Raw genomic sequence first — 72,089 nt, 5'->3', positions numbered from 1 at the left:
AACAAGTATTAAAGTATTAAATAATAATAATAAAAGAAACATTAGCTAAAGTATTTATGTGCATTTGCCCCATGTTGGTTAGCCTTATAGCATGTGATTGTGAAACACGAAACTTACTTAAATAATTTGATGGTGATGGTTAAATGCGGGCAGCCGTGGCCTAATGGTTAGAGAGTCGGACTTGTAATCCAAAGGTTGCAGGTTCGATTCTCAGGCCCGGCAGGGATTGTAGGTGGGGGGAGTGAATGTACAGCACTCTCTCCACCCTCAATACCACGACTGAGGTGAGTCCCTTGAGCAAGGCACCGATCCCCCAACTGCTCCCCGGGCGCCGCAGCAATGGCTGCCCACTGCTCCGGGTGTGTGTTCACGGTGTGTGTGTGTTCACTACTGTGTGTGTGCACTTGGATGGGTTAAATGCAGAGCACAAATTCCTAGTATGGGTCACCATACTTGGCCTCACCTCACTTCCTTTCCTTTCCTTTCCTAAATGTTCTGCCTCTTTCCGAATTAGCTAGCAAAACAGTAACATGGTCTCTCATCCTCGTTGTGTCAGTTAAAAGTTACGTTAGCTGCTAGGTTTGTTGTCACAGTTGTTCCCTGCATGATTGAAAAAGATGGGGACATTTTTTGGCACCTCTTTCTGCAATGCATCACACAAATTCTTAAACTTAACTTATATTTGTTTGAAATATTTTACATTGTCTTAAACCATTTGTTCAATTAAAAAGATTAAATATGTATTTTGCATTGCAATAACTTGATCCTTATATTTTCCTAAACTCTTCTTTCATTTATGTTGCTTTTTTAGGAGACCATCAGATCTACTGGAAGGAGCAGTTCATGGAGCAGGTAAGCTCTTTAGAAGGTGGAGTTGGAAAAAAGGGGAAAAAAACTAAATTTGCATCCCTTTCTATTTTTAATGACAGATGGGATGGCCTTGTAAATTATACAGCGCTGTTGTAAAACATAGACTGCATCATGGGACCTTTGGACACAGCCATGCCTTGCCTTGTACTCATATAGATTGTATAGTATACTACAGTATAGTATAGCACTGGTTCTCAGTCCTGGTCCTGGGGGCCCCCTGCTCTGCATATTTTGCATGTCTCTCTTATATAACAAACCTGATTGAGATCATCAGCTCATTAGGAGAGAGACCCATGAACTGAACTGACGAGGTGATGATCTCAGTCAGGTGTGTTAAATAAGGGAGACGTGCATAATGTGCAGAGCAGGGGTCCCCCAGGACCAGGATTGAGAACCACTGATGTATAGTAAAGAATACAGTGTGGTTCTGTATAGTACAGATCACAGAACCACACTGATAATGACATTGTATGTTTGTAGTTATATTGTCTGCAATATTCAGTTTTCCTTTATTCACTACCAACTATAGGATCCAAGTACCTCGTGAAGAAGAGACACGTGACTCTGAGATGCCTCATTCAATACATGGGAAACAGTGGGCAAGAATCATCTCTGACTACTATGTAAGTATTGTTTGAAAAGCATAGTTTGACTCTTTTGGGAAAAGCACTTATTCCTCAGATATCAATCTTATGTCTGTCTGAGTTATAGTACGGCGCTGGAGTTGGGGATTGGTTAGCTTGTCTTAGACAAATACTGTAATTGGTTGGCAATGGCTAGTCTGGCTCTGTCAAAAGTTCAAAAACACACCTACAAACACCCAAATGTATGTGTAGGAACCAGGGTCCCCTTTTTGTCTTTCAGTTGCTTGTGGACTTGATTTAAAAAATAAGTTTTTTTTTTTTTTTCGTTTTTTTTACTGCAGTTTGACAAAAGTAAAATCCTTGTTTTACATTAATGCAGGAGTCATAATCATCTGATGATAAACTGTAAGAGTGGCATTTTCAGAACTTTTACTAAACCACACCTTTTGAAGATTGTTCTCTGTTGCAACTTATTGTTCTGTTTATTCTCATACAGGGACAAACGGAGAGCAGCGTCCATGAGGATTTGAACATGTGCAGATATATGTCTGTCGTGAACCAGTGGGCATCATCATTGAGGGAAACCCAGTGCTTACTGATCTTGGAAATTTGGCCAGGGCATGTTGCCTGCTTCCGGGAATGACATTTGCTCCGAACCTGCAGTTTCCACCACAACTCTGCAAAACATTTGAGGTTTTCCAAAGACTTTTTGTGGGATTTGACACACTGCGCCCAAAGCCTTCCTCCCGTTTATGTCATTTGTAACGATTATGTAATTTTTAATGTTAAAATGTCTACAACATTAACATTAAAATTGCTAACAGAAACTTAGTGCACCCAATTGTATGTACATGGCAGCTGTTAATAAACGTTGGAAACGAATACCTCTCTTTCCTTATTAAAGTTATGGCAATACTAACTAATTATTTCAAGTGGATTAAATAAATAATTTGTCTAAATTAAGAGTAATAGAGTAAATTAATTATTTAAAATCAAAAAGTTAAATTTTTTATTTTAAATGTTACTAATTTGGTCCCATTTTATATTAAGTGTCCCTAATACCTGTGAACTTACATGTGTAACTAGATGTGTACGTAGCATGTAACTACAGTGTATGTACACATTGGTATATTGTATCTGTAGCTCTAATACTGGTATAATTACACACATGTAACAACTCACTGAATAGCATTTGTAAGTACAAATGTGTAACAGGACATTGGTAACAACAATTTTTTCACTTCTGGAAGTACACATGTAACAAGAAATATGTAACTACATTTTGTAACAACATTATGTACTCACAAAAGTTTTAAATATATGATCTATAGAGTTCTCCATGGTCACATACTTTGATATGTCAGCTCAATAAAACAGGCCATGTGCCAAAGATGGGGGTAGCTGTGAGTGAATAAATTAATATTTAGGCCATAAGAAAATAATAAATTGTATTTCTCACGCAGGTTGTCGAATTTATGCCTACAGAAGTAAGCCCTGTCTATAGGCTCTGCCCAGTACGGGCTATTATTTGTTATTCTGGTAAACATGTCTCAAAATAAATATCTATTTTTATTTTCCACAGAAGAAAGTCGTACTGTTTTGAAATGACTTAAAGATAAGTAAAGTGACAACAGAATTTTCTTTTTTTGGCAGTATTTTCACACAGTTTTTGTGTTCAATAATATAATAACACTCACCATAGTGTCTCCAGTTTACAGTGTGGATCCTCCAGTAGAGCAGACAACAGCTTCACTCCTGAGTCTCCTGGTGTATTACCGCTCAGACCCAGTTGTCTCAGGTGTGAGGGGTTTGATCTCAGAGCTGAAATCAGAGCAGCACAGCCTTCCTCTCCAATACTGCAGTTATTCAGCCTGTAGAGAGTGAAGAACATGAATGATCTCTGAGATTGTGTTTAATCTTTAGGGGGTGAGAGTGTGTTTGTTTGTGTGTTTGTATGAGCACTACTTTTCCTATACACCAGGATTGGCACTATGGAGATTTCAACTTGCCAGAACAAGCACAAGCTAAGAAACTAATTGAAATGCACTTTACCCACATGATTCCTGACACTAGTTCATCATTTTTGTTCTTCAAACCATATAGTACTATATAGACAATAATATAAAAATATTAAGAGTAACATTATAGCAGAGATGTTCACAAGTCTTTAACCTGAAGTCTGAGTCGTATCTTAAGTCTTTGGTCACGAGTCAGAATCGAGTCTCAAGTCATTTAATGGCCTGCTAAAAAAAATCCATTCAAAATCCTCATATATTAAAATCTTCCTATTTATGAAGCTGTTAGAAAAAATTTATAGACAAAATGTATGATCTGTGATCTGCTTTTTTTAAGAGGTGTTGAGTTGTAAGTGTGAGTTTCTTTAATCAAATTCTATTATAAGAGTCCTATCGACCATGACACATAAGGAAATATTTGACACAGGCCTCTATATTTTCTTCCAAGCAGAGGTCCAGACAAAAAAACAAAAATTTTTACATGTACACTGTAACAAAATTCTGTAGTTTTCACAGCATTATTACTGTAAAATGAACAAATACATACTGTAGATAAATACCGTCATACCGCATTATAATTTGAAATAATCCAGTGAGGTTTCTGTGAGATTTCAGCTGGTGAAAATACTAGTGTTCTAATCATTTTGGCCACCACTGTATAAATGTTCATTATTTTTATTCTCACTGAGATTAAAAATGATATTGAAAACACTTTTCTAAGTTAGCTTTTAACTCCAAATAAAATCAATAGATATCACTGTTATTTTATAATGCTGTTAACACTTTCTCTGACAAAGCAGCAGTCATGAAAACTGGTTTGTCATGTAATGTTTGACATATACCCTGTACTGGAACTGAAGATTTTATAGTTAAAATGTCACGTAAAGATAAAGTGTCTGGGTCCAAATGCAGGAGAGTGTATATAATTGACAATAAACAGATAAACAAACAAACAAACGGCCAACACGGCACACACGACTGGATCTGGGCAGGAGCAGGATTCACATAAAACTTGAAAACAGAGACAGGAAACAAACCATACAGAAGACAGGTTACAGGAAACAATGCAGACTCACCAGGGTAGTGGAAGTGTGGAGATTATAAAGACAAATCATAAGTGTTATCAGCTGGGGAAGACAGGTGACAATCAAGGCAGGTGCAACAATCAGGGAAGTGTAGTGCAGGGAAGGGAAAACAGCGACATCGTGTGGCGAAGGGAAAGGCAGCAGCCCAGAGCCATGACATAAAATCTATACATTTTTAGGTTTATTCAAAATAAAACATGTTTACAGACTGAAAAATAAAAAATTGAAATGTATGATATTTTTAAATGTATTTTTACATTTTAAAGTCAATAAATGTTTTTTTTTGTGAAAAAAAAACCAGTGCCTTAATTTTAGACTACACACATTTTTTGAAATTGGGGTGAATTTCCCTTTTACGTGACTCTTGTGGGAGGGAGGATTATTATTATTATTATTATTATTTTTTAAGCGATTGAGGGGAGCTTTTTTTCCCAAAAAAATGTTATTAAATGTTTGATCATGCTGTGTACTTTAGTTTTTACAATAGGGCAATTATTGAGTGAGCATGAGCACACCGTCTCTGGAGAGCGCAGAAGTGCTGAATGGTTTAAATACTGGCCAAACTTGAAAAGAAATGCAAATTATAAACTTTAGTGACGATGTAAACTGTGACAATTCCTGTTTCAACCGTGCAGTGTGCAGCTCGCTTATAGTGCAGACGCGATGTGGTCATTTAAAGACAGAGAGCTTGCGGAGATTCACTCGTGCTGTTTGTAAAATAACTCCTCAGAAAGTTTTCTAATTATTTTGTAAGTTATTTAATAAAGAAATATGAATTGTACCTCAACGCAATTGAACACCCTACTGTGAATATCAGTATTTAAGGATAAAAGACTCGAGTTGCTTTTAACATATTCACAAGTCCTTCTCCTGGAGTCGGGTCAAAAGTAATCGTCAAGTCAAGTCTGAAGACTATAAAAATGCAACTCAAGTGCGACTGAGGCCAGAGTTAATTTATCTCTCCCGGGAGTTTATTTGAGTTTACTCTCAAGAGTGTAAATTAACACTGAAGCAGAGTTTATGACATTAAAGTTAATGAGATAATTAGTGATTAATTAAGTGATGATTGATCATTATTGAAGACACCTGATGTTAACAAGCAGAATCACCAAAGGAGAAAATCACATTTTGTAAGCAACCTTTAAAGTGGTCAATGTTTGCATTAGTTGATCTCTTGACCCTTACATTTTAACAATTTAATTTGACATATTACTCTGCTGATTGTGAAGTGGTTTAGAGGGCAGGGAAATTTAGAAAATGAACATCACTGTATTTTTTTTCTCACACTGAATTAGAGAAAGTAGTATTTATGAATGATGTTCTCTCTTATATAAATACTCTTCAAACTGATTAAAATATTCAAGTCTTGGTGCCACTGAGTATTTGCAAATCTGTTATTCATGAACAGGAAAAAGATTTGTCAATTTGTATTTTAGTAATTATTTACCTGTATTGGCTGTATTTTATTGTCAATGAACAGACTGCGTTGTCCAGTTAGTAGCCTAATGCTTAACTGCCAGAGGCGCCGACACCATCACTTGATTTATTCCTCCCTTATAAATGTGGAAACAACTTTACTCAACAATAGGCTACTCCTTCTGTGGTATTTTAAGAGTAAGACATTTTTCGAAACTATTCTAAATATTTATTATATTTGTGTAGGCTATATTCACAATAAAAACAACACTTTTTTTAAATGACGGAAACAAACAGGATGCCACTGTGAGCGCATCACAAAAATGAACAAAATTCTGCATATAGGCTGCTACTTGTTGCACAGTTTATTTCATTTTGTTAATTTAATAATTATATAGAAAAATATATATAAGAAATATATAAAAGTTAATCAGAAAAATAATGTTTTTTGTTTTTACGCATATTTTCTTTGTCGATAACAAAACATCAATCTTACTCAGTTAATTGATGAGCCCACCAGAGTTAGTCCAAATGTATCATCTCTGTTGGACTGGATATTGGTCACTAATCCGGAAAGAATTATTAAATCAGGTGTAATGTCAGATTGTTTAAGTGATCATTCTGCTATATTCTGTGTTTGGAAAATCAAAATGCCTCGCCTTTCATCAAAATATATTACAATTAGACAATATAAGAATATTAATTATGACTATTTTATTTATGATTTAGTGTCTATTAATTGGAACAGGCTTGAATTAATTCCCTCAGTTGATGACGCCTGGAACTTCTTTTATTCTGAAGTCATCAATGTAATCAATAAGCATGCTCCTTTGAAAACAATAAGAGTTAAAGGCAGGCATCTTCCTTGGATTAACTCAGATTTGATTCATCTTTTCAAGCAAAGGGATAAGGCTTGGTCTATATATCGCAAAACTAAATTGCCAGAGGACTGGGAATCTTATAGACAGCTTAGGAATATGTGTAAAACCAAGACAAGGAATGCAAAATCTAATTACTATAATGATTGTTTTTCTCAAGATTTTCGTAACCCCAGACATTTCTGGAACCATTTAAATAACGTTTTAAATAAGAGAAACAAAACCTCTTTAAAAGAGATAATGATCAATAATGAACATATTTCTGATCCTATTCAGATATCTTATGCGTTTAATAATTATTTTACTTCCATAGGTACACATTCTACTATTAAATATTCTGATACCTTCTCTTCTAGTGGCTGTTTAAATCAGCTATTTTCTTTCAGTAAAATTTCTCCCTCTGATACTTTAAAAGCATTACGTGGGTTAAAAGAATATAGTTGGCCTGGTCCAGATGGTTTGGAAGCTAAATTTGTTAAACTAGCTTCTCACATCTTAATGTATCCTTTGACTGATTTATTTAATCTATCTTTATCTTCTTGTTCAATGACTTCCATATGGAAATGTGCTAAGACTATTCCTCTTTTCAAAAGTGGTGACCCATCTGATTTGAATAATCACCGTCCAATTTCTATTATTTGTACTGTAGCAAAGGTTTTTGAGAAATTAATTTTCAATCAAATATCTAATTATATTAATCAGTTTAATATTTTGTCCCCATTTCAGTCAGGTTTTAGACCTAATTTCTCTACCACTACAGCTCTAATGAAATTCACCAGTGATTTGTTTACTTCTTCTGATAAATGTCAAACTACCGGTGCTATCTTTATCGATCTTTCTAAAGCATTTGATATGGTGGATCATTATCTTCTGCTTGATAAGTTACATTCTATAGGTTTTGATCAAAACTCTCTTCTTTGGTTTAATTCTTATCTTCATAATAGACGACAATATGTTTCATTCCAAGGTTTAAACTCGGATTACTTGGTTGTTGACAAGGGTGTTCCCCAAGGATCAACCCTAGGTCCTTTGCTTTTTTGTTTATTTATTAACGACCTTCCCAAAATCTGCTTACATTCGTCTATTCAGCTTTATGCAGATGATACCGTTATTTATTTTTCTCATTCTGATACTTCATATATTCAGTCCTCTTTGCAGTTAGACTTTAACTCATTACAGAATTGGTTTTATAAAAATAAACTCATTCTTAACAAAAAGAAGTCCTGTAGTATGGTGTTTTCTAGAAGATGTCATCGTTCTCACTCTTTTGACTTAGATATTATTTTTAAAGATGGGTCACTCTTATGTAAAGTCGATCGATTCAAATATCTTGGTCTTTGGCTCGATCCTGAATTGTCTTTTAAGCATCACATTGACTATATTACTAAAAAATCATATGGGTGTCTCGGTTCTCTTTATCGCTCAATTAATTGCTTTTCATTTCAAGTCAGGAAAAGATTAATCTCCCAATTAATTCTTCCTATTATTGACTATGCAGACATTATTTATCAAAATACTTCTGATACCAATTTAAAACCTTTAAACATTATTCATAATTCTTTATGTAGGTTTGTTTTGAGATGTCCTTATAGAACTCATCATTGTATGTTGTATGAAGCTCTTGGTTGGCTTCAACCTAAATCCCGAAGGCAATATCATTGGCTTCAGTTCTTCAAGTGTATTTATTTAAATTTTCCTTCTTATTTAAAACAGTTTTTAGTTTCATCTTCATCTATTTATTCACTTCGTCATATGCAGTATCCACATTTTTTTATTCCCAGAATCCTTACTGAAGTTGGTCGAAGGTCTTTTCAATATAAAGCTCCATATGATTGGAACAATCTTCCTTCTTCCCTTAAATCAATTACATCTTTTCATCTTTTTAGGATTAATTTAATATCTCACTTGAAAACAACCTGTTTATGTTTTTAACTTTAGAGTGAGAATTGTCTATAGGCAATATATATATTTATGTATATGTTATTTTTATTTTATTTTATTTTAGTTTTATTTTTTACAAAAATGTTTTTTATTAATATTTCTGATAAACTACTTATTTATATTTAGGTTTTCATTACTGTACTAAAATGTATATTATTTTTTATGTACATGCTTTTTTTTGACATAATTGTAGATTATGGGTGGGTGAATAGGGAAGTGAGCTGTGAATTTTTTGTATGTTTTTTTTTTTAATTTTTTTTTTTTTTTACTTGTGTTGTATTTCGTATTGTTCTATGTATGCGTTATAGGGTCCCCCTCGAAAATGAGATGGAGCATCTCAAGGGGCTTTCCCTCAATAAATAAATTCAAATTCAAATTTGTGTTGTGATTTTTTAGTAGCTTGTTTCGTGATGTTCAAAGATCTGTATATCTGAATTTTTCTTTGTTATGATAATGTGCTTTAAAAAACAATGTTATAAAGACAATGACCTAGTGACCAACTAAAGCAAACACTATTCAAAAAATGGTAACCTTCAAATGAAATTCACTAAAACTATGAAAATAAACCTCTGTTAATTCTCAGTGTGAACTTCTGTGTGACAAATAAAGTCAAACTGGGGTGCGTTTCCCAAAAGCATCATTAGCCAACTATGGTCACAACTTCTGTTGAACTCTGTTGGTAACGACTGAACTTGTGACCAAAGTTGGTTTTGGGAAACGCAGCCCTGGTTAGTAATGTGTGAAGCTGGTAATGCTGTGTGTGGAGCTGTTTAATCCTCCTCTGCTTTTATTTCAGTTGATTTCATCTGAGGCTGTGACTGGAAGTCAGTTGTAGTAATTATAAATCATTTGTAATATTATTTCTTAAATGGGAATTCTTGCTTTGATTAAATCTATATCTTTTTGTTTAGATCAAAACTAGAATTTAAATTCATTGACTTTCTTCAACAAGAAAAATATACTTTCGTGCCAGGTTTCATAAAATAGATCGATGTTGACCTAACGTGCCACCTAGTGGACAAATATCTCAATTAGTTTGTCCCATTCTTTCTTGCAAAATCGAGCTATCATCTAGTGAAGCACCCCAGTTGGTCACTGAATCTAAGCAGTGTTTTAGATTAAATGTAACTGTATTTAAAACAATAAAAAACAATACCATGGATTTTATGACACAGCTACAATAATGGAGTCTGTTAGGATTTGGCAGTATTTATTCTAGAATCTATTCTTTCTTCTGTTAGTGAGAAATAATTATTAGCCCTGTATGGTTTAATGATTTCCCTTCACACATAGTGGTAAAAAAAAAATAGTATGCAGATTGTTACTTTTTTTATTATTATATCAGTAAGAAGAAGAAGAAAAACTTGTTTTTACTAAATTATTATAATCTAGAATTGTGTTTTCTCTTAAATAACTAAAAATAATTATCTATTATTTTAAATAGATAATTTATATATTTAAAGAAATCTTTTTTAAGGCATTGTTACTTTCCAGTGTGTCCTGTCATAGCTATGCAAAATTTTGATTTTGTAACAACAGTAAACTATTTTTTTGTTATAAGGTCTGGTTTTGTGATGGCTTCTTTAATTAAGCAATAAGGTACGAGAGGCCGTGCTGTATCATGAATAAATCACGGCTGAAGGGCATTGTTAGGCACGACGCGAAGCGGAGTGCCTGCAACCCCTTCAGCCGTGATTTATTCATGATACAGCATGGCCTCAAGTACCTTATTGCTTTTATAAAACGGTTACCACACAATAAAAATATTAAAATCAAAAATATATATTAATTTATATATATTAAGTTGTATGTTTTCATAAAGTAAAATCATTAACTGCCTTCCGCTGTAAAAAGTAGTCCCTAACTGCTGCAGCTGTGTTTACGTTGCTAAGGGTGGTTGCTAAGGGGGTTCAATGATACACAAAACCGTTGAGTGAAGCGGTCATAGCAGTGCTGTATCATGAATACGACACAGCTGCTGACCAATCAGAATTGAGGAATGGAACTAACCGTTTTATAAAATAAATTAATATAATCTTAATTCAAGTGATGAAAGATTTTGAAATTCTAACAGTAAACTACTGTAAGGTCACACCTGCTTTATATAAATGCTTGAAATGATTTAGTTGAAAATATCCATTAGAAAGTTAATCAAAAAAAAAAAAAGTATTCAAAGAGTAATCAGATGTAATCAGTTACTTTACTTTTCTAAAGTAATTGAAAAGGTACACTACTTATTACATTTTAAATAGGGTAATTTGTAATCTGTAATCTATTACATTTCCAAAGTAACCTCCCCAACACTGTGTAAAACATTACTTTAATTGAAGTATTTGTATCAGTATTGTCAAAAAGTCTTTTACCTCGAGTCTGACATAAAAAGCTGTTCTTTCCACCTCATATATTTCTATTCTTTCCCTTTGGAAGTTGCATTCAATATTCATTTGTCTGATAACTCTGAGGAGACACGTGTCTTTGTCCCGATTGTACTCTAATACTGGTGTGCAGTAATGAAAGAAGCACTTCTAGATTCTAGCAGTCACTGCCGCTGTGATATTAAAGACAAACACTAAAGGCTTCATCAAAATATTGCAATTAATAAGATGCCAATTTAATTTTTTGTATTTATTAATTATTTATACATTTATTTAAAGAGGGTTTGAACTGAGGGTGAAAGGGCAGAAAACAAAACCACTGCTACAGAAAACACATCTGAGTTTTTACTTTTTACTCCAAACCTTATAGTTACTGAGATGTGATGAGACTCACTCTAGTTTCTCCAGTTTACAGTGTGGATCCTCCAGTAGAGCAGAAATCAGAGCAACACCTTTCTGTGTAATAGGACAGCCGGAAAGACTGCAGAGAATAAACAGAAAAACTAAAGATGAGTTATTAGTGCTGGACTCATGTGTCTAATGTAATTGCTGAAAAACACAGATGTAATACATATCATAGATATCAATTATTAAACCAGGCACTGAGAGAGACTCAGAGTCAAGTCCCATTTTAATAGACTTCAGACTCAAAATTAAATTAATTCAGATTTGACTCAACAAATAGGACCCAAATATTCCCATAAATATTCCCCAAAATGACTTGAGTCTTAACCCTGAACTATATTTTAATTTGTATTCAGCCCGTTTATTGTGCAGCAGTACATTTACATTTAGTCATTTAGCAGACGTTTTCATCCAAAGCGACTTACAAATGAGGAAAATGAAAGCAATCAGAATCAACAAAAGAGCAATGATATGCAAGTAATATTACAAATCTCACTAATTCCAAAACGTCAGTTTAGAACTAGTAACGAAGGAAAGTTGAGTTGCTTCATTAAAAGCCTATGATTACTGTATTAAAACCTCACTGTATCATGTTTGAGTATTATGAGAGAGAGAGATGGACTGAGCAAGTGATTAACGGACCTGCATCTGATTCATTATTCATATTCACGATCATATGACATTAGTTTAAAAGTGTACTGAAGAAAATATTAACATCCATTCTTCTGTTAAAGGTGATTTTGCTGCTCAGTCCATTTATTCGCTGTGGCAAACTGTTGTTGAAGCTAAACATAACTTCCGCTTAAATTTTCAGTTTAAAAGTCCCAAAGTCACTTTTAACTGTTCACTCATAAAACAGTCTCTTGTCGCCATCTAAAGGCGGAACAATGTAACGTTAACTAAAATCACCATCACGAACACAGGCACGCTTCTTAATACTAAACAATTATCATTAAATACATTATTTAAAATATAGTTTTTTATTTATTGAGTAATACTATTTAATAAGCAACAAAAACAAAAACAGCTATCAAAAAGTTGCTAGAAAAGAGTAAAGGCAGCTTTCTGATATACAGCATTGAATTTACATAAACATGCTACATAAACTATCTTCTTCTCTGGAACAAATAATAGATAAATGAGACCAAAGACTGCCCCTTAGATTTACTTACAACGAATTACATGTCATGTGTAACCCAGGGCTGCCAACTTTTGAGTTCAGCTTGGAGTGATTATTCCCACAGTGTCTTTAGGGGGGTCCGGGAGCATGCTCCCCCGTAAGAAAATGTTGTACATTTTACAGTTAAATTCATCTATCTGGTGCACTTTGAGATTTCACAATTCAGAGCTCCAATACAGTTTCAGTGTGAAAGCTAAACAAAGAAAAAAGCTGGTAAATTGACTTGATCTTGAGGTTTAAAGGGGACTTAATCCTCTTATTAGTTGTGATATAGTGTCTCAGTCTAAATTAGAATAAAAAATAATTTGAAAAAAGAATAATGATAATAATAATAATAATAATTTTATAGTATTATTCCAACGACAGTAATATTGGAAAACAATTCTGTAAAGTAAATAAAAATGAGTATTTCACCAGTATGTTATTTTCTCTTATTCTACAGTAGGAAATTACAATACTTTTGTTGTAATTTCTACACTTACAAGCAGGGCCTAAAACTTTTTGCCATATCTGCCATTTTATTCATGATACAAACAACATTTTTTGGTGATTTGAGAGAATTTACCAGCCATAAATATATTTTTTTTCTGGCAATGAAACTGTTTTTGCAGTTAAAAAAATAATAATAAATTGAAAATTAGAACTAAACACTGCATTTTAAATCATGATACAAAAAAGGTGCTACACACATGTTCGCATGAGCAGTTTTTTTTTTTTATAAAAATTTGGTCTGACTTCAGCATTGTGAAATTATTTGCTATTTTTTAATATATTTATAAAAATGTCATGCTTTGTTTTTATCATAAAATTATGTAAAATAACTGCTGCAGTGCTGCAAAACTATTTACTTTTCTTGTTGTGGTAAAAAGTTATGTGCAGTAAAACAATTCCTAGATTTAGTCATTATAAATAATTGCAACTGCATTTAAAAAAAATGTATATTTTGACACGAAAATTCAAATATTTTTCTGTAGTCTGCTGTTCTGAGAAATTATATTTTTCTCATATTCGAAAATTAATCCTTCATTCATGAGGGATTTATCACTCCCGAAATTCTGCTTCTTGTACCGGATATACAGCTGTTAGCAGAACGAAAAACAAAACTTTTATTCAAATTCTAAACGGATTGTACGTAGCCTTGGTGTGCGCTATAGCCCTTCATTGATAATCACTAAAACGTGTCGCTTCAGTTAATCGCAAAAGTCCTTTTATTATCAATGAACCGCTTATTTACAGTGAGAGTCCACAAGTGCAATCTGGCGTTTAGAGGTGAGCGAATTCAGAACACAATGGCCAATCACAGGCGTTCTAGATCAACATAAATGTCTGTGATTGGCTACATTGCTCAGCGCTACGAAAACACTGTCTTTTGGCGATTTTAAGAGCACAAACACAAATACGCCCTGTTTAGCCAATATCTTATTATTACAGTTTTAACTGAGGGTGCTTTTGACTGCCTGAGAAAATGGATGTGTGGCGTGAGAGCGTGTGAAAAGTGTCAATTGCGTGAGTCTCACACTGAATACGAGAGAGGTGGCAGCCCTGTGTAACCATAGACATAATATGAATTACATGTCATGTGTAACCACTACAGAGACATTGGTAAATTCCAGAAAATCTGGCCATTGTGAGAGCGCTCTCGAGCGGATTGATGAGTGCAGAACGCCCCCTGACGATATGGCTCTCACACGTCCGAAAACAATAAAGCACATTTTCAAATAGACGTTATCTTTATTAACAAACTGCATACCAAACAGTAACTATATTTTTCTGGAGAAAAAAAAACTAAAATGTCACATGACTACATGCTTGCATCTATTGTCCCTTGAGTGGCATTGACTAAAAATCTTTCACTTCTTCCCCAGTTTCACCAAAAAACATTTTGTCTAATAACCAGAGGTGGAAAGTAACGAATTACATCGAGTAGGTTTTTTGTGTACTTTGTGTACTTTTTAAAGTAACTTTTAAATTTTGTAATTTTACTTTTACTTAAGTACGTTTTCATATATATATGCAAGTATTGCACTTAACTACATTTTAAATATCATCCGTTACTGAGTAAAAATGAATAAACAAAAAATAATACTAAAAAATTTATAAAAAAAAAAAAAATGTGCGTGGAGGGAAGGAGGGGATCGCGCACCGGTGTTACGAGATTTTTGGTTTCTGAGATATTCGGTTTCAGTGGGCGGAGCATACATACATATTAATGAGACATGATCAGACATGCGCGAATGGTCGTGAAACTGAAAATATCAGCTCTGCTCCATCTCAGAATGTTTAACGATTTTTTTTTATAAACCTAACAGACCTTTGTCTAATCTATGAACTTGTGTCTAAAATGTCTAATCTATGAACTTGTGTCTAAAATAAATGTGTTTACCTTGTTAATGCAGTTACTTTTTTCGCGTGAGGTCATCCACGACTAAATGAGAATAACAGGCTTTCACTTCATGTAACTGTACAGGCAAACCTCATCTGCATCCAGTATTGATTTCAGTTCGTAGCGGTAGGTAGATTTCTATAGACATTGCGATGCTTAAACTGGGACTTTATTTTTGATATTCCTTGTTAAATACATCACTGCCTGTAACATCTTAAACGTCTAGAAACGAATCTGTGGACGAATTTATTTAAACTAGTCTAATGTGATTGTTTAAGTCTCGTTAACTTGATCAAACCACAACTTTGTGTAAAAATAACATGGACTAACAAGTCTTATGAGCCTTACAACACCAACATGTCTGTTCTTTTATCACTTGTTTCATTTTTGTGCTGGATGAAAAGCATTTCAATAAAGCATATACATGTATATATACAGTCATGGACAAAATTGTTGGCAACCGATGGTAAATATGGGCAAAGAAGGCTGTAAAAATAAATCTGCGTTGTTTCTCCTGTTGATCTTTAGTTAAAAAATAAAATAAAAAAATTAAGTGGGGGGAATATAATATTATGAAATAAATGGTTTTCTATAATACACCCTGGCCATAATTATTGGCACCCTTGTATTCAAAACTTTCTGCAACTTCCATTTGCATGAAAAACAGCTCTGATTTTTCCCCCTTCATGCCTGATGAGGTTTGAGAATATATGGCAAGTGATTTTAGACTATTACTCCATACAGAATTTCTCCAGATCGTTCAAATGTTGGTGCTCACTCTTCTTCAGTTTATCCCACTCATTTTCCATAGGATTCAGGTCAGGGAATTGGGATGGTTATGGCAGAATTTTCCATCTGTGATCTTTGAAGAGTATTTGGCCACTTAAATTGTTCTCTTTGCTGCACATTACGACAATATTGACACACATCATGTTTCAAGCAGATTTTTACCATCACCAGTCCATTAAAACTTCTTAATTATTTCCCTGATGTTGGAAATGAGAATATTTAATGTTTTAAGTATTTTCTTAAAGCCACTTCGTATTGTGTAAAGATCAACATTTTTTTTGCTGTACATCAGAAGTATATTCTTTAGTTTTACCCATTGTGATGAATGATTAGGTTGGTTTGGGCTTTGTGTTACTAATATTTATTTATCTGTGCACCAAGACGTCATGACTGGACAACATCATGTTTCCAGTCACCTTGGTGTGCTAAGAAATTGGAGATTTCAATGCAAATATATTTAGGAGATAATGTACTCATAAGAATTTCTAAAGGTGCCAATAATTGTGGCCAGGGTGTATTTGAGAAAAACATTTTTTTCATAAAGTTATATTCCATCTCACTTCAAATTGTTTCACTTTAATAAAATGTTTGAATTTTGCAGAATTTTTGACTAAAAGAGCTACAGGAGAAACAATGCAGATTTTTTTACAGCCTTCTTTGCCCATATTTACCAAGGGTGCCAACAATTTTGTCCATGACTGTATATAGGGAAAAACAGAAAAAAGCCATGCACATTATACACTATAAAGGTCCATGGCACCCTGGACAAATGAAGACTTCCTCTATACTGGGCCTACTCATGCAGTCCCAGTGGTACCAACCACTGCAGCTGTCGCATTCAATCTGATAGAGATTAAGATCATAGATTAATAAACACTTAAATAGCAGTTTCAAATAGAGCCATGAAATCATGCCCCCAGTTAAACATACCCAAGTGCCCACTTTGTTATCTGTATAAGGATATTTATTGCTGCAGACCATGCATAAGTCACTCAGGTATTCTATGGGAGGGAGAGGCCAAATATTAATAAAAAAAAATAATAATAATAATAATAAATTTGTCTCTTGATGTTGATTGGTAGGCTCATACACAAGTAGACGTGTATGAGATTGCACTCACCCATTTTTTAATGTCCAAAGACATGCCTGTCCAATAAAACCTTCTGCTCACTGAATCCAAGGTTTTATGAATGCCACAGTGAGCCCCTATTGCACTACTGTGCAATTCCGTAAAAAAATCTTTACTGAGATGATTCCACCTCTGACATTGGTTTATTAGATAACTGTCCAATTTTTGGCTTCTAATGATGAGCATTTGCATATTATAGTGGAGTAAGAAAATGTTTATAGAGCTTTATGTGATCATTTTGACACACTTCACATTCTTATAATTTGACAATAGCAAATTGATTAACAAGTGGGTGTGTAAATCTGTCATCTGATGATGTTGGTGTGCCTAGTCCTTTTGCTTGCTTTATTGTGCTCCAGACACACTGTGGGAGCAAACGGGAATCTTTTGTTTGTATGTTACACAGGACCCTCATTCTAAATAAAACCCATGAGTATAAAGACATTACCCACTAAATAAACATTTGGTTGGTTTACTCTTTAATCAAAAAAATAAAAATAAAAAAAAAATCCTTTGGAATATCACATTTCCAAATTATTACAGATACACAGTTCAACACATAGTCAAAGAGCAGATGCCACAGAATAGGTTACAAAAACTTTGTTAGGCCACTCATGGGTTTGAGGACATTATAGTAGTCATTGCCAGAGGGACCCGTTTTAAACCTTCTGCTCCTCTGATCTGGAATTGTTGGTTTCACTTATGTTTTTATTTTATCTGGTAACGTGACAAAAAAAAAAAAAAGCATAAATTACATTTTCTGCAGTGTATGACAATCACAACAAGAGATGGTGAATGTTGGACAGTGTTTAATAGTCACAATCTGCATAACCTTTGGTTTGATCCCATGTTAACAAGACTTAAACAATCACATTAGGTTAGTTTATAAACAAACGTATTCGTCCGCATTCTAGACGTTTAAGATGTTAAAGGCAGTGATGTATTTAACAAGGAATATCAAAAATAAAGTCCCAGTTTAAGCATCGCAATGTAGAAATCTACCTACCGCTATACTGAAATCAATACTGGATGCAGATGACGAGGTTTGCGTAGTCCGTACAGTTACATGAAGTGAAAGCCTGTTATTCTCATTTAGTCGTGGATGACCTCACGCGAAAAAAGTACATACTAATAAAACTTTTGTAACTGCATTAACAAGGTAAACACATTTATTTTAGACATAAGTTCATTGATTAGACAAAGGTCTGTTAGGTTTATGAAAAAAATCGTTAAACATTCTGAGATGGAGCAGAGCTGATATTTTCAGTTTCACGACCATTCGCGCATGTCTGATCATGTCTCATTAATATGCATGTATGCTCCGCCCACTGAAACCGAATATCTCAGAAACCAAAAATCTCGTAACACCGGAAACTACTGATTGCTTGGTGAGCGGGAGAACAAACGCAGCGCGCTAACTCAAGAAAGATGGAGACGGACAGTTTTGCAGAGTTACATCTCTCGGCTGCATGTATGAAGCAAACCGTCGCGCTAATGTCAAGGTAATAACAAACTTGTACGTACCTAATGTATAACACTCGTGTATATCAGAGTCGTACATTCTGCACGCATAAGTCCGCTATTGATTCTCAAACTATGCGCGTTCTCTGGGCTCTGATCCCTATCGTATTTTTGCGTCAAAACATTTGCCTAGTTGTCCAAATTATTGGATTATTGTGTCTGTGTCGAACCTTCACATCGATGCGTTTCAACAGATTTATAATGTATTTGCTGTAGTTTGAATTCGTATGTTAATTTTTTTATGGAAACAGTAGATATTCAGTCAGTCAAGTTCAAAGGGATAGGTTTAGTGGTCTTTTGGCATCTCCCTGTCCTGTTTGGTAAGGCAGGTTCACTTATTTAAGAAAAAGTTCTCTGGAGTTGTAAAGAATGTCTTCAGTAAGGAATTCAGGTGCTTTAAATCTGTATATATAATTTTAAAAAGTTAGAATTTAGCAGAGGTTTTCTTTAAAGGTTATAAGGTATATTTAAAGTTTTATTTTAAAGTTTGTTTGAATTTTAAGTTTTTTATAACATGCAGTAGAAGAATAGTAAGGCAAAACAAATGTTTTGGTTAATAAAAAAAGACTTAAAAATAAATACTTTTCTCTTTACTGCAGAAGTAAATAAATAAATAAATAAGATAATAATAAATAAGAGGACATGTCTGGCATAGGGGGGCCTTGCAAAATTGAACGGAGAAGGAGGGGGGCCCCACAGTAAAAAAGGTTGGGAGCCCCTGCTCTACTGAATTCACAGTTTATGCAACATTCAGTGGTTGTGATGTTTAAAGTTTTATGGGATTATTTGCCTAAAAAATTCCCTAAATGTTTTATATGGTTATTTTTTTTATTGTATCTTATTTATTTGTTTTTATTGCACTTTAATTTGTAAAGTTGTTTCCTCAAATAAAAACAACCAGGTTGAGAATTATATCCCTTGTTCTTTTTTTTTTTTTTGAATAACACTAGAATCCCCCACCCAGCACTGCTGTTAAAAAAAAAAAAAAATACTGACTAAATTTAACTCAGAGTAAAATTTTATGAGTTACTTTTTTCTTTTACTTGAGTAGATTTTTTGACCAGTACTTTTACTTGTACTTAAGTAAAATTTCATTGAAGTAACAGTACTTTTACTTGAGTAGCATATTTTATTACTCTTTCCACCTCTGCTAATAACTTATGAATTATTAGATTGAATTTAAGTTTTTTTTTTTTTTTTCAAAAAATCTGAATGTAACTTTTAAGTGATTGGTAATGATCCCAATTCCAATATTTATAATATCAGAGAGTCACAACCCTGTTCCTAAAGGCATATTGACTTTGCACAGATTAGACAAATCTCTCTAATCAAACACTTGATTCAACTCATCAGGTCATTAGTAGAGCGCTTTATGATGATAGCTGAGTGTCAAATAAGAAAGACCTTCAAATATACAGTAACACAGAGAAACACAAACCTATACCGTATAAAACAATGTCAATAAAACAAAGACAATGTAAAATACTCACTCAGCCTTTCTAGATGCTTTGATCACTGGCAGCAGCCTCAGGAGACATTCTTCTGATCGATCATATTTACTCAGTTTAAACTCATCCAGCTCTTCTTCTGAGTTCAACAACACAAACACCAGAGCCGACCACTGAGCAGCAGACAGAGACACTCCAGAGAGACAATTGGCTCCTAAGACATCTTGTCTATCTTTTCTGCTGAGGTATGTCTGGACTTCCTGCTCTAGTGAGCGATCATTCAGTTCATTCAGACAGTGGAACAGATTGATGGATTTCTCTGGAGAGGGATTCTCTCTGATCTTCTGTTTAATGTATTCAGCTGTTTCCTGATTGATATCAGAGCTGCTTACTGTCTTTCTCAGGAGGCCTTGTAAGAGAGTCTGATTAGACTCTAGTGAGAGACCTAGAAGGAACCGGAGGAAAAGGTCCCAGTGTCCGTTCTCACTCTGTAAGGCCTTGTCCACTTCTCTCTTCAGTAAACTGGTCATTGGTGACCTGAACTCATTCCTCAGTCCTGTGTTTTGTTCAGAAAAGGACAGCAGCTTGAATAAAGCAGCAAGAAACTCCTGAATACTCAGATGAACAAAGCTGTACACCTTCCCCAGCTGCAGTCCAAACTCCTCTCTGAAGATCTGGGTACAAACTCCTGAGTACACTGACACTTCTCTGACATCAATGCCGCTCTCTTTCAGGTCCTCCTCATAGAAGATCAGGTTCCCTTTTTCCAGCTGTTCAAAAGCCAGTTTTCCTAGAGACAGAATAGTCTTTCTAGCCTGATCAGGATTGATTTCATATTTCCCATCATACTTCTGTGTCTTCAGTTTGGTCTGAAAGATCAGGAAGTGTGTGAACATTTGTGTGAGAGTCTTGGGAATCTCTGCTCTCTCTGCTTTACCCATCATCCTCTCTAGAACAGCGGCTGAAATCCAGCAGAAGACTGGTATGTGACACATGATGAACAGACTTCTTGATGATCGGATGTGTGTGACGACTCTATCAGCCAGACTCTGATCATTTATTCTCTTCCTGAAATATTCCTCCTTCTGAGGGTCGTTGAATCCTCGTACCTCTGTGACCTGGTGGACACACTCAGGAGGGATCTGATTGGCTGCTGCTGGTCGAGAGGTGATCCAGAGGAGAGCAGAAGGAAGTAGATTCCCCTTGATGAGGTTGGTCAGCAGCACATCCACTGAGGCTGATTCTGTTACATCAGACAAGCTCCGATTGTTTTGGAAATCTAGACGTAGTCGACACTCATCCAGACCATCAAATATGAACATGACTTTGTAGTCTTCATAATCTGACGACTTAAATTCTTTGGTTTCTGTGTGAAGGTGGTTTAGAAGATCCACAAGACTGAGATTTTTCTGTATCAAGTTCAGCTCCCTGAAAGGAAGTGGAAATATGAAATGAACATCCTGATTGGTTTTTCCTTCAGCCCAGTCCAGAATGAACTTCTGCACAGAGACTGTTTTTCCAATTCCAGCGACTCCTTTAGTCAGCACAGTCCTGATGGGTTTGTCTTGTCCAGGTGAGGGTTTAAAGATGTCATTGCAGTTGATTGGTGTTTCCTGTGTCTCTGGTCTCCTGGACACTGTCTCAATCTGTCTCACCTCATGTTCATTATTGACCTCTCCACTGCCTCCCTCTGTGATGTAGAGCTCTGTGTAGATCTCATTCAGACGTGTTGAGTCTCCATGATTGGACATTCCTTCACTGATTCTCTGATATTTGTCCTGGAGTCTGGATTTGAGTTTTTGTTGATACACAGGCATCAGTTCTGAGCAAAGGAAATAACTGTTGTTATCGGCAGAGCAATGTTTTAGAAATGTATTTTTAGGTTTGATATGTTAGATGTGTCGTGACATTCAGGAACATTAGCGACTGAAGACAGAAGGTTGATCATAAAAATACAGGCTATAATCTGCTGATCCAGAGCTCTTACTGGTCTGTAGTGTGTTAGCGAGGTCTGTCTGGTTCATCTTCCTCAGGATGAGCAGTGTGATCTTCAGAAGCCCCTCTCTGACTCTGTTATGACCCTCATCATCATAATGGTCTCTTTCAGAGCATTCTGGGTAATCTGGACTCAGTAGTCTCTTAAAACTTTTTAACTCACTCTTCACCACAGAGACGATTCTGTGCTCAAGCTCCTGAAATCATAATAAATATTGAAACAATAAACATCTATTCAGTAACAGAGAAGGTGAACCAAAGGATCAATACACAAGATTTAGAGCATGAATTATTGTGTTGGGATGGACACACACAAAACCAACCTTGAAAATGGAGTCTAAGTTCTTCTTTGCTGTTTGTGATTCTGGTCCTTTATGTTTTTGACTGTTGTTAAAGAAATATTGAACATTTTTGTAAAGATACTAATGTATTTAATGCACATCAGTAAATGAATGAATATCATATATTTCTTATACTGTAAACTAAACAACACCTCAGATCAGCAGATGATTCTCCCAAACTGAAATCAGCTGGTTGATCCATTGACGCGTCACTCTTCATGGACACACAGCTGGGTTCAGGAGATTGATTCTGCCACAGACTGAAATATAACAGCAATACAAACTGTTTCTGAAAATCTCACACTGCTCTGACAGAAACACATTTACTGTTTCAAACTCCCATTAATGTTGATATTTCACTTGAGTAGTCTGTTGTGACTTGAGAGTTAAAAGATTAAAGTATTATTTTCATATAAATAAAATGAATCTGCCCCATGTGCTTTTTTCATTCATGCATTATAGAAATGTTTGAAAGATCCATCAGTTGTTTTTTCCTCACAGACACATCGATGTGTTCAAGTAAATCTGACTCACCTCCTGAATCTGACTGAACATGAAAATGCTGTTGTAGTATACATTTATTGTTTCTGAGCATTAAAAATGCGAAACATTTTAAGTTCTCTCACCTCTTGACTGTCTTTTTCTTTGTTTCATGTTCATCAGAGAGATTCATTCTGGAGGCCATGGTTTCATCTAAAAGCAGATCCAGATGTTGATCCACAGAGTGAGTTATGAATCCTCTCAGCAATTAATTTCCTCAAATCCAGCTCTGTCTCAACAGTCAGTTCACAGTAATGACCTGCACTCATGAAAAACTATTTCATACTGACAACACAGAATCAAATTGATCATAAACAGCACAACAAATTCAGACAAGCACTGTGTTAAACTGAAAGTAAAGGTGCAATCTGACGATTTACAGAAGTTTTCTCTTCTAATGCTATTTAACTACTTTCAAAATATCTAAAACTGCTTAATGTTGTACTTTATGTTAATGTTTCACTTTAAACCAGTCTCAGGATTGATTTTGTCTATCAAAGATGATTGTGAAATTGTGATACTCACTGTGTTTTTCTCTCTTAACGTAGTTTACTTCCTCATTTGACAAAACAGATCCTGCTGTAATAGTTTCACTTTCATGTGTCACCTGACAAGGAGGAGTTTGAGTCTCCTAATATTGAATTTTTATTCTTTATTATTCCAAGTTAAAACACCTGAATATACTTTCCTCACAGCTGTACTTTGGGTGTTGTTAAACTGAACTGCATCACTGAAACCGCTGTTAATTCTCAATAATAAGTTTTGTATGAAAGAAATAAAGTCAGACTGGTTTGTAACAAGTGAAGATGCTGAGATCTAGAGAGATCTGTTAGTGTTTAATGTTCTGTTGCTGATGTTTTATTCATTTATTTATACAGTAAATGTGTTTGATCACAATAATTCAGGAAACACTTGTAATAAGGAGAGTTTATGTAAATTTTATGTGTTTTTTTTGGAAGATATTGTTGCCAGTCATTTGACCATTTTATCATCTGACAGTTTTATTATTGTATTAATTACAGATTATTTTTTGTAATTTCACACACATTTGTGTCATTTAGTAAAACAGAAAAATGCAGTAAGTTTTATGTATAAAAATGTGAATTACTGCAATTTGTCATTAATGCCAATCATTTTACAGACTTTTGAGTACAATTTAATTATTAGAGGCATCAGCAATAATCAAAAGATGAACATTTATTCTTAAGCACTTAGAATTTTTTTTTATTATTTATTTATTATTTTTTCAGCTTATGAATAAATGTTAATTTATTGAACTTATAACAACAGCTCAAGTGGCGTAGAGCATGACGTGGTCTTTTTGACGTGATCGAGCTTGAATCCGACTTTGGCCAAACAATTTTTTCTCCCTTTTCAAATCCCATTACATCAGAAAAGCCTTTATTTTCAATAAAAAATAAGAGATAATTGAAAAATTGACAATAAATATTGGCTAGAGTTGGGGTAGGTGTAGGGAGGGTTTTATTATCCCAATAAGGTGGCATCCGTTTAATAATTTGAATTAAATTACAAAATACATTATTATTGCATACTGTTTTATAATGTACCACAAAACTGAGGTGTTGATCATTTTCAGCCTATTTTGGGTTCATTTTAAACAAGAAATATATTCATTTTTAAGCAATGACTGAGTTAAATAAAAAAGGTTGGGTTGAACATTAAACCTAGTCACAGGGTTTGTCCATATTTTATTCAGCATAGGGTTGTTTTTAACCCAGCATTTTATAGTCTTGGTTCGTCCTTTTTTTACAGAATGTAAAACTTACATTTTATTTATTAAATTTATTAAGATTTGTACATATTTTTCATGACAAGTTCCAGTTCAAGAGAAATCCTTTCATCTTAGCTGCCAGCTGCCACTTTCAAATGATTATTAAACAGCAAGCAGCACAAACTCTGCAAAAACGCCAGTCCTTTCGGTGCACTCAGTGTCTGAATTCACTCACTTGCTTTCATTCTCTCCTTCAAGTGAACTGTATTAGTGGCCTAATGTAGGGAATAGTGAATGAGGGTATAGGGTTGATTTCAGATACAGTTTGATCAAGGTTGGAGCAAAACTCTGCAGGAATATGTAGGGGAGAGTGGGGACGGTTGCAACGAGGGGCATTTGCAACATGGTTAATCTTTTATGTGTTCAATCATTAAACAAAAAAAATATATGTGATTTATTTGTGATGAAAAAAAAAATGGGTTAACATCTTCAAAGTGTGGTGATTCCATTTTTTTAAGTAAAGGGTTGTATACAGCTGATTGAAATGATATCAAACAACATAAAATAACGAGCAGACAGCAGCTTACAAGCAGATAATAAAATAAGATCCCAGGAATTTGACAGAAACAGCTTTAATTCAGCACATAGAGTGGATTTACAGAGACTTATGTTTACATTCAGCTTGTGTGCAGATTTTGTCAGGCCAAAAAAACGAATTTTCATGGCCTGCTGTAAATTTTGACCAGTGATGAAAAACAAGCTTATGTGGATTCTAGACGTTTAAACAATTCAGATAAGTTAGTTATTTGAACATTTGCATTAGATATTTGAACATGCTATTAGATAAACTGTTGCCCTTAATGTTGTTATTTAAAAAATTCACTGGTACTGTTATTGTTTTAGTGATTATGGAAACAAAAAATCATTTTATTTGCTGTCTGTTGATTTTAAATGTAAGTGATTTATGTGTCAGTACTTTTCCAACATTTCCAGCACATTCTAACAATACCGTGATAATACTGATAACGTGAAAAGAAATAGTGTTACATTCCCAAAACATAAACACATAAGACTTTTAATTAGTATCACTGTTGCTTATATTTAGATAAATATTTGTTTTTCTTGTAATTCACTGTTCTTGCTATATTTTTTCAAACAAAGAAATTGTTGTTTTTTAAACACAACTAACACCACCCAACTGTTTTTTTCTCTCTATACAGCAGTCGAACAATATCTAACGCTAGTCATGTGTCCAGAGCCCAACTAAAGCAAACACTGACAACTGTAATGGTAAACTAAACAATGATTTTCTCCTTCAGTGATTCTGTTTGGTAACATCAGGTGTCTTCAACAACTCTGTTTTGGGGCCTGAAAACACAAGCTTTTGAACATGATGCCTGTATCATCTCCATGTAAACAAAAAAATTATGTTTTTTCAGGGAGTTTCTTGATCACCAACTATTGGTCTGGCATGCATAACAGTATTCATTAGCATAGTTGTTTTCTTTTTTTTAAACCAGTATTTTTGTTACTTATAATTTTTGTGCAATTTTACTCATTTTGAATGGCGAATTTGTAAGCATCTCATTTGATTAGTCCTTATGTGTTGAATTTAATTAATAATATTGCTTGTAATTTGTTGACAATTTTATTGAGTAAATATAGTGTATCACTTTTTACATGATAGTAAAGCAGAACAAGAAATATGAAACAATATACGTAGACATAGACTTACATGTTTTTTCATTGAAGATCCTGTTTCACTCACTTACTACAGTACATGAAGTCAAAAGGGTTGCGATGCTGTGAGATGCCAAAGGAGTCACTCTCAAAAAGTGACTTTTACAGGAAGTAATCACTTTCAGTCTGAACTTGTGACTGAGATACTGAGAGACTCCAGGATGAAGCTGAAGTTTTCTCATCATCACAACAAATTAAGATCAGATTGCAGTTTCTTGCTCATCAACAGATGCAACTGTTAAATACACACAAAACAATCAAACAATTACTTGAACAGGTTTGTGTTTTCTTTATCTCTGTTTATTGGTTTTATAATCTTCCTACCATCATCTTTTAACTATAAGTAATCAAATTTGACTAGAAAAGACAAAACAAAGACGTTACGTGTTTTGTCAGTGAGGAAAGTTATGTATGTAGAGTAAAAGATAAAACAGGAGGTGCGAGACGGATTCAATTTAACTTATTTGTTTTACAGCAATTTTCAAAATACATGCTTCAAAGCAGCTTTAGTAAGCACCTTACAAACCCAAAGGATGACAAACTACACAGTATTAACAATAATGCTGACCAATCTGGTGTTTAATTGAACATAATGTAATAAATCAGACAAATACCTCTCATCCTGCAGCATTTGAAAATCAGCACGACTGTCACTAACAAATATGGAGAAAGTGCCAGAACTGAACTGAGTATGTGGAGAACTGAGATCTGAGACTCTGAATGAGACACTGAAGAAGAGACACACAATCACTTTATCAAGCACCATATCTGAACAAGAACATAAGAAGAAATAAATCAGCTCACAGTTTCATTGACTCTCACCTCTGACTGAGATCCAGCTCTTGGGTGACTCTCCTCTCTCTGTGTGTTTGCAGTAGTAGAAACCCTCATGTGACTTTGAGACAGTAGAGATGATCATCTCTGTAGTTTGACTCTGGATGAGTGATTCATCTTTATAGAAATCAGCTCTGAGGTTTGGTGGGGTTGTAAATTGATATAAACAGCGTAGAGTCAGAGTATCTCCTTCAGTCACAGGATGAACAGGACTCTCCAGAATCACACCAGCTACAGAAACAGAGCAAACATCAACTGACAAATAGTAGGAATACTGTAAGAATGTATCAACAAGAATAATAATACATATTCTCAGATTTGGATTTGTTGGATAGTCTTGTGGATTTGATGTCATTTAGGAATAATATTGTGTGGGTGATTGAATTGAGATCACATTCTTAATGTGAAATTATATTAATTTACTGAGATTTCAGTAGGCAGATATTAATCAAACCATAAGTGTTTATACAATTTAAAATATACAATTTGCTGATGTGCACATTGATGGAGTGTCCTGTGTTTTTGTTAAAGTTCCTCCTAGTATCGATGTGTGGTCAGAGAGATAAAAATTTAAAATACATTTCATAATGAAAACACTATTTAATAAATAGGTCAGATTATACATTTTTATGACACCTATTTGATTATTTTCCCACAAGTCCATTTAAGTAACACTGTTATGCCACAATAGTTATATTTTAGTTTTTTCAGCTTTCCAGTGTTTCACTCATTCTGTGGTTCATTTTAAACTCACCAGTGACCCATATTAACTGTTTGTTGCTGATGGTTGTGTAATAGCCTGGTTTTCCTCTCTTTGCTCTGCACACATAAACTCCTGTGTGATTTAGAGCAGCAGATCTGACAGTGTAGTTTCCTCCAGCTCCTCTGCTGCTGTCTGAGAGCAGCTCATAACGATTGCTGTTGTCTGTATGAAGTGAAAATGTGCAGTTACATCAAGAAATTAGCAGTCATTTATACATGAGTCTTAAAAATGACCTGTGTTGGTATAATCAGAGTATATTCTGATTGACTAAATATTTTTAATCTCTGTAATATTTTTTATGAAACCAGTTTATTCAGATGTTACTACATGAAACACATTATATCATACCTGATGGACCAGTTCGAGTGAACCAGCTGAATGTCCAGCCTGTAGAGGAGTCATTAACCTCACAGATCAGAGTCACTGGATCTCCTTCAGTCAACCACGACTGTGGAGAAACACTTAAAGCTGCTCTGGGAACTGAAGTTGACAAATCACTCATTAATAACATGTTTAACTTGTGTGTGTTTATGAAGAGATGATCAAACTTACCTGATACTGTCAGTGTAACTTCATCACTCATTTGTGACCAGCGTGATCCTCCTCTCTCTACTCCATAACAGGAGTATTTACCTGCTTTAAACTCAGTAACAGGACTGAATGTGTGTTCCTGTAGTTGACTGAAAACACCGACTGAACAGAGACAGGGGTGACTGCAGTCTGGAGCAATGGGCGTGTCGAAAGGTTTCTCATTGGTCTCGCTTTTACTGTATTGGCCAATCAGCGTTAAACTTTTGTTCCACACTCCAGTCCAGCTGGTGGCGGTTACTTTTCAGTTGGTTTGCAAACCGCCAAACAAACTTTAAGAAGAAGAAGGCCAATCAGCGTTGAGTAATGAGGAAGGACTGGAGAAGAACGAAAACGTTTGGAAGAGACGGTGGATTGTAATCAAACTGTATCGTGAGTGTAGCAATGGATTATGATTCCGATGGTGATGGTGACGAGAGGCCTTTAGAAATGGAGGTTAATAAAACAAAAAAGGCAAGGAAAAAAGCATGGTCTGAAGCAAGTAGTGGAGGAGAAAGCACCCCAAGACAAACTAGCAAAAAAATCAGAGCTAAACACAGTGAAAACAGCAGGATTGATGATGACAAACAGGAAGAGTGGAAAGTTATTGTTACGCTTAGTAATGATAAAGGACATTTTCATCCAGTACAGATAACTAAAGCGATTGAGAAGGAAATAGGCAAAATAAAATATGCTAAATTACTGAATAGCAGAAGAATTCTAATTTCAGCAGTAAATAAGAAACAACAGGAGAAGATTCTGAAAATGAGTAGTCTAGGGGGTGGAAAGATTGAAGTCCATGTACCAGGAATGGCAGCAAAGTTAAGAGGAGTGATCTCAAATGTACCTATGGAAATGTCTATGGAAGATGTGAAGAAAGAGATTCAAGGTGGGAATATAATAGAAGCCAAAAGACTGCAAATGAATAAAGGTGGTGTTAAATCAGATAGCCTGTCTGTAATGCTTGTTTTTGAAAAGATAATGCCTAATGAAGTCCAAATGGGTTGGATCAAATACAAAGTGAGGGAATACATTCCACAACCATTAAGGTGTTTCAAATGTCAGAGAATGGGACATACAGTGCAACAGTGCAAATGGAGGCAAAGATGTGCAAAATGTGGAGGAGAGCATGACTATGGCAAATGTGAAAAGGATGCTAAGTTAAAATGCTGTAACTGTGGAGGTGAGCATAGTGCTGCATATGCTGGATGTGTGGTTCAGAAACAAGCTAAAGAAATACAAAGATTCAAAGTTATGAATAAGGTTACATATGCAGAGGCATTAAAGGGTGTTGATAATTATGGAAACAAACAAAATAAACCAATACATCAGGAAAACTTGGATGGCAATACCAGATATGCAGTACCACAGAGTTCAGACATAGGAAGAAATCTGTCAGGAAGATCAGCACCTCCACAGCAGCCATGCAACCATAAGTGTAAAGTTGAGGAGAACACCTTGATTGTAGAAAAGAAAAGCTTTATAGCTTTTATATGTAAAGTTATTAATGTTGCAACACGACAAGAGAGAAAAAGCGATAAAATCAAGACAGTGGTGGAAGCTGCAGAAGAGTTTCTAGGCATTAAAGATGTAAAAGCTGAAGATATACATGGCATGTTGAGTACTAATAATGATGGAGGATCTCAGAATATTACTTAATCAATGGTATTCCACCTCTTACAATGGAATGCTAGAAGCTTGATTGCAAATGGTCAAGAATTTAAAAAGTTTGTAGTAGAATCTAAAGTTCAACCTGATATTATTTGCATTCAAGAAACTTGGCTTCAACCACATCTTGATTTTATTATACCTGGATTTGAGTCTGTCAGATTTGATAGAGATGGAAGACAGGGTGGAGGTTGTGCAACATTTGTTAGAGATGGGATATCATTTAAAAGAATAGCAATTTCAATAGAAATAGAATGTGTAATTATTGAAGTATATAAATCAGATGGAAACCTGGTAGTTATCAACTTTTATAATCCTTGTAAAAATTTAAGCCTAGATGCTTTAGTGAACATAAATAGAACAAAAGGAAATAGGAAAGAAATATGGTGCGGAGACTTCAATGCACACAATAGCCTTTGGGGAAGTAAGCATACAGATAATAATGGGGAAGTAGTAGAAGAATTGATGGATGTTAGGCAGTTAGTTTGCCTTAATAATGGAAATGGCACAAGAATTGACATTCGTTCTAACACAATGTCTTGTATTGATCTTACCCTAGTTTCTAATAATCTGGCAAATTCTTGTGAGTGGAATATTAAAGACAATACAAGTATTGGAAGTGATCACTTTCCAATAATTTGTTCTATGAATGTTGAAATAGATATCCAAGAAAGGCCTAGTCATAAGAAATGGGATTTTACAAAAGCTGACTGGGAAAAATTAAAAAAAATATGCTGTGAATCAGCAGGTTTAATTTCAATGGAGGGTGATATTGAGGAATATACAGCTGAAGTTACACAATCAATTCTAAATGCAGCTCTAAATAGCATACCAATTAAAGCAGTAGGTGGAAAAAGGAAAACAGTTCCATGGTGGAATGATAAATGTACAGAATTGATAAAAGAACGAAATAATGCTTTGAGAATATTAAGAAATAACTTGAACCAAGAAAATTTAATTAATTATCAGAGGAAAAAGGCTCAAGTTCGGAGAGAAATTAAGAATAGTAAACGAAATGCATGGAGGAATTACTGTTCAACTATTGGTAAAGAAGTTCAAGTAGGATAGATTTGGTCAATGCTGAAGAAAATGAGTGGGAATAAAGTGTATAATAAAATACCAGTATTAGAGGATGCAGGAATAATGGCAATAACAGATAAAGAAAAGGCAAATTTATTAGGAAAGAAGTTTGCTAGTGTGCATAGTGGAGATCATTTAGATGATATTCACAGACAAAATAAAGAAAAAATCTTAAATGAAAATAGGGATGTACTTTTTAAGAAAATAAATAATGTGATGAGTATCATGGATGAAGGAATTAATATGAATGAAATAATGATAGTATTAAATGATGTCAGAAATACTGCTACAGGAGAAGATCAATTAAGTTATATCATGTTTCAAAGATTACCAAAAAATTTTTTAGAGATTTTTTTATTTTTTTATTTATTTAATAAGATATGGGAAGAAGGGTAAATGGCAAAAAGTTGGAAGAGAGCATTGATATTGCCTTTTAAAAAGCCTGGAAAGGATTCTAATAATGCTGGCAACTACAGACCCATTGCCCTAACATCACATCTATGCAAGTGGATGGAGAAGATTTTAGTCAGAAGACTTAATTATTTCCTTGAATATAGAGGTATATATGCGCCATACCAAAGTGGATTCAGGAAAGGACGCTCTACAATGGATGCTGTTGTGAAAGTAAGTAATGAGATAGAGAAAACATTTAAAATGAAACAATTAATGAATATTGTATTTTTCGACATTGAAAAGGCTTACGACTCTATGTGGAGAGAAGGATTATTAATTAAACTAAATGAGATTGGAATAAGAGGTAGGTTTTATAATTGGGTCTTAGATTTTTTATCAGAAAGAAGATTTAGAGTTAAAGTAGGATTAGAAGTATCTGAGCAATTTGAAATTAGTAATGGAATTCCACAAGGGAGCGTCATAAGCCCAGTGTTATTTAATGTTATGATTAATGATATTTTTATGAACTTGGATAGAAGAGTTGGGTCAGCTTTGTATGCAGATGATGGGGCCATTTGGGTAAGAGGACGAGATCCCACTGGTGTGATGAGTATAATTAAGGAAGCAGTTAAAAAAGTAGAACAATGGTCATATAATTGGGGTTTTAAGATTTCTCCAAGTAAATCTTGCCATATGTTATTTACCAGGAAGAAAGGGATATGCAAACAGGAATTGAAGTTATATGGTCAAAATATGGAAACAGTAGATTGTTTTAAATATTTAGGTATGTGGTTAGATCAAAAAGGAACATGGAAAGTACATATGGAAAAGGTGGAATCAAAATGTAGGAAAGTTATAAACTTAATGAGAGCATTAGCTGGAAAAGATTGGGGAGCAGATAAACAATCATTAATGTATGTGTATAGGGCTCTAATGAGATCAACAATAGATTATGGATGTTTTGTTTATGGAGCAGCAGCTAAAACACATTTAATGAAAATGGATAGAGTTATTAATAAAGCTTTGAGGATTTGTTCTGGTACGATGAGATCAACACCAACTAAGGCAATCCAGGTAGAGTTAGGAGAAATGCCCTTAGATTTAAGAAGAGACAAACTAATGCTTACATACTGGTGTCGTTTACGCGGTTGTGGTGATAAAAATCCCACCAATAGTGTTATTAAAGAATGTTGGGAGTATAACTCTTTTCAAGGTAACGGCTTTGGATGGGCAATAAAGGCTAAATCAGATGAATATAGACTAGACAGTATTTGGTTTAACAATCCTACTCCTATTAGTAATATCCCTATTTGGTTGTTTCCTAAAACTAATGTAGATTTAAATATAATGGAACTAAAGAATAAATGGGAAGAGAGTGAGAAAGGATATATGGCAAGTCAATACATTAAAAATACATTTTACAGTTATCTAGATATTTATACAGATGGATCCAAAGATGAAGAAAATAGAGTAGGCATAGGAATACATATACCAACACTGAATGTAAGTATTGGGAAAAGACTACCCGATCAATTATCAGTTTATACGGCAGAGATGATGGCGATTATTGTAGGGTTGCAGTGGGTGGAGGAAGTAAAACCAGATAGAGTGGTATTTTGTGTGGATTCTATAGCAGCTATATATAGTATTCAAAATATGAAGTCTAGCAGAGAAGACTTGATGCTAGAGATCCATCAAAATTTATTTAGATTATGGAGCCTACAGATAGATGTGAGATTCTGCTGGGTACCTGCTCATGTAAATGTAAAAGGAAATGAGAAGGCAGACAAAATAGCAAAGAAATCAACCAAGATGAGCGATACTATAAATATTCCTTTTGGTAAAGGAGAAGTTAAGACAATAATTAAAAAAGAAATGAAGAAGAAATGGCAAGAGAGGTGGGACACAGATAAGAGTGGAAGGAAATATTATAGTATACAGAAATCTATCAATGCACAGGGTGTGAATGGAAGGAATAGAAGGGAGGAGTCAGTTTTAACCAGGATGAGATTTGACCACTGGGTTAAATAAAACATTGTTTTTGTTAGGTAAAAGTAAATCAAATGAATGTATGGAATGTAAAATTACAGAAGATGTAGAACATATACTGTTGCACTGTGGGAAGTATTGGGAAGAGAGGATTAGATTAAAGCAAAAGATTAATCAGACAGGAAGAAACTGGAACCTTGAGGGTATTTTGGGAACAACAGGAGAAAGGGTTAAAGATGTACAGGATGCTGTTTTGGAATATCTGAAGGATACAGGGGTATATTATAGGATATAGGAAATAATATTTGGTCACGGATTAAATAAATTTTTAATTTTTTTTTTTTTTTTTTTTTTTTTTGTCTGTATAAAGTGGAAAGATATAATTCATGCTACATACTCCGATACAGTAGGTGGCGGTATGCACCTGATGTGTCATGAATGCAATCCGCCATAAAACTTAAAAGAAGAAGAAGAAGAAGCGTTGAGTAATTTCCTTTAGGCGAGAGAAGATTGCGGTGGTAAGTGTAATTCATCATTATGTATATTAATGCAAAATACTTATACGTTATATCTCAAAGCTTTTAGTAATTAGTTTAACGTTACTGTTGTTTTTTATTATTATTATTAATGCAGGAAAAAATACAGGAAAGAGTTGACAGATCGTTTGCACATAATATACAAAGAAACAAATATATGCATTATGTCAACTGAAATGACAGTGTAAGAATACAAGGTAAAGCATGGAAGAACCAAAAAAAAGGACAAAAATATAAAAACTTGAGGGTAAGACACCTAAACGTTAATTACATTATACAAATCAAAGTCATTACAAAATGAAATAGTTCTTCTAGCTTTCTTATTCTGTGACAACGAAATAGTATTTAGATAAATTCCAAATTCTTTCAAAAAATCAAGAAAAGGTGGTTTGTTTTTAGTAAACTTACATTTATGAATATAAAATTTACAAAGAAAATAAATTAAGTTTATAACAAAACAAGCATTCCTCTTAGTTGAGTCAGAGTCATAATGTCCTAAAAAGATTTCTTTAAAAGTAATAGGTACATCTCGCTGGATATTATTCTTAATAAATAAACCAATATTTTCCCAGAGTTGTACAGTATACTGACACGTCCAAAATAAATGAAAAACAGTTTGAGTATTAAATTGACAAAATGAACATTTTGTATCAATATTAACCTTATACTTCTTCATATAAAGTTTAACAGGGTAAAATAAAATTTGTTGATTAGTTTGAAAGATACTTCTTTAACTTTATTAGTAAGAAAAAACCTCTGTTGTAAAGACCATATTTTTTTCCAATTCAAATTTCTAAATAAACTATTCCAATAAGGAATGACAGGCGACAAAGAAGAAACTTTTTCAATGAAAAGAGACCTAATTTTGTAATTTCTATCTTTTTTAACAGAAAAAACATTTTACCTATAGTTGTCTCTAATGGGTCAGAAAAAGAAGCATTTTTAATAGGGGAGAAATTGCTATTTTTGAAGATCATAATAATTCCTGAAGTTAATGTTCCCATAACAATGGCATAATCCTTTGGACTAACCGGTATCTTATATGTGACCCTGGACTACAAAACCAGTCTTAAGTCGCTGGGGTATATTTGTAGCAATAGCCAAAAATACATTGCATGGGTCAAAATTTTAGATTTTTCTTTTATGCCAAAAATCAGTAAGAAATTAAGTAAAGTTCATGTTCCATGAAGATTTTTTGTAAAATTCCTTCTGTGAACATATCAAAATGTAATTTTTGATTTGTAATATGCATTGTTAAGAACCTAATTTTGACAACTTTAAAGGTGATTTTCTCAGTCTTTTAGATTTTTTTGCATCCTCAGATTTCTGATTTCAAATAGATGTATCTCGGCCAAATATTGTCCTATCCTAACAAACCATACATCAATAGAAAGCTTATTTATTGAGCTTTCATATGATGTATAAATCTCAGTTTTGTCAAATTTAACCTTATGACTGGTTTTGTGGTCCAGGGTCACATATAATGAAATAAATTCTCTATAATTCATTAATAAACCTCTGTTTTTAAATAACTGACTCGCCAAAATCAAACCATTATTAAACCACTGATTAAGAAATAGATATCTATTTTTATATCAAATATTTTGATTATTCCAAATAAAAAATCTATGGGGGGTAAAATTGTGTTTATATATTAAAGCCCAGGCCAAAAGTACCTGTTGATGGAAATTTGAAAGCTTAACCGGAATTTTGGATATGTTATAATTGCACATCAACAAAAATGTAATACCTCCAACAAATGAAAATGCTTGCTGTGGAAAGATATACCAGATTGAATTTTGATTTTTCAAATACTGATTAAGCCAATTTATTTTAAAAGCATAATTTAAAGAATTGAAATCTATAAAATGTAGGCCACCTTTGTTATATTTAGATTAGTTAGATTTAGTATAACAGACTTTTTCATATAATGGCATTTTTTTTCAGACAAAGTCTGTTGAAGTTCGATCAATCAATTTACATGTAGGCTTATCTACATATAGAGATTGTGCAGCATACGAGAGACGTGAGCCCCTCAGCTTTAGTGCGCAAAACTCTTCCTTTAAGAGATAAATCTCTCTGTAGCCAGCCATTACATTTTTCCTTTGTTTTTGTGATGATTGGATTAAAATTTACATCACATCTGTTTTTATTCTTAGTTATATTTATGCCAAGGTATGTTACTGTGTTTTTAACCGCTATACCACAGACTGAAGAAAGACAAGAGTTATTAATGGGCAGTAATTCACATTTATCTATATTAAGTTTTAGACCAGAAGCTTTGGAAAATGCTTGAAGAGTATTTAAAGCTACTGAAACTTGGGATGAATCTTTTAAAAACAATGCTGTGTCATCAGCTAGTTGAGTGATAATTAGGGCCCGAGCACTGCAGTGCGAGGACCCTATTGGAATTGCTCCGTTTATTAGGGCCCGAGCACCGATGGTGTGAGGACCCTATTGGATCTGCTTCGTTTATTATTAGGGCCCGAGCACTACAGTGCGAGGACCCTATTGGAATTGCTCCGTTTATTATTAGGGCCCGAGCCCAAAAGGGCGAAGGCCCTATTGTTCTTCTAAGGGTTCTTATTTTTTTTTTTTTCAACCGTTGGGGCACTTTTGGGGGCCTTAACATACTCAAAAACTCTTGAAAATTTGCACACACGTTGGAATCTGCCGTCATCCAGACGCCACAGAGGCTGGGACCCGGGCGTGGTTCAGGGCCTCTACAGCGCCCCCTGGAACACAGTTTGAAAACTTGATGTACTGCGCACACATACTTGCATGTATTGATATGAAACTCGGTACACATATAGAACTCATCGAGCTGAACAACTTTTGTACTCTATGTCATAGGCTCCACGCAACAGGAAGTGAGATATTTAGGGCTGTTTAAAAAGCGCATGCTCTGGAATTTAACGTACTCCTCCCAGGGTTTCCATACGATTGTCACCAAACTCGGTCAGCATGATCTCAAGACATTGGGGACGCTAAATTGCGAGGGGATTTTTGATATCTCGAACGGTTTGGCCGTGGCAAGGCGACAAAGTTATGGCGAGAAATGAGAAACAGGAAGTGTCTAATAACTGTTGCAGACATTGCCTGATTCTGATGAAACTTCACCAGTTTGTTCGTTGTATGATGCCGATTCCATAAATGTGACTATTATGAGTCAAAGTTATAGCGCCACCAACTGGCAGCAGGAAGCGTGTCATTTTCAAAATGCTTTGAAATCAGCCTCTTAATTTTACTTGATTTTCTTTAAACTTCATCAAAATAATGTCAAAACACGGCCGATAAGAATATGTAAAGGGGTTGATGATAAATCAAATGCTGTTGCCATGGCAACATGTCAAACTTTAAAATTAGATTCCTGTCTTTTCGAGGCAGATAACATGCTTAGAATTTCATGAAACTCAACACACACATCAATATTAATGATAGTTAGACACTGGCAAAAGGTCATAAATGGGCGTGGAGCAGGCACTCTATAGCACCATCTTTTGACAAAAGTTGGGGGGTTAGTTTTTCCTACAGTCACCAAACTCTGTACATATATTGTTCTCATCAATCTGGACAACTTTCTAAATCAAACTCATTAGCTAAGACCAACAGGAAGCCGGCTATTTTGATTTGAATGTGGATTTTTGGAAAAATCAGGCTGTAAACAAATTCACACTCCTTCTAAGAACAACCAGCTGTTCACACCAAACTTTTTTAACATGAAGAGAAGATTCTGAAGATGTTAAATTGCGAGCGGATTTGGGATATCTTGAACGGTGTTGACGTGGTGATTTTTTAAAGATATAGTAAAAAAGATAACCGTATTTTTTTTATATCTTTAAAGTGCAGCATCCAAACTCTTTAAAACTTTTTTTCACACAGAGATCTAATCATTCTGAGCAGGTTCTGTAAATATAAATTTTATACAAGCTTCAATGAATTAAAGAAAATTAAAAAAATAAATCAGAAACCTGCTGTCACTCTGGTGAATGTCTCTACTGTATGTGTGTGTGTTCAGTCAGGCACAGAGAAGCTCATTATTGCAGGGGGGAGGGGTGAGAGGCAGAGAGGGTGAAAGAGCTGTGAGCCATGCTACAGACCATCTTTGAGGAAGAAATGCATATATATGTAGAGTAATTACATAAATATGTCTGATCTTTTAGAGTCTGATATTTTGAGAAAATATAAAGGGTCACTAAGTCTTTCAATGTTTGTATTTTGCAGTTGTTGTTTTTTATTTATTTTTACTGAACTGTACCATGAACTTGTCCTATTCAGTCACATAGCAAAAGATTAAGAAAAATACAACTTTTAAGCATGGGTGATTTATCTTCATTGAGAGACAATATTTTCATAGTGTTATTTATTGAATATAAAATTATAATAATTAAAAATTTCAAGACACAAACTTTGCTGTTATCTGTTCAAAACATCTGAAAACCATCATTTTAAGATCAATGACATTTAAGCAGAAGTGGTGGACGTAAAGCAAGCAATAATAACATTTTGTTATCATCATGAATCATGTTCTTATCATCATCATCAGAATATAGGGAAAATGTAGCAAATTGGTTCATAGTTGGCATTATGTGAAGTCCTTGCATTGATTGCATTTAATTAAATCAACATTATATTTGGTCAGTCTGATCTAGAGGCCTTAGAGATGTTAAATTGTGAAGATCTTGAGTTTTCGTTAAAGGGCGTGTCCGTGGTGGCCTGACAAAGTTTGATGTTTCTGCATAGACATAGAAGTTGTTATAACTTAGCCATAAAATGTCTGATCTGCCATAAAATTCACAGGTCTGGTAAGAGTCCTGGCCTGAAGACACCTAAAGATCAATATTCAGATATTATCATAGCGCCACCTGTTGGCAGCAGGATATATCATATATTTCACTAACTCAAACATACCGAGGTCAATCTGCACCAAACTTCATATGTTTGCACTACAGTGCGAGGACCCTATTGGAATTGCTCCGTTTATTAGGGCCCGAGCCCAAAAGGGCGAAGGCCCTATTGTTCTTCTAAGGGTTCTTATTTTTAGGGCCCGAGCCCAAAAGGGCGAAGGCCCTATTGTTCTTCTAAGGGTTCTTATTTTTTTTTTTTTTTTTATTTTTTTACACCTTCCGGGCACTTTTGGGGGCCTTAACATACTCAAAAACTCTTGAAAATTTGCACACACGTCGGAATCTGCGGCCATCAGGACGCCACAGAGGCTGGGACCCGGGCGTGGTTCAGGGCCTCTACAGCGCCCCCTGGAACACAGTTTGAAAACTTGATGTACTGCGCACACATACTTGCACGTATTGATATGAAACTCGGTACACATATAGAACTCACCGAGCTGAACAACTTTTGTACTCTATGTCATAGGCTCCACGCAACAGGAAGTGAGATATTTAGGGCTGTTTAAAAAGCGCATGCTCTGGAATTTAACGTACTCCTCCCAGGAATTCCATTGGATTGTCACCAAACTCGGTCAGCATGATCTCAAGACATTGGGGACGCTAAATTGCGAGGAGATTTTTGATATCTCGAACGGTTTGGCCGTGGCAAGGCGACAAAGTTATGGCGAGAAATGAGAAACAGGAAGTGTCTAATAACTGTTGCACACATTGCCTGATTCTGATGAAACTTCACCAGTTTGTTCGTTGTATGATGCCGATTCCATAAATGTGACTATTATGAGTCAAAGTTATAGCGCCACCAACTGGCAGCAGGAAGTGTGTCATTTTCAAAATGCTTTGAAATCAGCCTCTTAATTTTACTCGATTTTCTTTAAACTTCATCAAAATCATGTCAAAACACGACCGATAAGAATATGTAAAGGGGTCGATGATAAATCGAATGCTGTTGCCATGGCAACATGTCAAACTTTAAAATTAGATTCCTGTCTTTTCAAGGCAGATAACATGCTTAGAATTTCATGAAACTCAACACACACATCAATATTAATGATAGTTAGACACTGGCAAAAGGTCATAAATGGGCGTGGAGTAGGCACTCTATAGCGCCATCTTTTGACAAAAGTTGGGGGGTTAGTTTTTCCTACAGTCACCAAACTCTGTACATATATTAATCTCATCAATCTGGACAACTTTCTAAATCAAACTCATTAGCTAAGACCAACAGAAAGCCGGCTATTTTTATTTGAAGGTGGATTTTTTGAAAAATCAGGTAGTAAACAAATTCACACTACTCCTAAGAACAACCAGCTGTTCACACCAAACTTTTTTAACATGAAGAGAAGATTCTGAAGATGTTAAATTGCGAGCGGATTTTGGATATCTCGAACGGTGTTGACGTGGTGATTTTTTAAAGATGTAGTAAAAAACATAACCCTAATTTTTTATATCTTTAAAGTGCAGCATCCAAACTCTTTAAAACTTTTTTCACACAGAGATCTAATCATTCTGAGCAAGTGCTGGAAATATAAATTTTATACAAGCTTCAATGAATTAAAGAAAATTAAAAAGATAACTCAGAAACCTGCTGTCACTCTGGTGAATGTCTCTACAGTATGTGTGTGCGTTCAGTCAGGCACAGAGAAGCTCATTATTGCAGGGGGGAGGGGTGAGAGGCAGAGAGGGTGACAGAGTAGAGAGCCATTCTACAGACCATCTTTGAACAAAATGCACATACTGTATGTAGTGTAATTACATAAATATGTCTGATCTTTGAGAGTCTGATATTTTGAGAAAATATAAAGGGTCACTAAGTCTTTCATTGTTCGTATTTTGCAGTTGTTGTTTTTTATTTATTTTTTACTTAACTGTACCATGAACTTGTCCTATTCAGTCACATAGCAAAAGATTTAAAAAAATACAACTTTTTAGCATGATCAATTTATCTTCATTGATAGACAATATTTACATAGTGTTATTTATTGAATATAAAATAATAATAATAAAACATTAAGACAAACTTTGACAACAAAACAAACGTTACTGCATCTGAAAACCATCATTTTAAGATCAGTTATATATATAATATATATATATATATATATATATATATATATATATATATATATATATATATATATATATATATATATCACCCCGTTAAAATACTCAACTTGATTTTTAAAGATATTTTGAAAGAAAGCGTTTATAGAGCACTTTATTGTGTATTGCTGTACACCCACATGAACTGTGTTCATGTTCATGTTAATTCACAGTACATAAACTTTATATGAATACTTTTTTTTAGCTTAATATTAATTAACATTAATAAATGCTATTTATTTATTGGTCATGTTAACTGATATAGTTAATTTTAACAAATGAAACTGGATGGCAACATTTTATATTTTGTGTGTATGTGTCTGTGTGTTGATTTTAAAGTGTAACCCTTTCAATTCTGTAAACTTAAAATCCAAACTAGCAGATGGTTACTGTGAATGCATGTGCCAACTGGGCACCGTCTTCCTTATTGATTCTTAGTTATGACAAAAATTGATTTTATACAAAAATATATTATACAAAAATTGTTCAGATAGGTAACAATGACATTTAAGCAGAAGTGGTGGATGTAAAGGAAGCAATAATAACATTTTGCTATCATCATGAATTACATGTTCTTATCATCATCAGAAAATAGGGAATTTGTAGCATACTGGTTCACAGTTGGCATCTATCTGAAGTCCTTGCATTGATTGCATTTAATTAAATCAACATTATATTTGGTCAGTCTGATCTTGAGGCCTTAGAGATGTTAAATTGTGAAGATCTTGAGTTTTCATTAAAGGGCATGTCCGTGGTGGCCTGACAAAGTTTGATGTTTCTGCATAGACATAGAAGTGGTTATAACTTAGCCTGAAACTGTCTGATCTGCCACAAAATTCACAGGTTTGGTAAGAGTCCTGGCCTGAAGACACCTAAAGACCAATATTCAGATATTATCATAGCCCCACCTGTTGGCAGCAGGATATCTCATATATTTCACTAACTCAAACATACCAAGGTCGATCTGCACCAAACTTCATATGTTTCATAATAGTGCTGGCCTGAACACATCTACATGCCAATAATCAGTTATAGGCATAGCGCCACCAGCTGGCAGCGGCAAGTTTGGCACATTTAAATGACTTATGACATATTTTTTCTATATTTACTGTATTAAAAGCATACTGCCCACCGTTTGCTGTTTTCCTGAAGCCACCGGTCGGCGGTGAGCCCGGGTGCGAGGGCCCGTTCATCGCTGCTCGCAGCTTTAATTTTTTTTTTATTTTTTATTTTTTTTCAACCGTTGGGGCACTTTTGGGGGCCTTAACATACTCAAAAACTCTTGAAAATTTGCACACACGTTGGAATCTGCCGTCGTCCGGACGCCACAGAGGCTGGGACCCGGGCGTGGTTCAGGGCATCTACAGCGCCCCCTGGAACACAGTTTGAAAACTTGATGTACTGCGCACACATACTTACACGTATTGATATGAAACTCGGTACACATATAGAACTCATCGAGCTGAACAACTTTTGTACTCTATGTCATGGGCTCCACGCAACAGGAAGTGAGATATTTAGGGCTGTTTAAAAAGCGCATGCTCTGGAATTTAACGTACTCCTCCCAGGAATTCCATGGGATTGTCACCAAACTCGGTCAGCATGATCTCAAGACATTGGGGACGCTAAATTGCGAGGAGATTTTTGATATCTCGAACGGTTTGGCCGTGGCAAGGCGACAAAGTTATGGCGAGAAATGAGAAACAGGAAGTGTCTAATAACTGTTGCACACATTGCCTGATTCTGATGAAACTTCACCAGTTTGTTCGTTGTATGATGCCGATTCCATAAATGTGACTATTATGAGTCAAAGTTATAGCGCCACCAACTGGCAGCAGGAAACGTGTCATTTTCAAAATGCTTTGAAATCAGCCTCTTAATTTTAATCGATTTTCTTTAAACTTCATTAAAATCATGTCAAAACACGGCCGATAAGAATGTGTAAAGGGGTCGATGATAAATCAAATGCTGTTGCCATGGCAACGTCTCAAACTTTAAAATTAGATTCCTGTCTTTTCGAGGCAGTTAACATGCTTAGAATTTCATGAAACTCAACACACACATCAATATTAATGATAGTTAGACACTGGCAAAAGGTCATAAATGGGCGTGGAGCAGGCACTCTATAGCGCCATCTTTTGACAAAAGTTGGGGGGTTAGTTTTTCCTACAGTCACCAAACTCTGTACATATATTGTTTTCATCAATCTGGACAACTTTCTAAATTAAACTAATTAGCTACCACCAACAGGAAGCCGGCTATTTTGATTTGAATGTGGATTTTTGGAAAAATCAGGCTCTAAACAAATTTATACTCCTCCTAAGAAGAACAAGCTGTTCACACCAAACTTTTTTAACATGGAGAGAAGATTCTGAAGATGTTAAATTGCGAGCAGTTTTGGGATATCTTGAACGGTGTTGACGTGGTGATTTTTTAAAGATGTATAACCGTCATTTTCTATATCTTTAAAGTGCAGCATCTTAACTATTTAAAACTTTTTTCACACAGAGATCTTATCATTATGAGCAAGTGCTGTAAATATCAATTTAATTCAAGCTTCTACGAATTAAAGAAAATTAAAAAAAGAAATCAGAAGCCTGCTGTCACTCTGCCTTGAGTGTCTGTGTTCAGTCACCATTGAGTGACTACCATTGAGTGACTGAAGAGAGACTGAAGGGGGAGGGGTGAAAGGGAGAGAGGGAGAGAGAGTAGAACATGCTGTCTTGCTAAAGACCATCTTTGAGGAAAAAATGCACATTGATGTTACATAAATATGTTTGATCTTTGAGAGTCTGATATTTTGAGAAAATATAAAGGGTCACTAAGTCTTTCATTGTTTGTATTTTGCAGTTGTTGTTTTTTTATTTATTTTTTACTGAACTGTACCATGAACATGTCCTATTCAGTCACATAGCAAAAGATTAAGAAAAATACAACTTTTTAGCATGAGCGGTTTATCTTCATTGATAGACATTTATTTTCATAGTGTTATTTATTGAATATAACATTTTAATTAACAGTTTCAAGACAAACTTTGTCAACAAAACAAACTTTGCTGTTATCTGTTCAAAACATCTGAAAATTTTACCATTTTAAGATCAGTTATATATATATCGCCCCATTACAATACTCAACTTGATTTTTAAAGATATTTTGAAAGAAAGAAGCGTTTATAGAGCACTTTGTGTATTGCTGTACACCCACATGAACTGTGTTCATGTTCATGTTAATTCACAGTTCATAAACTAATGTTAAAATATACTATTTTACCATTAAACAATATATGAATACTTTTTTTAGCTTAATATTAATTAACATTAATAAATACTATTTAATTATTGTTCATGGTAACTAATGTAGTTAATGTTAACAAATGAAACTGGTTGGTAATTTTATATATTGTGTGTATGTGTCTGTGTGTTGATTTTAAAGTTTAACCCTTTCAATTTAGTAAACTTTAAATCCAACTGACTGAGGGTTACTGTGAATGCATGTGCCAACTGGGCACCGTTTTCCTAATTGATTCTTTCTTAGTTATGTAGCACTTAAAAGTGATGTCTTATAACAGGAGTCACCTGCAAAGCAATATCCACACACAAATTGTACAGATAGGTAACGATGACATTTAAGCAGAAGTGGTGGACGTAAAGCAAGCAATAATAACATTTTGTTATCATCATCCTCAGAATATAGGGAAAATGTTCCCTATATTGGGAACGGCTTTGGGATATCTTGAACGGTGTTGATGTGGTGATTTGTTGGAGACACTCTATAGCGCCACCTTTTGACAAAAGTTGGAGGGTTAGTTGTAGCTACAGACATCAAACTTGGTCGGTATATTGGTCTCATCAAGCCAGACAACTTTCTAATTTACACCCATTAGCTACGACCAACAGGAAATCAGCTATTTTGATTTGAATGTGGATTTTTGGAAAAATATAGCTGTGAATAAATTCATATCACTCATAGCAGAATCAGACAGTGCACACCAAACTTTGTCAACGTGATGCCAAGATACTGAAGATGTTAAATTGTGAACGGCTTTGGGATATCTTGAATGGTGTTGATGTGGTGATTTATGAAAGTAACAGTAAAAAAGATGAAGAGTTATTTCCATATATCTTTAAATTGCATTATTCTAACTCATCAAAACTTTTTACATATAAAGAACAAGAAATTCTTAGGAAATACGTGTAGTTTCAAAATGTTATCATGCTCAGAGGCCCCAAAAACATTAAAAGTGTCACATAAATTTGTCAGATTAAAGCTCTAGTACCAGGGATGAACACTAGAGGTCCTCATAAGATAAGGAATCGTTTGACCTCTAATGCTATTTAGCTCATTCTCAGTGTATAAGAATGAAAATAATCCATAGAATCAGTTGATATATACTGTACTGTCAATGTACTTTTACATAATTATTTTTTATAGGTGCTTAAAGAGCATTAAAATCTTTTTTTAATCTTTTAAGGAAAAATTATATGATTTATATACATATATACACTCTCACTGATAGAATAAAAAATCTTATAGGTATGACACTATACTGCTCAGTTCACTTAATTAGAATGAGAAACAAATACATCAACTAAGTTAATATGTATTTATTTTTAATATATTTGTTTATAATTATTTCACAGATGCTTATAGATCATTAAAATAATATTTAAAAATGGTTGTAGATCATAAAACATGGTAACTATTTAAAATAGGGTCTCTTTTGTTAACAATGGTTAATGAACTAACAAACACGAACGAACAACGAACAATATATTTGTACTAGATTTTCTTCAAACTTCATCAGAATAATGTAAAAACACGGCCGACGAGAGTCTGTAAAGGCGTCCCTGATGCATCAAATGCTGTTGCCATGGCAAATAAATAAAAATAAAAAATACATTCAAATATTTGTTTCCTGTGTTTTTAAGGCAGATAGAGTGCTTAGAATTTCATTTTCAATTTTCAATGATTTATTATATATTTAAAGTGCAGCATCCTAACTCTTTGAATCTTTTTTCATACAAATAACTATTCATTCTGATCAAACACAGTTCATTTCATAATTTTACAAAACTCCACGAATGAAAGAAAATAAAAAAACATGTCTGATCTCACTCTGCTCTGCACTCAATGTGTGTGTTTGTGTGGTAAGTGGTTGAGTGTAAGGAGGGGGATGGGTGGTAAGAGAAAGAGTCAGAGAGGAGGAGAGACAGTTAGGGTTAGTCCAAAGGGTTACTGTGAATGCATGTGCCAACTGGGCACCGTTTTCCTGATGCTATCGGGATGGTGACTGCACAGACGGCGAGGGCCCGGTCATCGCTGCTTGCAGCTTTAATTTATTTTATTTTTTTTTTTTTTTTACACCTTCCGGGCACTTTTGGGGGCCTTAACATACTCAAAAACTCTTGAAAATTTGCACACACGTCGGAATCTGCGGCCATCAGGACGCCACAGAGGCTGGGACCCGGGCGTGGTTCAGGGCCTCTACAGCGCCCCCTGGAACACAGTTTGAAAACTTGATGTACTGCGCACACATACTTGCACATATTGATATGAAACTCGGTACACATATAGATCTCACTGAGCCAAACAACTTTTGTACTCTATGTCATAGGCTCCACCTGACAGGAAGTGAGATATTTAGGGCTGTTTAAAAAGCGCATGCTCTGGAATTTAACGTACTCCTCCCAGGAATTCCATGGGATTGTCACCAAACTCGGTCAGCATGATCTCAAGACTTTGGGGACGCTAAATTGCGAGGAGATTTTTGATATCTCGAACGGTTTGGCCGTGGCAAGGCGACAAAGTTATGGCGAGAAATGAGAAACAGGAAGTGTCTAATAACTGTTGCACACATTGCCTGATTCTGATGAAACTTCACCAGTTTGTTCCTTGTATGATGCCGATTCCATAAATGTGACTATTATGAGTCAAAGTTATAGCGCCACCAACTGGGAGCAGGAAGTGTGTCATTTTCAAAATGCTTTGAAATCAGCCTCTTAATTTTACTCGATTTTCTTTAAACTTCATCAAAATCATGTCAAAACACGGCCGATAAGAATATGTAAAGGGGTCGATGATAAATCGAATGCTGTTGCCATGGCAACATGTCAAACTTTAAAATTAGATTCCTGTCTTTTCGAGGCAGATAACATGCTTAGAATTTCATGAAACTCAACACACACATCAATATTAATGATAGTTAGACACTGGCAAAAGGTCATAAATGGAGCGTGGAGAAGGCACTCTATAGCGCCATCTTTTGACAAAAGTTGGGGGGTTAGTTTTTCCTACAGTCACCAAACTCTGTACTTATATTGTTCTCATCAATCTGGACAACTTTCTAAATCAAACTCATTAGCTAAGACCAACAGAAAGCCGGCTATTTTGATTTGAAGGTGGATTTTTTTAAAAATCAGGTTGTAAACAAATTCACACTACTCCTAAGAACAACCAGCTGTTCACACCAAACTTTTTTAACATGAAGAGAAGATTCTGAAGATGTTAAATTGCGAGCGGATTTTGGATATCTCGAACGGTGTTGACGTGGTGATTTTTTAAAGATGTAGTAAAAAACATAACCCTAATTTTTTATAACTTTAAAGTGCAGCATCCAAACTCTTTAAAACTTTTTTCACACAGAGATCTAATCATTCTGAGCAAGTGCTGGAAATATAAATTTTATACAAGCTTCAATGAATTAAAGAAACTTAAAAAAATAACTCAGAAACCTGCTGTCACTCTGGTGAATGTCTCTACAGTATGTGTGTGCGTTCAGTCAGGCACAGAGAAGCTCATTATTGCAGGGGGGAGGGGTGAGAGGCAGAGAGGGTGACAGAGTAGAGAGCCATTCTACAGACCATCTTTGAACAAAAAATGCACATATGTATTTTAATTACATAAATATGTCTGATCTTTGAGAGTCTGATATTTTGAGAAAATATAAAGGGTCACTTAGTCTTTCATTGTTCGTATTTTGCAGTTGTTGTTTTTTATTTATTTGTATTTATCACCCCGTTAAAATACTCAACTTGATTTTTAAAGATATTTTGAAAGAATGAAGAGTTTATAGAGCACTTTATTGTGTATTGCTGTACACCCACATGAACTGTGTTCATGTTCATGTTAATTCACAGTACATAAACTTTATATGAATACTTTTTTTAGCTTAATATTAATTAACATTAATAAATGCTATTTATTTATTGGTCATGTTAACTAATATAGTTAATTTTAACAAATGAAACTGGATGGCAACATTTTATATTTTGTGTGTATGTGTCTGTGTGTTGAATTTAAAGTGTAACCCTTTCAATTCTGTAAACTTAAAATCCAAACTAGCAGAGGGTTACTGTGAATGCATGTGCCAACTGGGCACCGTCTTCCTTATTGATTCTTAGTTATGTAGCACTTAAGAGTGATGTCTTATAACAGGAGTCACCAGCAAAGCAATATCCACACAAAAATTGTACAGATAGGTAACAATGACATTTAAGCAGAAGTGGTGTATGTAAAGGAAGCAATAATAACATTTTGCTATCATCATGAATCATGTTCTTATCATCATTTGTAGCATACTGGTTCACAGTTGGCATTTATCTGAAGTCCTTGCATTGATTGCATTTAGTTAAATCAACATTATATTTGGTCAGTCTGATCTTGAAGCCTTAGAGATGTTAAATTGTGAAGATCTTGAGTTTTCATTAAAGGGCATGTCCGTGGTGGCCTGACAAAGTTTGATGTTTCTGCATAGACATAGAAGTGGTTATAACTTAGCCTGAAAATGTCTGATCTGCCACAAAATTCACAGGTTTGGTAAGAGTCCTGGCCTGAAGACACCTAAAGACCAATATTCAGATATTATCATAGCGCCACCTGTTGGCAGCAGGATATCTCATATATTTCACTAACTCAAACATACCAAGGTCAATCTGCACCAAACTTCATATGTTTGATAATAGTGCTGGCCTGAACACATCTACATGCCAATAATCAGTTATAGGCATAGCGCCACCAGCTGGCAGCGGCAAGTTTGGCACATTTAAGTGACTTTGACATATTTCTCCTACATTTACTGTATTAAAAGCATACTGCCCACCGTTTGCTGTTTTCCTGAAGCCACCGGTCGGCGGTGAGCCCGGGTGCGAGGGCCCGTTCATCGCTGCTCGCAGCTTTAATTAGGGCCCGAGCCCAAAAGGGCGAAGGCCCTATTGTTTTTCTAAGGATTATTATTATTATTATTATTATTATTTTTTTTTCAATGTTTTGGGGGATTTCGGGGGCCTTAACATACACGAAAACTCTTGAAACTTTGCACACACATTGGAACCTGCGGCCATCAGGGCCGGACAGACTTTGACATGGGGGGGTCACCTGGGGGGGGCATGGCACAGCGTTAAAAATTGCGACTTTTGAAGGGTTCTGGAGCGCACAACGGTTGACCTACAGTCACCAAAATTCATACACATATAGACCTCATCGGGCCGAACAAATTTCACACTCATAGTCCGTGCTTCGCCAAACAGGAAGTCGGCTATTCAGGGATGTCTAAAAAGTGCATGCAATGGAATTTGAAATACTCCTACTAGGCCTTTCCACCGATGGCCACCAAACTCGGTCAGCATGATCTCAAGACATTGGGGACGCAAAATTGCCAGGGGATTTTTGATATCTCAAACGGTTTGACCGTGACGGGGCGACAAATTTATGGCGAGAAATGAGAAACAGGAAGTGCCTAATAACTTTGACATACTTTGTCTGATTTTGACCAAACTTCAGCAGTTTGTTCATCGTCTGATGCCGATCACAGAGATGGGACTATTATGAGTCAAAGTTATAGCGCCACCAACTGGCAGCAGAAAGCGTGACGTTTTTGAAACGCTTTAATCTCAGCCTCTTAATTTTACTCAATTTGCTTCAAACTTCATCCCAATAATGTCAAAACACGACCGATAAGAATCTGTGAAGGGCGTTATCCATAACTTTTATCATGTTGCCATGGCAACGTGTCAAACTTTAACTTTAGTTTTTTGTGTTTTTGAGCCACTTAAAATGCTTAGAATTTCATGAAACTCAACACACACATCTGTATTAATGACAGTTAAACACTGATAAAAGCCCATAAATGGGCGTGGAGCAGGTGCTCCATAGCGCCACCTTTTGACAAAAGTTGGGGGGTTACTTTGTCCTACAGTCACCAAACTCGGTACATATATTGGACTCATCAAGCCGGACAACTTTCTAATTTACACCCATTAGCTACGACCAACAGGAAGTCAGCTATTTTTATTTGAATATGGATTTTTGGAAAAATCAAGCTGTGGAATTTGAAACACTCCTCCTAGACCTTTCCACCGATGGCCACCAAACTCGGTCAGCATGATCTCAAGATATTGGGAATGCAAAATTGCCAGGGGATTTTTGGTATCTCGAACGGTTTGGCCGTGGCAGGGCGACAAATTATGGCGAGAAATGAGAAACAGGAAATGTCTAATAATTTTGACACACTTTATCTGATTTTGACCAAACTTAAGCAGTTTGTTCGTCGTATGATACCGATCACAGAGATGTGACTATTATGAGTCAAAGTTATAGCGCCACCAACTGGCAGCAGGAAGTGTGTTGCTTGCAAAACGCTTTTAAATCAACCTCTTAATTTTACTCAATTTGCTTCAAACTTCATCAGAATAATATCTAAACACGGCCGATGAGAATCTGTGAAGGGGTCCTTGATACATCAAATGCTGTTGCCATGGCAACATGTCAAACTTTAACATTTGTTTCCTGTGTTTTTAAATATAGCTGTGAATAAATTCATATCACTCATAGCAGAATCAGACAGTTCACACCAAACTTTGTCAACATGATGCCAAGATACTGAAGATGTTAAATTGTGAACGGCTTTGGGACATCTTGAACGGTGTTGATGTGGTGATTTATGAAAGTAACAATAAAAAAGATGAAGAGTTATTTTCATATATCTTTAAATTGCATTATTCTAACTCATCAAAACTTTTTACATATAAAGAACAAGAAATTCTTAGGAAATACGTGTAGTTTCAAAATGTTATCATGCTCAGAGGCCCCAAAAACATTAAAAGTGTCACATAAATTTGTCAGATTAAAGCTCTAATACCAGGGATGAACACTAGAGGTCCTCATAAGATAAGGAATCGTTTGACCTCTAATGCTATTTAGCTCATTCTCAGTGTATAAGAATGAAAATAATCCATAGAATCAGTTGATATAGACTGTACTGTCAGTGTACTTTTACATGTATATTTTGTATAGGTGCTTAAAGAGCATTAAAATCTTTTTTTAATCTTTTAAGGAAAAATTATATGATTTATATACATATATACAATCTCACTGATAGAATAAAAAATCTTATAAGTATGACACTATACTGCTCAGTTCACTTAATTAGAATGAGAAACAAATACATCAACTAAGTTAATATGTATTTATTTTTAATATATTTGTTTATTATTATTTCACAGATGCTTATAGATCATTAAAATAGTATTTAAAAATGGATGTAGATCATAAAACATGGTAACTATTTAAAATAGGGTCTCTTTTGTTAACATTGGTTAATGAACTAACACACGAACGAACAACGAACAATATATTTGTACTCGATTTTCTTCAAACTTCATCAGAATGATGTAAAAACACGGCCGATGAGAGTCTGTAAAGGCGTCCCTGATGCATCAAATGCTGTTGCCATGGCAAATAAATAAAAATACAAAATACATTCTAATATTTGTTTCCTGTGTTTTTGAGGCAGATAGCGTGCCTAGAATTTCATTTTCCATTTTCAATATTCAATGATTTATTATATATTTAAAGTGCAGCATCCTAACTCTTTGAAACTTTTTTCATACAAATAACTATTCATTATGATTAAACACAGTTTATTTCATAATTATGCAAAACTCCACGAATGAAAGAAAATTAAAAAACAAATCTGATCTCACTCTGCTCTGCACTCTATGTGTGTGTTTGTGTGGTAAGTGGCTGAGTGTAAGGAGGTGGGATGGGTGGTAAGAGAAAGAGTCAGACAGGAGGAGAGGCAGTTAGGGTTAGTCCAAAGGGTTATTGTGAATGCATGTGCCAACTGGGCACCGTTTTCCTGATGCTATCGTGATGGCGACTGCCAGACGGCGAGGGCCCGGTCAACGCTGCTTGCAGCTTTAATTCTTCTTCTTCTTCTCCAAAATGAAAAGTCTTTTTGAGGGCCTAAACATGCCCAAAAACTCACGAAACTTTGCACACGCATCAGACCTGGCGAAAATTTACATCTGATATGGTTTTAAGAAGTGGGTGTGGCAAAATGGCTCGATAGCGCCACCTATAAAATTTCAACGGAGTGCGCCTCGAGCTACGTTTCACGTACATGTACGAAACTCGGTACACACATGTAACACATCAATACCTACAAAAAAGTCTCCTGGTGCAACATCCGAAACCCAACAGGAAGTCTGTTATATTGAATTTCCTGTACGATTTTTGTGCAGTTTTTGCCATTTTCATGCCTCGTACTTTAACGAACTCCTCCTACAGTTTTTATCCGATCATCTTCAAATTTGCTGAGTGTCATCATAAGGCCTTTGCGATGTTAAATTGCGAAGCTTTAGAGTTTTCGTCGAAGGGCGTGTCCGTGGCGGCCTGACAAACTTTGATGTTTCGCCATGAAAAAGGAAGTTGCTATTACTCAGGCATACAATGTCCGATCTGCCTCAAACTTCACATGTTTGATGACAGTCCGGTCCTGAACACATGTCAGTGCCCAAATTCAGTTATAGTCATAGCGCCACCTGCTGACAACAGGAAATGACATGTTTAACACTGTTACGGACTCCTAGAAACATATTGAAAAGCGTTAACAAGTCTTAAATAGGCTAGCAACATGCTACAAACATGCTAAAACATGCTAGCAACACTTAGCTAAGAGCTAAAGCATGCTATTAATACAAATACAAAAGGAAATTGCTGTAACTCATGTATATAATGTTGAATCTGACCCAAACTTAATATTCAACATGCTACAAAAATAATAAAGCATGCTAGCAACACTTAGCTAATATGCTAAAGCATGCTAATAATACAATGAAACAGGAAGTTACTCTAACTCAGGCATACAATGTCCAATCAGCCCCAAACTTAACATGTTTGATAAGAATCCTGGCCTAAACACACACCAATGCCCGTATTCAGTTATAGTCATAGCGCCACCAGCTGGTAACAGGAAGCCACATGTTTAATACTGTTGTGGATGCCTAGCAACATTTAAAAAAAAATTCAACAACTGTTAAACAGGGTAGCAACATGCTAGAAACATGCTATAACATGTTAGCAACATTTAGCTAAGTGCTAAAGCATGCTCTTAATGCAATGAAACAGGAAGTTACTGTAACTCAGGCATGCAATGTCCAATCAGCCCCAAACTTCACATGTTTGATAACAGTCCTGGCCTGAAGATATCTACATGCCAATATTCAGTTATAGTTATAGCGCCACCTACTGTCAACAGGAAGTGACATGTTTAACACTGTGACACACTATTAGCAACACACTAAAAAAGCCATTGAGTGCTAAACTAGTTTAAAACGTACTCAAACATGCTAGCAACACTTACTTAGTGCTAAAGCATGTTGTTAAAGACATAAAACAGGAAGTTACTGTAACTCAGACATGCAATGTCCAATCAGCCCCAAACTTCACGTTTGATAAGACTCCTGGCCTGAAGATATATACATGCCCATATTCAGTTATAGTCACAGCGCCACCTGCTGACAACAGGAAGTGATGTTTAATGGTGTTACGGACTCCTAGCAACATATTAAAAAGCGTCAGCAAGTTTTAAATAGGCTAGCATCATTCTAGAATCATGTTAAAACATGCTAGCAACACTTAGTTAAGAGCTAAAGCATGATATTAATACAAAGAAAAATACGTGTAACTCATGCATACAATGTCCAATCTGACCCAAGCTTAATATGTTTGATAAGAGTCCTGGTCTGAACACAAGCCCATGCCCATATTCAGTTATAGTGATAGTGCCACCTGCTGGCAACAGGAAGTCACATGTTTAATACTGTTGTGGATGCCAAGCAACATTTTAAAAATATCAACAAGTGTTAAATAGGGTAGCAACATGCTAGAAACATGTTAGCAACATTTAGCTAAGTGCTAAAGCATACTCTTAATGCAATGAAACAGGAAGTTACTGTAACTCAGGCATGCAATGTCCAATCAGCCCCAAACTTAATATGTTTGATAAGAGTCCTGGCCTGAATACATTTACATGCCAATATTTAGTTATAGTCATAGCGCCACCAGCTGGCAACAGCAAATTACTTGTTTTACACTAACTTAAGCATGCAATGTACAATTTGCACCAAACTTGACATGTTTGCCAATAGTCCTGGCCTGAAGACATCTAAAAGCCAATATTTTGTAATAGCGCCACCTGTTGGCAGCAGGATATATCATGACTTACACTCAAGCATGCCATGTTCAAGCTTCACCAAACTTCATATGTTTGATAAAAGCACTGGCCTGAACACATCTGCATGCCAATATTCAGTTATAGGCATAGCGCCACCAGCTGGCACAAGGAAGATTGGCACATATCAATGACTTTGACATATTCCTCCTACATTTTCTGTGTTAATAGCATAGTGCCCACCATTCCCCACCGATCGGCGGTGAGCCCGAGTGCGAGGGCCCTACCATCGCTGCTTGCAGCTTTAATTAATTCTACATTTCCAATTGTAATTCCATTGAGATTACTCTTTTGAAATACAAATTGAGAAATTGCACTGCTTTAAAAACAAATAAGGAGATACAGGGCATCCCTGCCTAACCCCACAGTTTAAAAAAACCTTGGAGAGGTACCACAGCTTAATTTAATTGAGCTATTTGCATTTCTATACAGCATTTTAACCATATTACAAAATATATCACCAAAACCAATTTCTTTAAGGGCCTGAAATAAAAAATCATGTTCTAAAGTGTCAAAGGCTTTATAATAATCCAAGAAAAAGATGAAACTGTCTTCATTAATTATGTCAGAATAATCCAAAATGTCTAATATTATTCTTATATTATTCGATATGTGTCTATTTTGCATAAAGCCCGATTGCGTTTCATCAATGACAGAATGTAATATACCTTTTAATCTTTGAGCTAATACTATAGCAATTATTTTGTAATCATTGTTTAACAACGTTATAGGACGGTAATTATCTAATAAATTAGGATTTTTATTTGGCTTGGGAATTAAAGTAATCAAACCTTGGCATAAAGTGGGTGGAAGAAAAGATTTATTTACACTTTCCTTTTAAACATTTAACAAGAAGGGAGCTATTTTTTTATTAAAACATATTATAAAATTCTGATGTGAGGCCATCTGTGCCGGGCGATTTGTTTAATTTGAATGATTTAATTGTTCCTCCACTTCTTTTAAAGTAATTGGAGCCTCACAAAAGGCTTGATCCGCATTACTCAATTTATTTATGTCTGATAAAGATTCAAAAAAATCGAGAGCATGTTGTTTGTGAAAATTAGATGTATACAAATCATAATAAAATTTGGCACAAAAATTAGCGATAACTTTCTGGTCTTCACAGAGTGTTTCATCAATTATAAGCTTTTCAATCTAATTTTTTTTAATTTGTTGCTTTTCCAATCTAAAAAAATAAGAAGAATTTTGTTCACCTTCTTCCAACCGTTTTTTCCGTGATCTAACAAAAGCTCCCTCAGCTATTTGTTTATAATACTCATCTAACATATTTTGATAATGGGTAAGTTCAACCTTTTCAGCATCAGATAAAACAGACTTAGACAAAAGATCTGAAATTTTATAAATTGTAGAATTTTCATCATTTCTTTTCTTTTTCGCCAATTTACTACTAAATGTTCGTAAAAATTTACCAATTTCGTATTTTGCTAACTCCCAATTACTACCAAAATTATTTTCTTTATTTGCTTTTTCCCAATAACTGCAAATTATGACATTGATTTTTTTTCCTTTACTTCTTTATAACTAAGCAATGTAACATTTAATTTCCAATAGGAAGTAGTTCTTTGCAAATTAGCAGTATTTGAAAAGGGAATAAATAAAGAGATGCATTTGTGATCAGAAAGTGGTGATGGAATAATGTCAGATCTAGTATTATTTAAATCTCTAGAGATAAGCCACAAATCGATTCGAGACTGTTTTGAAAGAGAATTATTGCACCATGTAAAACATTTTTGAGAAGGATGAGTCTCTCTCCAACTGTCAACTAAAGAAAATCGTTCCATGAACGTCTTTAAATAAAGATGTGAATTATCTGCTGCTTTTGGAGGACATCTGTCTAAGATACCATCCAAAGCAACATTAAAGTCGCCTCCAAAAATTAAAAATGAATTTGGGTATTTGGTTAGTAAATTCAAAACGTGTTCTTCCACTTGATCAATAAGTTTTTCGTTGTCTTTGTGTTGATTAAACCCATAAATATTAACAATACACATTACATTTGAAGTTTCTATTACAAGGCAAATATAACGGCCATTTGGGTCACAATTAGAATGTATAATCTTTCCATTAAACTGATTCTTAAGGATACAAACCCCAGCTGAATTACTTGTTCCATGAGCCATCCATAAATCTAAACCCCATTGAGATCTCCAAAAATTACAATCCTCTTTGGTGGAATGACATTCTTGCAAAAAACAAAAGTCAGTTTTAAATGTTTTAAGATATAAAAATATTGCTTCCCTTTTTGTAAGGTTTCTTAACCCTCTTGTATTAAAAGAAATTAAAGATAGTGACATGAAAGAGAAATCTCTAATATAAAGGCAGATAAAACAGATATTTGCAATAGGTTTAGCAAAAATATACTCAGAATGATGAGAACAGCAAACTCTAAACCAACATAAATGAAGTAGTGCAAATCAAAGTGCACATCTCTACATTACAGAACAGCAATTCCTCAGAACACAATCAACTTTTCTATAATGCAAGTTCAATTAACAAAGTAATAGCATTATCCAACTGACCTTCAATCCTCCATAGGCAACAATATTACCAAAGAAACAACTTTTTTTTTTCTTTAAAGCAACAGGCATTACAAAAATAAAATGTTTCAAGTATCAAAATGTCAAAAAAGGTCTAAATAAAAATATGGTGGCATTCATTTGTATTTAGTTTACCTCATAATACCCGTTAAATTCCTTAAGATTAAATTTAGAAACAGAATGAAACTTACAAAAAATAATTTAATTCAAATTTCAATATCCCAAAACACCACCGGCCTCTTAATTAAACAGACTCTTGTTAACCTCCTGTCTCAGTACAAAAAAAAAAAAAAACTCTAATTGCTTATCTGGAGTATAATGTTTCATGCTGGAGGGAATATTTCGATTCCTTCAACAAAGGCCCTACCTCCAATAAAGTAGGCACGTTTGTTGTCTTTTCTTGCTTTTTCCACTGCTGGCCATAGTTTATTTCTTCTTTCTTTATCCGCAAGAGACAAGTCCTCTGACATTTTCATGTTATTTTCCAGCAGAAATGTAGACTCCTTTGCTGCACGCCACACAGCATCACGGTAGAAACGGGAAACAAACTGCAGAATAATTCCTCTGGTCTTATTCGGCTGTTTGCGACCTAGCCGGTGTACTGTGTCAATGGCATTGGAAAGTTTGTCCTTGTCTTCTGGTAAGAGATGTTGACAAACCTCAATTACCTTTCCACGCACATCCTCTCTTTCTCTTTCTGGAGTAGCATACAGTCGTAGATTCCACCGTCGTGAGTAACTTTCCAGCTGTGACAGCCTTCTGTCTTGCTCCATGGTATTCTGCTCCATTTTGCCCAGCGTAGATTCCACCACTCCGTACTTGGCCTTCAGACTGGTAACTTCAGCACTCATAAATCCGACAGCTTCCTTCACATTTGTAATTTGTCTGGTATTTTCAGTGATTATCTCCTTCATGGAAGTAATCGCTCTTATATTTTCACCGATCATATTTTCCAAAGAATCTGACCGAGCGTTTATTAGTTGCGAAAGAGCTCCGATTTGAGAGAGAATGTCAGCAACATCCGAATGTTGCGTTTTACGCTGTTTGGGTGCAGGAGACTTGCATGGAGTGTCGGGACGTGCAGGGAATTCCTCCTCACATAACATAAATTCGTCAGAGTCCATGTCTATTTTGGCATAATCATGTAAATTTTCGGTCACTAAACTTGAAGACTCAGAAACTTGCGGCATTGCAGTATTTGCTTCACTAGCCGGATTAGCTTTCACCTGAGACGCACTCCTGTTCTTCCTTTTTTCGGATTTGCCCATTGTGTCACGTTCACTTCAAGGGCAGTTATTGTCTAAATACTCTTCTAGGTTAAACAAAGTAAAAAAGCCGGTTTCAAAATGCACCACAAGCTATTTTTAACTATTCGAGTTTGCGGAGCTCACCCATTCACTTGTTGCAAGAGCGCCATCTTGAACCCCCTCAACGTTACTGTTGTTGATCATTATAGAGTCTGGGAACGTGACGTCAGCAACGCAATGCATGTTGGGAATTTAGGTAACGGAGCTGCGGTAGACACTATTTGTTAATTGCCACAATCGCACTCACGACCGGCATGTACGCCGACTGTCAAATGTTCGATTTTTCAGCTTTCTAGCTTGGACAAATCAACTTGGATCCCAAGTGTCCACAAAACGGCGTCGCATGGCGTGGGTAGCAGATTAATATGTGCCCCAGCGTTGTTATGAAACCATAAAGTAAGAAATTAATGCTGTCAAATCAGTTGCTCTCAAGGAATGTCATCCAACGTAAACTTTTCCGTGTAAATATGTTCATGTATTGTGTGTATTTATAAGTATATATTATGTATGTAAACATAATGTAAAACATAAAATCATGTCTTAGGACAACTTTTACTTTTTTGATCCACTTTAAATGTTGACTACTAATATATACATACACTGTAGATATAGATATAACGCGTGTAAAATATAAACATGTATATACACATATACTCAATGTTTTACAGCCTTCAGTTATGCCGTGTTCCAGGCAACCCGTTACTCGTGTTTTTCAACCTTCTACCCCTGAAAGTGCACTGGAGCGACAGTCAAACCGTGACTTCCCATCTGTGAACTTGTTCTAGATCGATGTAAGTTACTCCCAGTTGCGAGCTCTGATATCACATGCGGTGCGGTGTTTATGCAAGTTGTACACGGTGGAAAAATAGACTTTAGGACAATATAACGTTGCATTCAAATTAATAATAATAATATAATAATAATAAATGCGCTCAGACAGTTTGGTACGACTTGCCTGGAACGCCTGACTCCTGGTTTGATGTCTGATTTACGGGCAGGGGCGCCGCTAAGGGGGGGTAAGTTAGGATAATTCTAAGGGCCCACGCCTTTTAGGGTCCCCCAGAGATCTGCTTTTGTGTGGTAGGGGGGGCCCAACCTCATATTTTGTCATAGGGCCCAAAACTGCGAACGGCGCCCGTTTACGGGCATTAAAATCTGCCTGGAACGCAGCATTAAACATGCATTATCTGTTTTGCATATTGCATACCACGTTGCAGCAATAAACTGAAAAAACACGAACATTTCTGTATCCCTTTATTTGTGTAACACACTGAGGTATATGTGTACAGTTCACAGTCACATAAGAATCGACAAAATGTAAAAGTTCAGTTCCACTACTATATAGTGCAAACACAACTGGTGTAAGATGTGACAGTGCTGTACACTTCAAGTATCAAGAACAGAGGTAACAATGCAGTAGGTAAAAAGGCAAATAACACCACAAACAAGGAAGGAAAACACCATCTGGGAATGTTAAGTGCAGGATCTCATTTTGATCGTCCACCACTCTTTATGCTTGTACAGATCGAGCCGTTGATTATTTTTAGTTTTCCTAATACCTCAGCTTTGACACTTCATTAAGCTTTTGTCGGTATAGAAGATTTTGCTTTTCCTTGGATCGGTGCATTGTTTTTTCTTTTTAATATTACTATCTTGTAATACTGACGGCTGACGACGTTACCTAAAACATGGCGGCGACTACCCATAATTCAATGCACAGTGACGTAGTTTGCCAAGCTCTATAAGGTTGAAGACTACAACCAAAGAACTTATACAAGCACAGTAGGTTAACATAATCTTTAATATAAAACAATGTAAAAAAAAATGTGGTCATATATATTTTTATTCTGAAAGTCATCTTAAAATGTCACAGGTGTAAAATTCATTTATTATGGAAATATTGCCGATATGTGTACATTTTATTTTTGTTTAAATTTTGGCTGTTAATGCACATCTAAATATGCTGGCCTAAATTTGTCATTTTTTTTTACTTATAAATATTACTAATTGTTATTTTAAATATTACATAGATAAAAAAAAAAATATATATATATATATATATATATATATATATATTATATTTTTTTTTTTTTTTTTTTTTTTACTTGTGTAGGTCTTGTTAACTGTAAATCTGTCAGTCCAGAAGTGAGGGAAGAATACAGAGTGGAGTTTGAGCTCAAGGTGCTCTTGCTGTGGATACATCTACAAAAACACCTTTGGATACAGAGACAATGGAAAGAAGGGGATCTTCACAGCATTCTATTCAGACAAAGAGATGCTGGCTTCTGTTCAATGGACTGCTGCTACAAAACGAATAAATGTTTTTGTTTACTTGAATTTAAAACAAAACAAATTTTTTTTGTGTGTGTGTTAATTCTGTGGTGTTTTATTAACTAGTTTTCTGGATCGAGCAAAACATTGTTTTCAGGGTAATATATTACAACAGGTTTTTGTTTGTTTAAATTAGTGTATTAACTAATGTTAACTATGATATGATATAGTAGACACAATTTTCTATGAAATACATAGACCTACACTTTATTGGCTGAATAATATTTACCTTTTGAATGTTGAGCGTTATTAACTGTTGAATAATTGCTGAAGCGGGACAAAATGCCAGATTTCCAACACGTTGAACTGAGCAATGCCACTGTACCATTTTAATAGGCTACTTTTAACCGCGTATAGCTCAGTAATTTCAGTTTTATGTATTTTCTGAGAGGGGGAGGGATTTTTGTTGGGAAAGTCGGAGGAGAGACGCACACTTCGATTAGAAACACATGCAGCATCTTAATTGTTAAGAAAAAGGTATTCCTAATAAATGTCTCGAATATTTTATGTTCAATGCTTCTCTTTCTTTTTTGAATTATTAGACATTTCTTTCAAACGCCTAGGTCTGTTTAATTTCCTTAATTAAAAAAAAAATTCTAGCACTATTTTTAAACGTTTTTTCAAGCAATAATATATAAATGATCTCATGTAAATGCTTGTTTAAAACCAGGGATTAAAAACGAATTCCAAGTAAAAACGGTATTTTTCTTTACATTCCCAGAGAGCGAAACAAACGAAATTAAACATTACTTAATAAATTCAAGGCACTATAATTTCTTTATTCATTTGATGCAACTATTATAGCTATACAATTAATAGGGGCTATATATAAAATAATTACACTGTAGATCAAATAATTCTCATATAAAGGAAAGACAAAATAAAACAAACTGTATTCAATCTGTATTTTTCTTGTAATCAAGAACATCTCTTTTGACAAAATGACCTGATTAATGGCGAATGATGTTTGACAGTGAACGCATCTCCACCGCAGCCGCGTCAGTCCAAATATTAAACATGCGGGTCAGGAAGCGGGTCGGGTACAATATTTTCTCTCTTTTTTTGCGGTCCGAGTTGCGGGCGGGTTAGTTGAAAACGTCGGTCAGGTTCGGGTTGTTTATACATTGACTCGCACATCACTAATAGTCATTAAAGAAGGAACTCTTACCCCTCAAAATATCATTAAATGCATTTTTTTTTGACATCTGACAAGATTTGTACTGGTATTTCAAGTATTTTACATATTGTATTGTAACTTTAGGGTTAAAATGACATAGAGACATATTTTTTAAATGACACATAAAATGATATTTTTGCTTCCACTTAGCAATAAATATGACCTGAATAAAATGGCTTCATTTTAATATGTTGTATATACACTCACTGAAAATAATACTTAAAGATATTATGCTTTTAATCCATTAAATTTGTTAAAACGCTCTAAAGTTATGCAATTTAAAACTTTAACTTTTAACACTGCTCAGTGTCTATATGTGTCCACACAGAGAGTTAAATTAACACTGGGGATTTTGCTGTGTACGTATTGGACCTGATTCATCTTCGTCATCGCGCTGCAGCCTGCAGGACCTCTTGATCTTTTCCTGAAACAGTCAGAAGAAAACCTCAGTGCTTCATGAGGCTTCATTTCCCTATCCATATAAAGCATATTACATCTACATACATACCCGAGAACTGCTTATATGTATATATTTGTATGTCTGACCTGTTTTCTGTTGTTTGTGTAATTGTGTAATTGTTGAGTCAGAGGAGGAGGTGAAGTTGAGCGCTACTGTGGGCGACTCTTATTGTGAAGTTTGTCTCTCAGTAGACCAGACAAGTGAGTGTGCAGCAGTAGTGCCATGAACGAGTCAAAACCCTTTATCAAACGTCTATATTGTGGATACCTGTATATTTTGTTTGTTTATTTTCGTACAGTCTTTTTTTTTGCACTTTGTAAATACTACACACCTGTGGATCACCTGAACCTCACTGTAAATAAACATCATCTTGCACCAGAGTGCACTTTACAGCCAAGACATCCTCTACATTTCTGTGAGTGCAGTTAGATATAATAGAAGTCCCACTGTGAAATCACTGTGTAAGTAATGCAATTATTAGCTTGAAATATACTGTAATTTCACACTAAAAATGTTATGGTACAGTTAGTATGTCCAATATACTTAAATATACAAAAAATGTTCATGTGAGACTGAAAAAAAAAAAATCTAGGCTGAATGAAAATAAAGAACAAAACTCCTTCAGATATGAGTCTTGTTCAGGACGTGTTGTTTTGATTCACTTGTTCGGAGCTTGTAGAGTTTCCACTGTCAAATACTGTACAATAAAGAGAAAGATTAAATACACTAAGATCTGCTTTAATAGAAGATAATTAATGAAAGCATTGACTCAATAACTTACAGTAGTTTCTTCAGTTTACAGTGTGGGTCCTTTAGTAGAGCAGAGCGCAGCTTCTTTCCTGTCTCTTCTGGTTTATTCAATCTCAGATCCAGTTCTCTCAGGTGTGAGGAGTTTGATCTCAGAGCTGAAATCAGAGCAGCACAGCCTTCCTCTCCAATACTGCAGTTAATCAGCCTGTAGAGAGTGAAGAACATGAATGATCTCTGAGATTGTGTTTAATCTTTAGAGTGAGAGTGTGTTTGTATGAGCACTACTTTTTCTATACAGCAGGATCAGCGTTTGAGAGATTTTTTGATTTGCCAGCAGCTAAAACATTAATTTAAATGCACTCTACTCACATGATTCCTGATTGTGATGCTCAACTTGATTATGCTATATAGGTATAAACAATAGGTGTTCTCCTACAACTGTCTGTCATGTGCTTTGATTTATGATATGAGCAGCTTGCTGTGATGAGGCTGTGTTCCCCACACGTGAATATAACATGCTGCACTTTGGTAGTTTACATAAAAAAGAAATCTAGTTAATAAATATCTCTAGTTTTAATAATTTTAAGTTTGGCCAATAACTCCCAGCAGTGATGTGTTTTTGTGTAGTTGATTCTGTGAAAACTCATTTTTTTGTTTTGTTTTTATGTTGTAGATTTAAGAAGCAAATGAGAATCACTAAAATTATTAAATATATTTTGAGACAAAGGTCGTCTTAATGATTCCCATTTTGGTTTAAGATAATTAAAGCAACAGTTTTTCAATAACGAAAGAATATGTAAAAGTATGGTGTTTGGGGTAAAAATCGCCCTGCTGTTGGGGCTAAAGGCACAATAATTTACAAAATAATGAATAGATGACTGACTTTTCCATTTGTTGACATGACTCAGATGGTAAATATCATATATTATGTTGGATGTGTATCTTAGAGATCATCACCATGTTTATAATGAAACAATCATATTTAAAAACATATTAAACATATAAAACATATCATTTGTTGTTACTACTGTAAATCCATATTAAATTATTATGGGATCTACTTCAATGCTTTCAGAATCTTCACTTTTTAAAATGATTTTGTCTCTGTTTTAAATGTTTTATTTAACATATTTTAATGACAGTAGCCTATATTTATTTATTGATTATTTTATTTAACAAAATAAGCAGAAAATAGTATAACTTAGCTAAAGTGATAGTTTTGAACAAGTATTAAAGTATTAAAAAACATTAGCTAAAGTATTTATGTGCATTTGCCCCATGCTGGTTAGCCTTATAGCATGTGATTGTGAAACACGAAACTTACTTAAATAAATTTATAGTGAAATTGTTATTTTTCATGTTAATAAGGTCAATTCTGATCAAGAACAATGCACTGTGGCTTTAATCCAGCGTAAGCAGCGCAGAAGAAAATGGGCGAGCCGAAAGGTTTCTGATTGGTGAAAGGAGTTTTACTGTATTGGCCAATCAGCGTTAAACTTTTGTTCCTTATCAGGTGATTTGTAAACCGCCAAACAAACTTTAAGAAGAAGAAGGCCAATCAGCATTCAACATAAGTAATTTCCTTTAGGCAAGACAAGATGGCGGTGGTAAGATATGGAGTAATTCATATATGTTTATCTATGCTTTATATAACGTAATTATGTATATTACAATAGCTTATTCTAATGCAAATTACTTTGTGTTATTCCTTGCAGCATTTAGTAATCAGTTTAACGTTACTGTTGTTGACAGACACATGTTACAGTGAGAAAAACTGACTGGGCAGTATATATTTAACTATTTTATTAACTAAACAAGGTTTTTAAAAATAAATAGAAAGTTTATTGCATTAATTCAGATTTTTATTTATTTATTTTTTACTTGGAAATCTGTCAGTCCAGAAGTGAGGGAAGAATACAGAGTGAAGTTTGAGCTCAAGGTGCTCTTGCTGTGGATACATCTACAAAAACACCTTTTTTGTGAATAAAGCTGTGTCTGTTTGTTAAATTGGTTGTCATTTAGCAGAAAGTTACTAAACACTTGACTAATTTTTCAATTCTGTGGTGTTTTATTAACTAGTTTTCTCTATCAAGCAAAACATTGTTTTCAGGGTAACATACTACAATCGGTTTTGTTTGTTAAAATTAATGTATGAACTAACATTAACTGTGAACAATACATTTGATACAGTATTTTTCAAGCTTTGTTAATATTAGTTAATAAAAATACAGCTGTTCATCGTTGTTTGTTCACTTCACAGTGCTTTAATGTTAACAAATACAACTTTTAATTTACTTTAACCTAAGAACAGCTAGTGACTGTGTTAAGAGGCTTTTGTATCCTAAAATAGTTGTAGTTTGTTTTTGATTACTATATTTACTATATACTATAGGTTTTGTAAACTTTTTTTATTATTGTAAAAGACTACAATATGTAAAATGAGAATATACAATAACATGTTGAAACAAAATAATAGTAATAAGAGACAGAAAAAAAGAGAAAGGAAAAAAATATATATATAGTAGTTGTAGTATGTATTGCTATAAGAGACTGTCGATTTTTTACTATTATATATATTTTTAATTATTAAATATGTATGTCATCTTTAATGTTCAATTGTAATGTAAAATTCAGTTATTTTAGATAAATATGACACTATAGGCGGTTAATAAATCAGTATCAGCCAAAGCCATCTTTGCACAGGTGTATTTATGGGTTAATGTTGATCAGAAGGCAGTAAATGTGTTTACACACCACAGTTGTAGAACATAATGTGATTAATGTTTTAAACATAACATTTTGAATAAAGAAATTTGAAATGAATTACAGAATGAAATGATTCTTGGAATATAAAAGGATTATCGCTAGAAGGTGGCAGTAAATCATTGAGTTTATGAAGGAGACGTCCAACAGATTCGTTCAAAACTCTGATTCATTCTGGTAGTGTTGTCAAAAATATCGATATTTCGATAAATATCAATACTGAAATATCTGAAGGATACCAATGCTAATTTCCCGAAGTATCGATACTAGCCGAGATGTCACTTTCACTTCTACAGCACACGTGACCGCAGTATCTGTCTCGTCTCATTCAAGAGAAGCCAACAGAAAGGCGAGTGCGGCACCCTGCGACCGACTTTGTTTGATAAAGAACACAGCAGGAGTGCTATCTGGAAATATTTCAGATATGAAACAAATGAACATGGAAAGCCGAAGCCAATATGCAAGAGTTGTTACAGAGCAGTGCTATCAAAAGGCGCTAACACCACTAACTTCGCAAAATGTATTTATTTTTTAAATCACACTATTCCAGATTCTGAATGCTATGAAAACACAGTGCTTAACAATTTACAACAATTCACCTTTCGTAATAAAGAGAAAAGACAAATATCTGAAGAAAAACACACTAACAAGCATAAAATCCACTGTTTCTGCTATTTATTCTGCCGTGGAGGTGTTTAGTGTCCCGCCAACAGCAGCAGCAGCATCAGCGAGCGCAAGTCTCTTCAGCAGAGGTCCACGTTCAGATGCACGCAGTAAAGGCTAAACTGGTGAGCAAAGCCACAGCTAAAGTAATTACCATGAATGTGGCAGGGAAAAAGTAAGGAGATATTAAAATGATTTATTAATAAACTAGTATTTTCTGAGTCAGTGTGGCAAAGATGAAGTTGACGATCCTAACTCACCATCTGCTCACTGGACGCGCTTTTAAAGCCTAAATGTATCTTTATGGATTAGGCCTATAGCTAATAAAAGAGTTTTGTTTTCGATTTGAATTATTTCGTTTTACAGTAGTGAAGTAATAATTTAAAGTAAATTTATTACTCTTACATTTATGAGCAAAAATGAAGTTTCACATGGCGCTTGCTAGCAGTGCAACGGATCGCAGATGATCACTCCACGGTTCGGTACGCATGTGGTTCGCGGATTAACTGTTAAATTTAACCATCATAGAGTAAAAGTGTATAATTTGCACATGTTTTGTCTTGCCAATTTACCCATTCAAACTAGTTAAACTGCTGCAGCAAAAGAGAACACGCGTGCTGTTTCTTTTTTTTTTTTTTTTACCGCTGCAGCTCATAGGCTACCTGAAGCGAGCACGCGCACAGAGAGAGAGAGACAGAGAGAGACGCGCGGTTCAGACTGCGTGATTCACAGATTGATTCCTCTTTAAAACTTATCATAACATGCATACATACAAAGTTATGTTTAATACCCTTTTTGGTATTCTGGTAAACACAGTCGGTTATGTCTTCAGTAAACCAAAACAGCTGAGAACGATGCGTGCCAGTATTAGAGACATGCATTAGGCCAGGGCTGCTCAACCCTGTTCCTGGAGATCTACTATCCTACAGAGTTCAGCTCCAACCCTAAACAAATACACCTGAACCCGCTAATTAACCTCTTAAGTAGCACTTGATAATTACAGACAGCTGTGTTGGAGCAGGGCTGGAACAAAAGTCTGCAGGTAGGTAGATCTCCAGGAGCAGGGTTGAGCAGCCCTGCATTAGGCCTTAAAGAGACAGCGTCCTATAAATACCTGCAGTGAGAAGCACTAGTTATTTTACCATTAAATATTACATTTCTGCACCTGAATACTAGTGTTATTGATTTAATTAGTAACTTTATGTTGTATTCATCTACACTTGTCATTTTAGTAATTGACTTTATTAGTTCAGCTAGTAGTTTTTGCTGTGGATTAGAAGTACTTAAAGTTAGCATTTAGTAATAATAATAAAAAAAGAACTTTTTTTGTTTTGTTTGTTTTTGCTGATCCGAAAAATTATCCGATCCGTGACTCCAAATCCGTGATATGATCCGAACCGTGAGTTTTGTGATCCGTTGCACCACTAGCGCTTGCACCTCCATGTCCTGCAAAGCTTTGACTCTCCGCACAAACGATTGGATATGCGCCTATTTGTACACATTTATCTAAGTTAAACCATTAAACTAATATTGTGATATGCTTTCAGTTTTTTTTTTATATATATATATCTAAGGATTTTAATTTAAATCGTGATGATTTGAGAAGGCTAAATTGATCTTTCTGCCGCTGGCCGCTTCTTCGTTATTTAAAAAAACAAAAACTTGAATTTCAAAAATAAAACGTGTTCCAAATATATTTCTAAATTAACTTTATAAACTAAAGAAATGAAAATAAATGTAATTAATGTTTGTTTAATAGCCCATTTAACTCTTATTTAGGCTTCTTTCTTATTTAAATGTATTATTTTGTTGATTTATTTTAGCGTTATGTAGGCTGCTTGTTCACCGACGGAACTGTTAACCACGCACGTTGGTGAATAATGTTTGAGCCTAATTTTTTTTAATATATAAACACCGCACCACCGCTGTAGTAAAAATCTGCCACCGTCACAGCCATACAGATCCTACCCTTCATAAATACGTGCACTACATGTTGTATTTAAATCTAAATTTAACAATCAAAGACTGACATGAATGTTTTTGCGCTGACTGAGTATTTATTGTGTACCTGTATGTGTTCTTGTCTGACGCTCATTCAGTAAAGATTTTAACTGAACACAGACCGCCAGAATGGACTTCTAGGCATAAATGGAAATGCTCGTGTGAATTTGTGACATTTACAGATAAGGATAGCGCCTCACAGGGCAAGTCATTACGCTATCAGCTTCAAAATAGAGATAGTTAAAAATAAGTAATCCTCATGTTTTGGGCAGCTTGGATCAGTAACTCTCCTGCAGCATCTCAGTCTGTTTCCTCCACTATTCTCAGATGCATTGTGTCTATAAATAAATCATTCAGTGCTGTAATTTGAAGCTGTAAATGCACTGTGGGCGGACCTGATTAATCCATAATGAGAATTGTTGTCGACGGATTTCATTATCGATAATAATCGATTTTATCGATTGGTTGTTGCAGCCCTAGTTTAAATGAACTTTAACTACTAACTTTAACTAAGATTAATAAATATTTTGGAAGTATTTTTCATTGTTTATTCATGTTAACTAATGTTAACAAATATCTTTTACCATTAACTTAAGTTCTAAGATTAGTTAGATAGTTAAGTTTTTTTTAAAGTGTGGTCTAAAAAAAAATAAAAAAAAATTACGACCTACACTACCAGTTGTATTTAAACAGCAAATAAAGCATGAAGCTAAAACACAAATGAAGTTAAGAAGCTGAACAGAGCTGTAGCAGTGTACATATGCATATACCTCATTTTCATGTTCTAGACTGTATTTATTTAAAAAAAAAAAAATCCTCAATATTGTGGTAGTTTTTATCTCTGTGGTATCGAAAATCATATCGAATATCGATATTTTTCAAGGTATCGTATCGAAGTTAGAAATTCCAGTATCGTGACAACACTACATTCTGGAATAAGAATCAAAAGTCTTTCTCTACTATTGGGTCATTATAAATCACTCACTCAACAGATGCATTCAAAGAGTCATATTCATTCAGGAACGAAGCACCATTCTGTGTGTTATGCTGGAGTCAGTTGCAAAGCGGTTCTGTGTCTTTACTTAAAATGTTTATTTGGCAGAAAAATAAAACACCATTTTGTGAGACATCAGTTAATACTGAATATTAATGAAAAAATCATTGTTTAAAACAAAAGCTATGACTGTTGCTTATTTACACCTAATGGATAGTGGTCTGCAAAATGCAGTGTCCAGTGTGTCGCATGCACTGATCTATAGAGTTCTCCATGGTCACATACTTTGATATGTCAGCTCAATAAAACAGGCAATGTGCCAAAGATGGGGGTAGCTGTGAGTGAATAAATTTATATTTTGGCTATGAGAAAATAATTAATTGTATTTCTCACACAGGTTGTCGAATTTATGCCTACAGAAGTAAGGCCTGTCTATAGGCTCTGCCCAGTACGGGCTATTATTTGTTATTCTGGTAAACGTCTAAAAAATAAATATCTATTTTTATTTTCCACAGAAGAAAGTCATACTGTTTTAAAATGACTTAAAGAGAAGTAAAGTGACAACAGAATTTTCATTTTTTGGGTCATCTATCCCTTTAACATGAATTTTTTGGCAGTATTTTCACCATGGGCGTCGGAACCATTGAACGTGGGTGGGACAGGACCCACCCACTTTTGAAGACCAATGATATTGGACCCACCCACTTTTACCGTCTCTAATTCAGCGAGTATGTCTTTGCACTTTTCGTCAGACTCAGTCAAATCCATTGTATGAGGTATGCCTTAATAAATTAAACTGCATTTAGATAAAGCCTTAAATTACATGCTGTGGTTTCCTCAAATTTATTCCACTTGGCTTATTCAGAGTCCATATCAATTAAACTCATTCCGGGTTTTCACTAGTTGGTCGTGCCTGCTGCACTCCCGAGACACAGCAAAGTAAAACAGCGTAACTTCTGCTCAGATACACGGTACCTAACCCTAGTTGATACTTTATTTCAACTTTTCAATTATTTCATTAATTTACAAATAAACAAATGCCTTTCCGATGTGATATAAGTGAAAAGGGAGACGATTTCGAAAATGATTTCAACAAAAGGCGGACGCGAACTCGGGTCTCCCGCGTCAAAAACGATATGTTACTCGTGTTATCAATTGCGCCACTGAAGATGTTGTTTCAATTGCCGTATTTTGTAATATTTGTAAATATGGCATTGTATAAAAATGCATTAAATAAAAGGCACCAGTCTACAGAAAATGGCATATACTACAGTATTTTTTTTTTTCTGGGGGAGGACCCACCCACATTTATTTTGCTTCCGACGCCCATGATTTTCACACAGTTTTTGTGTTCAATAATATAATAACACTCACCAGAGTTTCTCCAGTTTACAGTGTGGATCCTCCAGTAGAGCAGACAACAGCTTCACTCCTGAGTCTCCTGGTTTATTATCGTTCAGATTCAGTTGTCTCAGGTGTGAGGGGTTTGATCTCAGAGCTGAAATCAGAGCAGCACAGCCTTCCTCTCCAATACTGCATTTCCACAGCCTGCAGAGAGTGAAGAACATGAATGATCTCTGAGATTGTGTTTAATCTTTAGGGTGAGAGTGTGTTTGTTTGTGTGTTTGTATGAGCACTACTTTTTCTATACACCAGGATTGGCACTATGGAGATTTCAACTTGCCAGAACAAGCACAAGCTAAGAAACTAATTGAAATGCACTTTACCACATGATTCCTGATACTAGTTCATCATTTTTGTTCTTCAAACCATTTGAAGCAGGGCTTGACATTAAGCTTTGACATGTGCTTGTAAACTAGACATTCACTTGTCCGAATGAAAAATGTACTTGTCCGGGGCAAAAAAAAAAAAAAAAAAAAAAAAAAAAAAGGCTTTTTTTGCAGTAAATTAATCCATTCTAAAGCAATAGTCTCATCACTACTCTATAGGCTTTCTTTAATCTGAATATTTGTGATATTTACTTTAAACTGATTTCTAGGACACTTTTTAAATTTATTTTCGTAACCTTACTGACTGTATGTGTCACCATTCACATCAAATTCTTAAATTTTATCAGTACATCAAATTAGAATAATTAGACTCTGTGTGGTTACACAAATTAAATTAGTATCAACAAACTCCATCTTTCCATAGCACAGGAAAGACGAGCATGCAATGAAATAGACATTTAACTGTATTTACTTAGACTGTTTCATGAAGATAAGAGGTTCCAAAAAAATGCATTTACACAGTAAAATTGCAAATACATAAATAATGTAATAAGATTAATGTTATACTTTTTTTAAAACATAAATCTAAAATATTGGAAAAATGCAATACCTTTAAGTATAAAACCGAACCACCAATAGGT

The 72,089-nt window shown here is 34.9% G+C and overlaps 1 protein-coding gene across 1 annotated transcript; it reads right to left on the bottom strand.

Moving 5' to 3' along the window:
• Nucleotides 1-11,554: 11,554 nt before the first annotated feature.
• Nucleotides 11,555-58,540, bottom strand: LOC141338226 (uncharacterized). The gene is made up of 11 exons (XM_073843771.1): nucleotides 57,640-58,540; nucleotides 28,517-28,657; nucleotides 28,313-28,444; nucleotides 27,956-28,126; nucleotides 27,190-27,432; nucleotides 26,982-27,135; nucleotides 22,508-22,615; nucleotides 22,338-22,398; nucleotides 22,007-22,211; nucleotides 20,062-21,841; nucleotides 11,555-11,645 (listed from the first exon to the last, which is right to left on the bottom strand). Exons 1-11 carry the CDS (start codon nucleotides 58,538-58,540, stop codon nucleotides 11,555-11,557), a joined length of 3,987 nt encoding a protein of 1,328 aa, XP_073699872.1.
• Between the last annotated feature and the right edge of the window lie 13,549 nt (nucleotides 58,541-72,089).

Source organism: Garra rufa, chromosome 7, assembly GCF_049309525.1.
Source record: "Garra rufa chromosome 7, GarRuf1.0, whole genome shotgun sequence".
Taxonomy (NCBI): Eukaryota; Metazoa; Chordata; class Actinopteri; order Cypriniformes; family Cyprinidae; genus Garra; species Garra rufa.
This window is presented reverse-complemented; position numbering and strand designations above follow the sequence as displayed.

Coding starts and splice junctions, on each gene's coding strand:
- LOC141338226 (XM_073843771.1), bottom strand. CDS start 58,540: ATGGGCAAATCCGAAAAAAGGAAGAACAGGAGTGCGTCTCAGGTGAAA. Junction 22,399..22,507: donor GAATCATCTGCTGATCTGAG/GTGTTGTTTAGT, acceptor CTTTAACAACAG/TCAAAAACATAAAGGACCAG. Junction 11,646..20,061: donor AAAGCATCTAGAAAGGCTGA/GTGAGTATTTTA, acceptor TATTCTCTGCAG/TCTTTCCGGCTGTCCTATTA.